At 52.3% G+C, this 56186-nt stretch overlaps 1 protein-coding gene across 2 annotated transcripts; it reads left to right on the forward strand.

Annotated features, from left to right (window-relative positions):
* Positions 1-2462: 2462 nt before the first annotated feature.
* Positions 2463-44541, forward strand: LOC133362431 (adhesion G protein-coupled receptor L3-like). 2 transcript variants are annotated; one of them, XM_061581375.1, is made up of 9 exons: positions 2463-2742; positions 4729-4957; positions 6993-7188; positions 8784-8893; positions 17865-18136; positions 20040-20607; positions 30472-30536; positions 42000-42663; positions 44335-44541. In XM_061581375.1, the coding sequence occupies exons 2-9, from the start codon at positions 4885-4887 to the stop codon at positions 44490-44492; spliced, it is 2106 nt and encodes a 701-aa protein (XP_061437359.1). In that variant the 5' UTR covers positions 2463-2742; positions 4729-4884; the 3' UTR covers positions 44493-44541. The 2 variants fall into 2 exon arrangements, with proteins under 2 accessions (XP_061437359.1, XP_061437360.1); XM_061581376.1 differs by having other exon boundaries at positions 2463-2733.
* Positions 44542-56186: the final 11645 nt, after the last annotated feature.

Consider the following 56186-nt stretch of genomic DNA (forward strand, 5'->3'; position numbering starts at 1 on the left):
ACCGCCAACACCACCGCCAACAACCACCCCCACGACCAACCAACACCCGCCACCATCCCCCACCCTCCCCCACCCGAGAAGCCTCCTCTCTCTCGCTGCCGCCCCCCTCCGGCGGTGTTGGCAGTGCGGCGGTGGCGGTTGCTGAAAGAAGCAGCCTCTGAGAGCGCCAATGAAGCCGGACCACCAGCGGCGCGGCAGGGAGCCAGCGGTGGTGCGCGGCAGCAGGGGCAGCAGGGGCAGCAGAGACAGCAGCAGGGGCAGCAGGGGCAGCAGCAGGGGCAGCACAGCAGGACAGCAGCAGGGCAGCAGCAGGCAGCAGCAGGGACGCAGCACAGCAGCAGTGGGCAGCAGCAGGGGCAGCAGCAGCAGCAGCAGCAGGGACAGCAGCAGGGGCAGCAGCAGGGCAGCAGGGACAGCATCACAGACAGCACATCAGGGACACAGCAGGGACAGCAGCAGGGCAGCAGCAGGGGCAGCAGCAGCAGCACACACAGGACAGCAGCAGGGGCAGCAGCAGAGACAGCAGCAGGGGCAGCAGCAGGGACAGCAGCAGCAGGCAGCAGCAGGGACAGCAGCAGGGGCAGCAGCAGCAGGGCAGCAGCAGGAGCAGGGGCAGGGCGTGGAGCGTCAGACAGGAGCGCCGCGGTGGCCATGGTGGTTGAAAAGTCCTTTCGCTGTGGGAGGGGGGAGGTGCGGGGAGAAGGTGGCGTGTGGTGTGTATGTAGACATTACACACAGACACACACACATTACCACAACAGCAACCGCCATTCGCCACTAAGTGGCGGTGATGTCACCACGACGCTTGTTGCCAGGCCACGTGCACCTTGAGGCTGCCACGTGAAGTGTCGAACGCCCGCTGGCAGGAGGTCACGGGGCAGACCCAGCAGGTGCCACGGGTCGACTGACTGAGATGACCGAGATGACTGGCTGATTGCACCATCTGTGCCCCCTACTGTACCAACTTGCTGTGCTTTAGCCACCCGGCGCTCCGCTCGTTGTTGTGAGCGTCGCTCCTCCGCCCTCCGTTGTTGTTGGAGGGCGACTGCCTCCAACTGCCCAGTAGCGTCCTTCACGAGCCTCCTCCACTGAGGCCGATCTTGACACCGCTGGTACCAGTCATCGGCAAGTCCACTCAGCTCCACGTCCTCCTGTACCACATCACTCCATCTCTTCTCTAGCCCGTGCCACGCCCGTTTAGCCCCCTCGATCCGGCCGAACAAAAGCTGTTTAGGCATGCGGTGGCTGGGCATGCGGGCTACATGACCCAGCCAACGCAGCCTTGCCTGCCGGAGGAGCTCACCGATGGGACTTTGCCCAGATCTTTCAAGGATTTGTGAGCTCCTCACACAATCCAGCCTATTTAAACCCAACAACCAGCACAACAACCACCACACAAACAACAACCACCACCACACAAACAACAACAACCATCACCACAACAACCACCACAACCACCACCACACAAACAACAACCAGAACAACAACCACCACCACACAAACAACCATCACCACAACAACCACCACCACACAAACAACAACCACCACAACAACCACCACCACACAAACAACCATCACCACAACAACAACCACCACACAAACAACAACAACCACCACCACACAAACAACAACAACCACCACCACACAAACAACACCACAACCACCACCACACAAACAACAACCACCACAACAACCACCACACAAACAACCACCACACAAACAACCACCACCACCACAACAACCACCACCACAACAACCACCACCACAACCACTACAACCACAACCACAACAACAACCACCACTACAACCACCACCACAGCAACCACCCACCACCACAACCACCACAACAACCACCACCACAACAACCACCACAACAACCACCACCACAACAACCACCACAACAACCACCACAACAACCACCACCACCACAACAACCACCACCACTACAACCACCACCACAACAACCACCACCACAACAACCACCACCACCACCACTACAACCTCCAACCTGGGTGCCGCCATCTTGAACTTGGCGATGGTCTCCGGGTTATGACGTCACCGGGAATCGTTTGTTCGATTCTCATCGATTCTAATCGTTGGTTTGCGCGTCTCTCTCTGCTAATCGATTCCCATCGATTATAATCATCGTTTTGCGTGTCTCCCTCTCTCTGATGATCGATTATCATCGATTACATTATCCGTTCCGCTGGCTCCGTGTGGCTATGAGACGTTGACCACCTCGCCTGGTCTACAGGAGGTCGTGGGTTCGATCCCGACCCTGACCACAACAACCACCACAACCACCACAACAACCACCATAACCACCACAACCACCACCACAACAACCCCCACTACCACCACTACAACTACCACCACAACAACTACCACAACCACCACCACAACAACAACAACCACCACAACAACCACAACAACCACCACTACCACCACCACTACAACCACCACCACAACCACCACCACAAAAACCACCACAACCACCACCAGAACCACAACCACCACAACAACCACCACAACAACCCCCTACTCACAGCACTTGCCCCTACAGCCTGCTAGAGGCTACACGGGGGATCTTTGTCTCTGTGTGTTCATAGCTGCTGCTGCTCACAGCACTTGCCCCTACAGTCTGCTACTACAGGCTACACGGGCATCTTTGTCTTTGCCTTCATAGCTGCTGCTGCTGCTACTACAGCCTGCGCGAGGAGCTGCGTGGTCCGTGTGTGTACGGTACAATGATTCGCGTCTGTGAACCGCTATTAAAACGTAAATAACAATGTTTAAAGCACGGCAACGTCACAATGAAAGCTTAAGGCCCACGAGTAACATAAACAAATCGTTGCAAGTGCACCAATGTGAACGTGAGAGGGCGAGACATGATGGGTAGTCACCAGGCCTCGCCTCACGTCGGGGGACCACGGCCTCGCCTAGCGACTCCGGCCCAACGAGCCGGGCCTGAGATCCAGGCGAGCGCCGAGGCTGAGGCCTAAACAACCTCCTCACCAAGCTCCCAACATTGATCGTTAAATAATTAATTATTGATTTTTTTTTACTAATTCTTTAACGATTAATTTTTGCAATCGAACAAAATCTAATTGCTCATCAATGCGGCAAAGTCACGTAGGTAAAAAAATATACAATTTTAGTTTTGTTAATATAATGAATGCGAGTGAGTGATGTATGGTGAATGTGGATATCCGTGTGTATCTTTACAGCACGGGCTGGTTACTGGGGAGACAAAGGCGGCCTTCATAGCTGCTGCTGCTACTCGCTAACAGCACTTGCCCCTACAGTCTGTCAAGGCTACACGGGGGATCTTTGTCTTTGTAAGCTACAGTGACGGCCTTCATAGCTGCTGCTACTCGCTAACAGCACTTGCCCCAACAGTATGTCAAGGCTACACGGGGCATCTTTGTCTTTGTAAGCTACAGTGACGGCCTTCATAGCTGCTGCTGCTGCTACTCGCTAACAGCACTTGCCCCTACAGTCTGTCAAGGCTACACGGGGGATCTTCCCCCCCCCCACCTCGCCACTATGAATAGACGCGAGTTAATTGACGCGTAGGGGTTTTCATCGAAGCCTTTCGCCGACCCGCTGCTGGATGAGGCTGACCTCGAGAGGGGAGATTTGTACTTTTAGTTATTTCGGTAAAGTCACCATGTAGGTAAAAAATGAAATTAATAAAAATAAAATAATAAAATCACGACGTTTCGGAGGCAACACAAGTCTCCGTCATCAGGTGGGACCGTCACAGCCAGATTTGCTGCATCAAGTGAGTCAGGGATTCTAATTATTTTAAATTTCATTTTTACCTACGTGACTTTACCGAAAGAACCAAGAGTATGAATCCTTGCAGTCACGAAAGCTTCAAATCCAGGGGAGATTTGCTTGACCCCCGCTTCACGTCGCTGGCCAATGCGGCCCGGAGAAAGGCAGGCGACTTTAGACTTCGGAGCTAGAGAAGTGCTCCTGTGCACAACAGCAGTGCTCTCTCTGCAGCCTGTTGAGTACATTGACAGCCGTGAGGCTGCGTGTCTCTCTCATCATCATGGTTTGCTAAGAGATGTTAACTACCTCGCCTGGTACGCAGGAGGTCGTGGGTTCTATCCCAACCCTGACGCTTCTACTGTCTGTTTGGAGTTTTGCGGTGTCTCTCTCCGTGGTCGCGTGAAATTTTCTCCACATTTATAGAATCAACGTCGCGCGTTTGGAGACTATTTGGATGCTCGACGTTTCCACGTGGTCATCATTGTGGGTTTTTTGCTTTTATCATTTTCAATTTGTTATCTTTTTAATTAAACATTTCTATGGACGTGACTTTACCGAAAGAACCAAGAATATAACTCAACTACACTTTTATATTACCAAGCTCAGGGCCCACTGAGTGTCTGTGGCTCTTTTTCACAAGTGACCTCACAGCAAGTTGGTTTCTTGCCCGTCTCTACATCGCCTGAAGGCGCGATAACCCACTTATGCCTGGACTTTCTCCCCCGTGGCTGACTTGATTTTTCAAGGAATTATTTTGTCGCTGGTAGTAGACCGGAGTAGGTATGCATGTGCTCATGTTTGCTGAACTTATTTTGCACCGTACGTAGCCAAGGAGTGCTCATCGGAGTCAGGACCATCGTGACAGGTGTAATGGATGATGATGATGATGCAACAGTGACGTCCACTGTAACACTAATGACGATCACACTCTCTCCGTCTCCACCACAGCATTCACCTGACCAAGTACTGAGACTAAAACGACTTCACCGTCTCCAGCAACGCCTTGGAGAAAGTCCTCGCCGGAGGGGTCAGAGGTCAGCGGTTCAGAGGTCACTCTGCCCGACTCCTCCGTCTCCTGCTGCCGACATCGCGCGTGGGTTCACGATGGCCAGCTGGAGACTGCTTCAAGCGCAGCTGCTGCTGCTGCTGGGCGCAAGCGGTTGGCCTCGCGCAACCGGTACGAGGCTCTGTCTTGTTTTAAAAACTTTTGGCGTCATCTGGTCCAACCCATGTGAGACTAGGCTCTAAGGAAAGCTGTCTCGGGTGTGGACCAATCAACCTCAAGGACAGTGCACATTATCAGAGTTATGTTTTTTGTTTGCATTATGACTGCAGGTATTGTGGTCTATGCAAACATGACTCCTTGTAAAAAGGTGTCAGTTTTGTTGCCAGATAGAAGGGTAAAAAACCAATTATCATATTTTTACTGGCAAATGAGTTTCCCATAGTTTATTGAACCAGTTAAGGCGCCCACTGAGATTTTTATTATATATTATAGCTCTTTGTCAGAAGCGACCTGGTGATCGCAGGTTATAGCTCCACAAAGTGGCTTATTGGCACGTGCACATTTATAGTAGTGGCCAAATACTTTCATCATCATCGTCGTCATCGTCGCGAGACATAAACCGGAGGACCCGGAGAAAAACGAACGCGACCACGGGGAGGGAGACATGCAAACTTCATGTCTACAGCAGGCATCACGGTCAGGATTGAACCCATGAACCTCCTGCAAAGATAGCGACGGAGTGAGATGAGAAAAAAAAACTGATAGAGACGAGACAACAACGTAGTGAATTGAGAAGTGATGTGCATAAGAGAGGGGCGCCGTGGCGGTGAGATGTTGACCACCTCGCCTGGTACACAGGAGGTCGTGGGTTCGATCCCGACCCGGACACCTGCTGCTGTATATTTGGGGTTTGCGTGTCTCTCTCTCTCTCCGTGGTGAGATGTTAACAACCTCGCCTGGTATACAGGAGGCCGTGGGTTCGATCCCGACTCCTGATGCCTGCCGTATATTTGGAGTTTGCCTGTTCTCCCCGTGGTCACGTGGATTTTTCTCCAGGTCCTCCGGGTGTTCGCTGGACATTTAGAATCAACGTGCATTTTAGAGTATTTGGCTGCTATAAATGTCCACACGATAAGCCACGTCGTTGAGCTGTATAGCTCGTTCTCTCTCTGGCAGGGCGAGCGATAGCCGTCAGAGCGCTACAAGTTGAAATCGTTGCTACTGTTGGATTGCAATGGGGGTGTTTGGGTGCTCATTCCAATTGGACATCCTGGAAATCCCACATTGGCGGTGACACTTGTGCATCACAGCAAGCAGCGCCTGGGTTCAAATCCCGACTTGGGCACCTTTCTGCATGGAGTGTGTTCTTGTTGTTGTTTCCAAAGCACGTGCGTACTTTGGACGTCTTTGGCACCGTACGTAGCCCACCGTGCTCATCGGAGTTGTGGGGGAAGGACAACAAACGAAACACAAACTGAAAAATTGGATTCCACCACACAGCAGCAGCAGCAGCAGCGGTAGCAACATCGGCCACTACGGTGAAACCCTGGCAGGACCCTCCTGGACAATAACCCTTGAGACTCTGAGGCGTTTGCTTGGGTAAGCGGCCAATCATAATAACAATGATGATGATGACGATAACGACCTCTTGACCTTGTCCCAGAGGTCGCAACCGGGTACCCGATACCCGTACCCTACCCGATACCCGGCTACCCGTACCCGGTCGGGTACGGGTAGCCGTTTGCGACCCTGGTGCGGCCGGGTACGGGTAGGCCGTGAGTCACTGGTGAGTCACCGTTTGTCACTCATTTCCCAACGTCTTGTCTCTTCTCACAATTCAAGTTCCTAGAATCAACCCACCCGCGCCTGCAACATGGCTTCATCCCAGAGGTCGCAATCGGGTACCCGTACCCGTACCCTACTCGTACCCGGCCGGGTACGGGTAGGGAACGGGTACCCGTTTGCGACCCTGGTGCGGCCGGGTACGGGTACAGCCGGGTACGGGTACGGGTATCGGGTACCCGATTGCGACCCTGGTGTGGCCGGGTACGGGTAAGGAATCAAAACCCGTTTGCGACCTCTGACACAGACCTACACACACCTACACACACCTAAACAGACCTACACACACACAGACGGACCTATACACACACATAACGACCTCTTGACCTTGTCCACCTCCGCCTGTCCGTCCTGTCCGTCGCAGGCTCCGAGTCCCCGGTGCGGCGGGAGCTGTCGTGCGAGGGTCGTCCCGTCGACCTGCGCTGCCCGGGCAGCTACGTCATCGCCGTCAGCTCGGCCTTCTACGGCCGCACCGACGGACAGATCTGCGAGTCCGAGGCGGCCAAGATGCAGAACACGGCCTGCTTGCAGGTCGAGAGCTTCCACATCGTGGCTCGGAGGTGGGCGCCAGTGTCGTGAGCGTGTGTGTGTGTGCACGCGCGAGTGTAGTGTGCGCGTGTGTGTGTGTGTGCACGCACGCGCGCGAGCGTGTGTGTGTGTGTGCACGCGTGTGTGTGTGTGCACGCGTGTGTGTGTGTGCGTGTGTGTTTGTGTGTGTGAGCGTGTGTGTGTGCACGCACGCGCGCGAGCGTGTGTGTGTGTGTGCACGCGTGTGTGTGTGTGCACGCGTGTGTGTGTGTGCGTGTGTGTGTTTGTGTGTGTGTGTGTGCACGCGTGTGAGTGTGTGTGGGAGTGGTCGTGTAGTTGGCACAGTAAGGGGAGGCACAGCCTCTCCCTGTGGTCGCATGGATTTTTCTCTGGCTACAAACGGTGCAAAAGAAAGTCTCCATACATCCATAGAGACCCACAGACTCGGATAGAGACCCATAGACTCACACAGACACCCACAGCCTCAGAGACCCATAGACTCGCATACATACACGTACATACCTCCAACACAGCATGTACACGAACAAACTCGGGGCACCGGCTACGTGTCACAGTGCGCTAACCCACTCGGCCACCGTCTATCCCTGCCCGCCCCCCCCCCCCCCCCAGTAAGAATCATAATAATTATAATGAATATGCCAGTCATTTGATAGCCACAAAGGGCCTGATTCTCATCATCACCCTCTCACAGGAGGGTCCTGCACTGGGGATGCTTGGCCCAGCTGTGGCCGAGAGTCGCGGCACCGGTGTGTGTGTGTCTGTGTGTGTCTGTGTGTCTGTGTGTGTCTGTGTGTGTCTGTGTGTGTGTGTCTGTGTGTGTGTGTCTGTGTGTGTGTGTGTCTATGTGTGTCTGTGTGTGTCTGTGTGTGTGTGTCTGTGTGTGTCTGTGTGTGTGTGTCTGTGTGTGTCTGTGTGTGTCTGTGTGTCTGTGTGTGTCTGTGTGTGTGTGTCTGTGTGTGTGTGTCTGTGTGTGTCTGTGTGTCTGTGTGTGTCTGTGTGTGTCTGTGTGTCTGTGTGTGTGTGTCTGTGTGTGTGTGTCTGTGTGTGTGTGTGTCTATGTGTGTCTGTGTGTGTCTGTGTGTGTGTGTGTCTGTGTGTGTGTGTGTGTCTGTGTGTGTGTGTCTGTGTGTGTGTCTGTGTGTGTGTGTCTGTGTGTGTGTGTCTGTGTGTGTGTGTGTGTCTGTGTGTGTCTGTGTGTGTCTGTGTGTGTGTCTGTGTGTGTGTGTCTGTGTGGAGGGAGCGGCAGTGTAGCGGTTAGCGCGCTGCGCTATGAACCTGGTGAACCGGGTTCAATTCCCGCTCACGGCCAGCACCAGTGACGATTATCTGAAATGGTCCCGGGCCTCTCCTAGGTCGACTCAGCCTTGGTGCAATGTGTAAACATCGCCACTAGGGAGACAAAGGGCGTGGTGTTGGCCACCCACCCCCTCGTGTGCCGTGCTGGCCTTCATAGGTGCTGGCTAACAGCACTTGCCCCAACAGTCTGTTACAGGCTACACGGGGGATCTTTGTCTTTTGTTTTGTGTGGGCGGGGGGGTTAACGCGCGTGCTCGTTACCCCCCCCCTCCTCCTCTCTACGCCGCTCCGCTCCCCCTGCCCCCCGCAGGTGCAACAACAGGACGTGGTGCCACGTCGTCGCTGGCAACGAGCTGTTTCCGGACCCCTGTCCCGGGACGTACAAGTACCTGGAGGTTTGGTACAAGTGCGTCCCCTACAGTGAGTACTTGCGGAGCGCGCACACGCACACGCACACACACGCACGCACATGCACGCACACGCACGCACACACACGCACGCACACACGCACACACGCACGCACACACACGCACGGACGCACACGCGGGCAAAGATCGCCCCCCCCGTAACGCCCTTTGACAGGCTGTCGGGGCAAGCACCGATGAAGGCTGGTACGGCACATGAGGGGGTGTGAGTGGCCAGCACCACGCCCGGCCGTCTTTGTCTCCCCAGTGCTAGCGATGTTTACGCACTGCACCAGGCAACCGAGGGGAGGCCCATGACAGGTTTAAACAATCGTCACTGATGTTGGGCGTGAGCACGAATTTAACTCGGGTTACCGGGTTCAAAGCTCAGCGTGCTAATCGCTTGCAGTCCACCACTGACCCGTACATTGTTTGCACCTGCGGACTGGAAGATATTCGGTGTGATTACGAAACACACAAACATATGTACCACTCTTAGCTTGAGACATAGCTGATAAAACCAAAGAATTCAATTGTGTGCGCTCACCAAAAGTTATGCAGGTTGTAAATAAATATTTATTATGAAATCGAATCAACGCTTTTCTAACAGTTTTCGGCGTTAATTGACAGCATGGCGATTATGTGACATCGTCATTGCCTTGTTTCGTGTAATTGTTGACCGCATTTCTGGCGTAACTGTCAGCGCTGTGCGTTCATGAGCCTTATAGACTGCATTGATTACAATAGAACTAACACGCTAAATACGAGTACTACAACGTTATTGGAAAATCGTCCTATTGTGAAATTTGATGTCGTATAGTGAAAAAATATTTTGCGGCAATCCCAGTAACAACACCTTCGGTTGAAATTCGTTTAGGCTAGGCCTCAGCGCATCCTGGGAAACCCCACAATCCTCTGCATGCCCGCTGTTTCTGTGCAAAAGCTGAATGGCCTGTGTTCACGACGCTTTCATTTCAGCCAAGTGTTTAACCGACGTGCGACGATGAATCTGTCGATTTATGCCACACACAATAAGCCCCCGATGCACATGCCACGTGTGTGTTTAAGAATCGCGATCGTTCCCTGTGGACATTCGGCTTCGTCAGGCTCTGCTGCGACACAGACGGCACCTATGTTGACACACACCCATCAGTACACGTGTCACGTGAGGTTATATCCGGGTCGTTGACGGATTACAACTCGTCACGATGATTGGCTCTACCGGTCCTGGTCCATAGCCAATGGGGGGAAGCCTAGGGGCGTGGCCCTGACGTGATGGGATGGTGACAGCTGTTTGTAGAGGATTGGTTCTGCTGGCTTTGGCCACAGCCAATGGGGGGACGAGTCAGGGGCGTGGTCCCGGGAGCCTACGATGGAGTCTGGAAGATTCCATGGAGGCTAACCAGGATTGGTGGAAAGGTACCACGTGACCCGGGTATTAAATAGGGGTGGAGACGAACGACACGTGGTCAGAACTGGAACGAACGGAGGAGGAGGCCACGCGAAAACGGGGGTCCAGGCTGCCACGTGGTCTAGCCTGCCACGTGGTCCAGGCTGCCACGTGGTCCAGGCTGCCACGTGGCAGTGCGTCTCTCTCTCTCTCTCTATCCCTCTCACGCTGCCTGTCAGCAGCGTGAAGGAAGTGCTGTAATGAAAAGTGAATAAAGACCGGATTCCAGAAGTCGCTTCAACGACCTTTATTACACACGCATGCAAACGGTGGCGAGATGTTAACTACCTCGCCTGCTATACAGGAGGTCGTGGGTTCGATCCCGACCCTGACGCCTGCTGTATATTTGGAGATTGTGTGTCTCTCATCATCATCACGGTGGCTAGGAGATGTTAACTACCTCGCCTGGTACACAGGAGGTCGTGGGTTCGATCACCAACCTTGACACCTGCTCTATATTTGGAGTCTGCGTGTCTCATCATCATCATCACGGTGGCTAGGAGATGTTAACTACCTCGCCTGCTATACAGGAGGTCGTGGGTTCGATCCCAACCCTGAGGCCTGTATACTTGTGTAATGCGGGCGTAAACGACCTTCCGGAAGTGACGTCATGGGGGGAGGAGTTACGTCACGTGGGGGACAGGGTTCAGGGTTATAAGGGGAGAAACCGGAAGCAGTAGGGAGTGATCGGAGACTGGGGAAAGTGTAAGGCCATGCAGGGCGGAGTGGGGAAGAGAGTGTGGCGAGATCGCCACACACACAGACCTCGAGGATCGGCACCGTCGGCCAGCGGTGACCGACCCCGGGGCTGGAGGAGCAGCGAGGAGGCTGCAGAGAGAGCAGCGGGTCTGCAAGGGTGGAGTTGAGCAGCGGGGGGGGGGGGTCTGCACGACGAGACAGCAGCGGGTCTGCAAGGAGGGAGTGGGCTACGTGAGCGACAGCAGCCTGGGGGCTGCAGAGCGAAGAGTATATAGGGGAGTGCTGTGAAGTGGGCTACGTAAGCGATAGCAGCCTGGGGCTGCAGAGCGAAGAGTAAGGGGGAGTGCCGTGAGGGAAAAGAGATCGAACCCAAATAAAGGACACAGGACAGAGAGAAGCGTCCGAGTCTTTTATTACACTGGTGTTGGAAGTGTAACGGCATGGCAAAACAACTGAGAAAAAAGATTATTCCGTCTCCGGCATCGGCTTCTTCTTCCGACGACGAAGACCTTCCTCCTACGGTGGACCTGACTCCGACAGATGAGGAGATCCGTGCTGGGACGAGTGCGGGTCCGGGGGTCCAAGAGGTCGTCGCGTCGGCGGACCCGTCTTCACTAAAGAACGTGGATTTAAGATGGAGTCAGATGGCGGAGCAACTTGAAACTCTCAAGAACGTACTTGCACAGTTGTGTGAGCTCGTCACGCCGGGAATGGCGTCTGGGGGAGATGTTGGTGGTCCGCAGGAGCCCGGGTTGTCTTCGCTGTCGCCGCCATCAGCCACGCGGCGTGAGGACGCCATCTTGGGCGTGGCGCACGAGGAAAGGCGGGAAGCCGCCATTTTGGGCTCTTCTCGGCGTAAGGCCGCCATCTTGTCGACACCACGTTGGGACGCCATGTTGAATCTGCCACCCGATGAGTCAGCGGCGTCACTTGCCGACTGTAAAAGAATTCTCCATCGGGGGAGATTGGAGCGCGTTCGCCTGCAGATTTTTGGCAGCGGTACGCACGGCGAGGTGGACTGACGCGGAGGCATTAGAAGTTCTTCCGACTCTTCTCGATGATGAGTCTGTTAGATTCTTCCGCTCCATAAAAGCCGCAAAGAAGAAAACGTTGCGAGGAGTATTCACCGAAATGGCTGACGCTTACGAACCACCGGACGATGCTCATCGCCGGTTTGTGCAACGACAGCGCGCACCCGAGGAGTCTCCGGTGGCGTATAGGGGCGCGGTGCTAGAACTGGCTATGGCTGCATACCCGGAGACGGAGCCTGACCTGCTGGAACCTCTCATCCTGGGAAAGATGCTGGAGCTGTCCCGGGATCTCGGCATTCCTATGCCGGTGTGTGATCATGAGAAGCTCACCTCCCGGGCTGCGGCCAGATGTCTAGATGCCCAGTTCAACCTGCGCCGGTGGAAGCAGGTTACGGCGTGGACGGGGGGGCCTATCGTCGAAGGTGGAGCCTTGGGTTGGGACCCCAAAAAGGCAGTTTTTGTGCCAGACGACAGGGGCCCGCAGGAGCTGTCGGCTGCCGCGACTCCGTGGACGGGCCGAGGGGGGCCGGGGCCACGGGCTGCGCCGCCGACACGGCCGCGTCGGGACGGGGCGTCTGCAGCGCGCCGTAACGACATCGACTGTTTCCGCTGCGGCCGTAAAGGCCATTACGCTCGGGACTGCTGGGCCCGCGTTCCGGGTCCGCCCCAGCAGGAGGCCTCGACTGCGGCCGCTCCAGGAAAGGATTCGCCAGCACAGGCAAGTCGGTGCGCACCAGACACCCGGCAAGGCTTGACACCTCATTCATCACCGTTGTCGTGCGATCCGGGTATTGTTAATAACGGGAGGCCATCGACTGCGCCTTGTCGCTCGGTAACGCAGTGGCGTAAGCTGGCTCGGCGGGTTGTCGCGGCCGCTACCGGTTCGTCCACCGTACCTGGGTCGATACAAGGGGTGGACGTGCGGATTTTGGTAGATTCTGGAGCGTCCGCGACCATTATTTCTGATGTAATATTTCATCTCTTGAACATCCCACCAGAGGCCGTGAGTCCAGCTTACGCTTCCTGCATCGCCGCGAAGGGGGGTAGCATGGGCATTGTGGGCCAGGTGAACGCTAACATCGCTATCGGGGGAGTGTCTGCCTCGGGAATTGTGTTAATTTCGAGGTCTCTTGCGGTTCCTTGTTTGTTAGGGACCGATTTTCTGGCCAGAATGCCCATTCTGATTAGAATTAATGAGAGCTGCATTAAGCTACCGGAAGGCCGAAAAATTGCGTTTTTGCCGTCAGCCTGGGGGCGACCTGATCCTGTCGCCCAGGTGCAGGCGTTGTCCGAGGTGTCTGTTGATATTCCACCTGGCTCACAGATACTCATTCCCTTGCGTTATCGGAAGCCTGTACCTGGTCGTCAAGGAGCGATTGGTGTTTTGTTGTCGCCGTCCGCCGCTATTACGGGTGGATCGGCACTGGTTGGGGCACAAACTATTGTCCGGCCAGACCAACAGCCGTTTTTGCAAGTGCTTAACGCGAGTACCGAAAGCGTGTGTGTGCCGGCGGGTACTGTTGTGGCACATGCCACTACTGCGTTTACAGCTCATGATAATTTGTCCAGCCGGGGAGTTGTTGGAGGTGTTTCGGGGGCCGGAGCTGCAGATGATCGCTGGATCGCTGAATTGTGTGCGGAAAATTCGGTTCTTTCCGGGGAACAACGTTGTGCGATTCGTAAATTATTATTCAGCTATTCTGACGTGTTTAGCTCTGACGATTTGGACTTGGGACGCACCTCGTTGCTTTACCATCATATTGACACAGGGGACGCTGCCCCTATTCGGTTAAACTTGCACCGGATGAGTCCGGCGGAACGCGAGCATGTTCGAGGGGCAGTGGATGACATGTTGGCTGCGGACATAATATCTCCGCCTAACAGCCCATGGGGCGCGCCTGTTGTTTTGGTCAAAAAGAAAGATGGCAAATTGAGATTTTGTGTTGATTTTAGTAAATTAAATAAAGTGTCGGTAGCAGATGCATATCTCCTGCCGCATATGGACGACTCTCTCGATGCCTTGTCGGGGGCGAAGTTTTTCTCGACGCTAGATCTCTCTTCGGGCTTCTGGCAGCTTCCCCTTGATGAGTCCTCGCGAGAAAAAACAGCTTTCCGTACGCCGCAGGGGTTATTCCAATTTAACTGCCTTCCGATGGGGCTGAATGCGGCCCCTGCCACTTTTCAGAGGTTAATGGAGTTGGTATTAACGGGGTTGCAGTGGGAGACGTGTCTTATATATCTAGACGATGTTATCGTCTTCAGCCGCACATTTGACGAGCATTTATCGCGGTTGGAGGCTGTGTTCACCAGGATGCGCTCTGCTAATTTGAAATTTAAGCCTAAGAAATGTCACCTACTGCAACACTCCGTGCGTTACCTGGGGCACATCGTCAGTGTGGATGGGGTGGCCACGGATCCGGACAAGACTGCATGCGTCCGTGACTGGCCAACCCCTGCCACGGTGGGGGATGTGCGTCGGTTTTTGGGGTTCGCCTCATACTATCGGAGGTTTGTTCCAAACTTTTCTACGATCGCGAGGCCCTTGCATCTCCTTACGGGAAAAGGACATAAATTTGCTTGGGGACCGCCAGAGGAGGCGGCGTTTCGAAGCCTACGCGATCTATTGGCTACGGCGCCGACGTTGGACTATCCGGATTTTGAACATCCCTTTATTCTGGATACGGACGCGAGTGACACGGGTATTGGGGCGGTGTTGTCTCAGTCCAAGGGTGGTGTGGAACGCGTGGTGGCGTATGGTAGCCGGGTTTTGTCTCCAGCTGAGACCCGCTATTGCGTCACACGCAGGGAACTTTTGGCTATTGTTTTTTTTCTCCGCCAATTTCGACCGTACTTGTACGGTCGTTCGTTTATTGTTCGCACGGATCACGCGGCCTTGCAGTATGCGCTTAAAATGGACCAACCATCCGGCCAGCTGGCGCGGTGGTTGGACACGCTGCAGGAATTTTCCTTCCAAATTCACCATCGGAAGGGAGTGCGTCACGCTAATGCGGACGCACTTTCCAGGCTGCCGCAGCGATCCCCTTGCGCGTGTGCGTCGGGGACGCATAGGTGTGGCCCGATTCAGCACCCCCCTCAGCCTGTCGCGTTGGCAGTCGAGGTGCCTGAAGCTCCGCTTGAGCCGGGGCCGGCTGATGGGGGACCGGCTGATGGCATTTTACATCTTCCGAGGTCCGTGTGGATCCGCGAACAAATGTTGGATGATTCTTTGGTGACATTACGTAAGCGGCCAGTGAAGGGAGAGGGGGGTGTGCCGGAAACTGCTCTCCGTGATGGCTTGCTGATGTGGAGGGAAGGGATACAGGAACGCTGGCGTCTTGTTGTACCGGCATCATTGCGGTACGAATTGATTAGAACTCTGCATTGTGACACGCTTTTACATCTGGGAGTGCAGAAGACCCTATTGACGCTGCAGCGAGATTACTATTGGCACGGCATGACGACGGATGTCGTCGGACACGTTCGTGCGTGTCCCGATTGTGCCCGCCGTAAGCCACCTAAACATCCATATGTGCCGCCTATACAATCTATTCAAGTGTCTCGAGTTAATGAGTTGGTGGCGTTAGATATTTTGGGACCCTTTCCGCCATCCGCTAGGGGAAATAAATATTTGCTGGTAGGGGTGGAGTACCTCTCCCGCTGGCCGATGGCCTGGCCCTTGCCTGACCAGTCAGCGGCGTCTATCACAGACGCCTTTCTTTTTGGGTATGTTATGGACAAGGGGGCGCCGGAGAGACTCCTTACGGACCAAGGCCGGAATTTTTCGTCTAAATTGTTGGGGGAGGTGTGTGCGGCTCTTGGAACAAAGAAAATTCGGACATCTCCCTACCACCCGCAAACGGATGGTATGGTGGAACGGCTAAATAGGACTCTGTCCACCATGTTGTGCCATACGGTTAGTGAAAAACAATCGGATTGGGATTTGCATATCCCTGGGGTGCTTTCTGCGTACCGAATGACGCCGCACGCGGCTACAGGATATTCGCCGTTTTTTCTTATGTACGGTCGTGAAAACGTACCGGCGATTAATGAACAGTTGGGAACCGGAATGAGGGGACCTGCCAAGCCTCTGCCTGACTATATTCAGGACACCGTTCGCCGAGTCACTGTGGCGCGGGAAGGGGCCCGCGTGGCTACGGCCAAAGCCCAGGCTCGGAATGAGAGGTGTGCGCGCCGTTCAAAAGGGGAATGCCCCTGGAAACCGGGGGACCTGGCCTGGCTTCATTGTCCATAGGTGCGGCCAGGTACCTCTCCTAAGTTACACAAACCATGGCAGGGCCCGGTTCGCCTCATTGAGGTTCCCAACCCACAGTCGGCGCGTGTTCGGTTTGGATCTCGGCGTTGGTTCGTCCACACATCTCGGTTGAAACCATACGTGGCCCCTCGACCTGATGCGTCATCTCCTGAGATTGCCTTGCCGGGGTCTGTTGCTGCCGACGCGCCTTTGCCTGTGCCTGCTGACCTTGCAAGAGCGCCTGTTGTGCCTTTTACAGACGAGCCGGCCGTAACGTGGCAGGGGAAAGACGACTCAGCTCGGGGTGCGCCTAACACGGCTGCGGAACCTTTGAGGCCCGCAGCCCTTCCAACCCCGCCGCGGACGCGATTTCGGGACGCCCCTGATGCTGCGCCGGCAAGATTGGGGGACCGGGACGTTGCCAGGCTTCCAATAACGACAGACGTACTTCAACCTGTCGCTCTTAAGACCCTGCCACGTTCTCGTTCGGCGGGAGGGCCGCCGACCGTCCGGGACGGTCCGGCGACCCGCACCCGCTCAAAATCCCTCACATTTCGTTAAATATTGTGTTGTGTTCTTGTTCTTCGATATAATATTGTGTGTTCTGTGTCCTTTTTGTTTTTTTGTATACGGTCGTGTTCGCTCGCATTATTGTTGGAGTTGTGTTCAGCCGAGGTCGGCTGGATTTTCTCTACGGGGGAGGGTGGTGTAATGCGGGCGTAAACGACCTTCCGGAAGTGACATCATGGGGGGAGGAGTTACGTCACGTGGGGGACAGGGTTCAGGGTTATAAGGGGAGAAACCGGAAGCAGTAGGGAGTGATCGGAGACTGGGGAAAGTGTAAGGCCACGCAGGGTGGAGTGGGGAAGAGAGAGTGTGGCGAGATCGCCACACACACAGACCTCGAGGATCAGCACCGTCGGCCAGCGGTGACCGACCCCGGGGCTGGAGGAGCAGCGAGCAGGCTGCAGAGAGAGCAGCGGGTCTGCAAGGGTGGAGTTGAGCAGCGGGGGGGGGGGTCTGCACGACGAGACAGCAGCGGGTCTGCAAGGAGGGAGTGGGCTACGTGAGCGACAGCAGCCTGGGGGCTGCCGAGCGAAGAGTATATAGGGGAGTGCTGTGAAGTGGGCTACGTGAGCGGTAGCAGCCTGGGGCTGCAGAGCGAAGAGTAAGGGGGAGTGCCGTGAGGGAAAAGAGATCGAACCCAAATAAAGGACACAGGACAGAGAGAAGCGTCCGAGTCTTTTATTACACTTGGAAGCTTGCATGTTCTCCCCCCGCGGTCGTGTGGAGTGCTCTCCGGGTCCTCCAGTTTTTCCCTCCGCGTTTAGAATCGACGTCGCGTGTTTCGAGTACTCGGACACCGCTGTACATTTCCACGTGATAAGTCACTTTCATTGAGCTGCCATTGTGTGCGGCGAGGTTGCTTCTGCAAAAGAGTTACATAGCTCAGTTGGCCTTTTATAGTATATCGACTAGGGAGCAGCCGCGAATGATGCTTGACCCGACTGTCCGTCCATCCGTTCGTTCGTCTGTCCCCCGTTCCCCGTGGCAGTCTTCCCCTGCCCGGGCAGCATCCGCCTTGTTGGCGAGGCCTTGCACCTCCTGCAGGCGAAGCAGAAGGCCGGCTCGTGGTGCCGCGACCCGCTGCGTGCCGACGGCAAGGTGTACTTCATGCCGTGGATGCCCTACCGCACCAAGAGGCTCGTGGAATACGCCTCCCTCCAGGACATCGCGGCCAGGCTGCCGCTCACCAACTACCAGCTGCCGCACCGAGTGGACGGCACGGGCTTCGTGGTGTACGACGGAGCCGTGTTCTTTAACAAGGTCGGTGCCCGGCGCGGCGGAGAGATGTTGGCCACTTGATTTAGAATCCACGCGCATTTAGAGCGTTTGGCTGCTGTTACGTCGCCACGTGATAAGCCACTTGGTTGAGCTCTCATTTTGTGTGGTGAGCTGCAATTGCCAGGTCGTCGGCATACATAACGTGGTTGACCAATAGGGAGCCTAAATGTTTTTAACCGGCGAAGATGTTCCATTAGGGGGGTGCACGTTTCGCAAGCGTAGAGAAGGGAGGAAATTACCGTGGCCGAGAAGACCTGAAGCTTCATGCGGAGCGAGAGACCAGGTAGCTTCCACACAGCGTAATGCAGCCGATGAAAAGATAATGACGCTCGACTGATTTGGAGTGAGACCTCTGCTGTTAAGCTGGAGCCGGTCATGAGCACACTGGCCAGGTATGGGAAACTCTCCACTCTCTACACAACTGCCGCATCACCGATTGTGAGTTATGGGAGTGGATTGTCCGATGGTACAAAATACCCAGGCAGGTGCTTGGTTTTGGTGGGGCTGATGGTAAGGTCCCACCTTTTAGTGGCAAGTTCCAGGTTCAGCAGCAGTGCCTCCAACTCCACCTCTGAGTGAGCAGCAATCACCAGAGCATCGGCATACATAACATGGTTGACCAATAGGGGTCTATACCTTGACCGCACCCGGGCATCGATCAGCCTCCCATTGTATCTGTACCAGATGGAAATTCCTCCGGTACAGCTAGTGAAGGCTTCACGAACTACGTGGTCGAAATAGATGTTAAATCATGTTGGAGCCAGAGGACATCCCTGTCGCACCCCAAGGTGTACAGGGAATGGCTCTGACTCCTGGCCACGTAGTTTTACCCGGGCCAGCTCACCATCATGAAGGTCCTTAATGAGCGTGAGCAGAGGGTCAGGCACTCCGAAAGCACGAAGAACAACCCAGAGCCCAGGCCTACTGATGGCATCATAGGCCTTGACCAGGTCAATGAAGCAGAGATGTAGGTCTTGTTGGAATTCCCTACACTTCTGCTGTAGTAGACGGACAAAAAATATGGCATCTGTGTAGGACCGCCCTTTCATGAAACCACATTGGGGCTCCGCAAGCCTCTCCTCAGCGTGCCTAGCAAGGCGATGTTGAATAATCCTTGCCAAGACCTTTCCCGGCACACTGAGGAGTGAGATGCCCCTGTAGTTGTTACAGTCTGTGCGGTCCCCCTTCTTAAAGAGGGGGACCACCAGGGCATCCTTCCAATCCTGCGGAATCCGTCCAGTGGTCCCGACTGTTGTTATGATGTCATATAGGGTAGTCTGTGCACAAACGCCACCCTCCCTAAGCATTTCGCTTGGGAGATGATCTGTGCCTTTCCTGGTCTCAGACTCTGGATCGCCTTCAGTACTTCCTCAACGGATGGCACCTCAGCCAGCCACTCACAGGGGGTGAATTCCTCCTCCAATATTTGAGGCACCGTTGCCTCAGCAAGGTCATCCGCACTTTGTCCCATGATGTTTTCCAGGCTGAGGGATTTCCCCTCCTCCATGACCTCAGAAATGCTCAGCAAATCTGCAAACCTGTTCCTGGGGGTCTGAGATTGGATCATCGTTCTTTCCCCTAACGATGGTAATAGGTGTGGCGCTGCAGGTTACTTTTTGATCGAGTTAAATAGTGATTTGTGATCGCGGGCCATTGAGCAGCACCTATGATGGCCGGCGCAGCGTACGAGGGGGTGCTGTGGCCAACACCACCACGCCCGGATGTTTCACACTCACACCTTCACCCACTCATACACGCACACACTCCCACTCTCCTCTCTCACTCTCACCTTTCCTCTCCCCACCGCCTCTCCCTCCCTCTCCCTCACACACTCACCCACCTCTCCGACACACACACACACGCTCACCTGACCTCCCCCTCGCAGGAGCGAACGCGCAGAATCGTCAAGTTCGACCTGGGCACGCGTGTCAAGAGCGGCGAGGCGGTCGTCCCCAACGCCAACTACTACGACACGTCGCCCTACCGCTGGGGCGGCAAGTCCGACATCGACCTGGCGGCCGACGAGAACGGCCTGTGGGTCATCTACGCCACGGAGCAGAACGAGGGGCGCGTGGTAGTGAGCCGCTTCAACCCGTACACGCTGCGCGTCGAGGCCTCTTTTGAGACGGCCTACGACAAGCGCTCGGCCTCCGACGCCTTCATGGCGTGCGGCGTCCTCTACGTCCTGCGCTCCACTTACGAGGATGACGGCGACGGAGCGGCGAACGGCACCGCAGGAGGAGGAGGGGTGGGGGGGGGGACGAGCGACCGCATCGATTACGTGTACGACACCAACTCGCGACGGGATGCACGCGTCTCCATCCCGTTCCCCAACCCGTTCCAGTTCATCACGTCGGTGCAGTACAACCCGCACGACGGCGCCCTCTACGTGTGGAACAACCACCACGTGCTGCGCTACACGCTGCACTTCGCCCCGCTGGATCCCACTGCAGGTGAGCGGAAGGGTGAGGCGGCGGCAGTGGGGGTGGGTTGGAGGAGTGGGGGGAGGTCGTGGGTTCGATCCCGACCCTGACGACTGTTGCTGTATATTTGGGGTTTGCGTGTCTCTCTCTCTCTCCGTGGTGAGATGTTGACCACCTCGCCTGGTATACAGCAGGTCGTTGGTTCGATTCCGACCCTGATGCCTGCTGTTGTATATTTGGGGTTTGCTTGTCTCTCTCTCTCTCTCCGTGGTGAGATGTTAACTACCTCACCTGGTGTACAGGAGGTCGTGGGTTCGATCCTGACCCCGACAATGCCTGTATATTTGCAGTTTGCGGTGTCGCTTTCCCTGTGGTCGCATGGATTTGGGTACGAGGTGGCTGGGCATGCGGGCTACATGACCCAGCCAATGGAGCCTTGCCTGCCGGAGGAGCTCAGCGACGGGACTGTGTCCGGATCTTTCAAGGATCTGTGAGCTCCTCACACAATCCAGCCTGGTTAAACCCAACATAGATTGTAAGCAGGCCAGCCTGCATGTTTCAAACCAGCACAGATATTCCATTAGAGCGGTGCACAATTTGCAAGCATAGAGAAGGGAGTTTAGTTGGTTGTCAACAGACACTCGCTATTGCATTCACATTCGTCACAACGACTCAAAAGTGATTTTCCTGCTCAGAAAGAGCGTTGAGGCATGTGCGCTCATCTCCCGCTTACAACCCTGAGCCAGCGGTGGGAATTCCACCTTCCTATGGCGGGGACAAGTCTATCGCACAGGACAGTGTAATTCCATTCAGAGTGAGTGATTAAATCCAGCTGCTCGTTCAAAACTGACCAGAGGGTAGGAATACCTTTTGAACCAGAGGTAGGACCCATCTGTGGCCTGTGGCTTCACTTCACAAGGCACACAGCCGCATGAGGCCAACTACAGACGATTGTTATCCATCGCCGTGGGCAGTTTTTCTTCGTGGCACTAATCGTCTAAACGACGCAGGGCTCTCAAGTCGCTCCCATCACCGCCTCGTCTTGTTTTCTGTGTGCAGCAACTTCACTCAGGGTGACCTCGTAAGAGTAAAACTCTTAAATTGGGGCATGGGTTCGAAATCAACCCTGATGCCTGCTGTATATTTGGAGTGTTCTCTCTGGTCGTGTGGATTCTTCTTCGTGTTCTTTGGTGTTTCCCTCCACATTTAGAATCAACATCAACGCGTTCAGAGTGTTTGGCTGCTATAAATCTCCACGTGACGATGAGCCACTTCGTTGAGCTATTAAGCATATAAATGTTATACTCTTTGTTATTATACACTGTACCATTGACCGTCGTGTCAATGGGTGAATAGTGGGGGGAAAACTTGCAGCGGAGCAAAGAATCCATTCCCTGCGGAGAATACAATGCCAGTGAGTGGAACGCAGTCTGAAAGTCACCGTAAATGTGAACACAATCAGTTAAGATCCTAAATGGTTTATTACGTCCTTCCAATGATTGCTAAGCCAGAATCCATCTTCTCGGTTGAAATTGTCTCTGTGTTTGTATATGTGGATAGCCTCATGAACGAATCTCTCATGATAGCCAGTTGGCTTGCAGACAACCTCTGTCTTGGAGAAGTCAATGTCATGTGAGCCCACTGAATTGTAACAGTGATCTGCCACGGCTGAGGAGTTTGTCCTACCGTGTTTCAGGTCTGCTTTATGTTCATGGATGCGGTCCGAGACATGTCGTTTGGTTTCTCCAATGTAACTGCTACCACAGAGGCAACTTAGTTTGTAGACGCCAGGGTACTTTATGTCTGGAACCACATCTTTTACAGACGGGACCAGATCATGGATTTTATGTACTGTGTTGAATCGGACCTGGATCTTGTGTTTAATCAGGATTTTGGAGATCTTTTTTGTGACCCCAGCAATGTAGGGTAAGGTGATGGTCTTGAAAGGCTCCTCAACAGGATTCTTCTTGATGGTTGGAGTGATGGCCTTGCGGATTGTGTAGTCGGAGTAACCATTAGCCTTAAGAGCTTGGCGTACGTGTTTGAGTTCACTGGCAATGTGATCCTGGTCGGAAATGCATTGGGCTCTATGGTATAGAGTCTTGATGAGGGAATTCTTCTGGGGATGGATTGTGGTGGGAATCCGGTTTTAGGTAAGCATCCATATGGGTGGCTTTCCTGTAGACAGAGTGGCTCATTGAACCATCAGGTCTCCTTTTAATTAGGACATCCAAAAAGGGTAGCTTGCCATCTTTTTGGACTTCCGTGGTAAATCTGATGGCTGGGTGTATGGAATTGATGTGGTCGAGAAATTGGTTTAGAGCAGGTCGGCCATGTGGCCAGATGACAAAAGTGTCATCTACGTACATCTTTCATAAGGTCGGGCGTAGAGTGGCAGTCTGGATGGCGTCAGTCTCAAATTTCTCCATGAAGATGTTGGCTACAACCGGAGATAGGGGGGAGCCCATTGGGGTGCCCTCAGTTTGCTTGTAGAAAGTTCCATTCCAGGTGAAGTATGTATTGGTTAAGCAGTGTCTCACCAGGGGGGTACCCCAGCATTCAGTCCTTGATGGACCAAGTCTTCAATGATTGCGATGGTGTCAGGTACAGGAACTTTGGTGAATAAGGAAACCACATCAAAACTGATAAGCAGGTCGTCTGGGGACAGGGCAATCCCCTTGATTGTCGATACCAGGTCAGTAGAGTTTAGTACCGCAGAGGTGGTTTTTCCAGTGAAAGGCCGTAGGATTTCAGACAAAAAACGAGCCAGTTTATAGGTGGGGGAGTTGATAGTAGAGACAATGGGACGAAGAGGTGTATCTTTATGTATATTTGGCAAGCCGTATAATCTTGGTGGCCTGGCTGCAGAAGGTTTCAACGAGAACTGTTTGGTCTGATCAATTAATGCGGTTGAATCAGAAATGATTTGCTTGGTTTTAGAGACGAGGCTGTTGGTGGGGTCTCTTTTTATTTTTGTATAGCTGCCATCGTTGAGTAGTTCTTGGATTTTGTTGTTGTATTCTGTTTTGTCCATGATGACAGTGGCATTGCCTTTGTCGGCTGAGAGGATGACAATGTCATCCCTCTTTTTTAATTGAGCTAATTCAAAACGCTCATCTTTGCTGATGTTGCTAGCTGGCATCTTAGCATTTTTGAGAGTTGCAGAGATTTCAGATCTTGCTACGTCTGCAGCGATGTGACTCAGGCCCTTGAGAGCTACATCTACTCTAGCAATTATATCATTAACTGGTATGTGTCTAGGTGTGACTGCAAAGTTTAGTCCTTTAGCTAAAACGGATTTCAGACCTTCAGAAATAGAACTGTTACTGCGATTAATTACGACTTTGTTAACATCTAGCTTTTTAATGTGTGGGTCCGGTTCCTTGTTTGAGAGGCGGTTGAATTTGGAAATCAAGTTGTCCTTATATTTGGTCGACATAGCGGCAGCTGACGAGGCAGTCATTTTTTCTACATGTTCCCAATCCGATGCGGACATTGTTGCACTCAAAGATAAGTGTGATTTGTAGAGTGTCTTGTCTAACTGATCTAGATCGGTGCGCGTAAGTCTGATTTTCTCTGAGATAAGAGCTAAGCTAGTTCTAGACAGAATTCGTTTAGCATTAGAAGAAGTTACAGCAGCAGATGTTAGTGTAAATGCGTTTGGTATTACCTTAGAGTCGCGGCATCTCTTCAGAAAGGTGAGAGACTCGATTAGCTGAGCCTTCTTATCCCGGAGCTTGTTGAAGGATCTCAAAGTTATGTGGAAATCCTCCCCGTAGAGGCGGTTAAATTTCGATTTAAAGCTTTCGTGACTGCAGTAATTCATCTTCTCGGTTCTTTCGGTAAAGTCACGTAGAAGGGAAGTAATAAAATAATAAAAACAAAACATAACAAAATAATATAATTCTCACGACGTTTCGGCCACAACGCAAGCAGCCGTCCTCAGGTGAAGAATGAAACACCACCAAGCTAGGAGCGTATATATAAGCTGGGTTGGAGGGGGGGAGGTGGGAAGAAGAGCGCCTTAACAACATAATTTGCATATCAAGAGGAATTTAGCATATGAAAAATGCGTAGGAGGTGGATGGAGGGGTTTCAAGTTAATATTATGCCCGTGCATTATGCAGGATTAGCAGCATCAAAGGGAGGGGGAAGGGGGGTAGCATTAACAAAGGAAAGGAATGTTAATAGTATGTAGCTGCAGTTAAACAACAACGTAAAAAAAACTAAAGTGTAAACTGCATGAACAACTAAAGTATAAACTACATAGCATCATTAGTATACTTACTATACTCTACAATAAGCTGAGTTACTAACAGTAAGTAATATATTACAATTTTACGTCGTTTTAATGTAACACTATGTATTATTCTACCCACCTTAAAGTGTATCACAATGCTATATATTTACTATAAAATTACGATACTATATATTACTTTGTACATTGTATTAAGCATATAAATGTTATACTATTTGTTATTATACACTGTACCATTGACCGTCGTGTCAATGGGTGAATAGTGGGGGGGAAAACTTCCAGCGGAGCAAAGAATCCAATCCCTGCGGAGAATACAATGCCAGTGAGTGGAACGCGGTCTGAAAGTCACTGTAAATGTGAACACAATCAGTTAAGATCCGAAATGGTTTATTACGTCCTTCCAATGATTGCTAAGCCAGAATCCATCTTCTCGGTTGAAATTGTCTCTGTGTTTGTATATGTGGATAGCCTCATGAACGAATCTCTCATGATAGCCAGTTGGCTTGCAGATAACCTCTGTCTTGGAGAAGTAAATGTCATGTGAGCCCACTGAATTGTAACAGTGATCTGCCACGGCTGAGGTGTTTGTCCTACCGTGTTTCAGGTCTGCTTTATGTTCATGGATGCGGTCCGAGACATGTCGTTTGGTTTCTCCAATGTAACTGCTACCACAGAGGAAACTTAGTTTGTAGACGCCAGGGTACTGTATGTCTGGAACCACATCTTTTACAGACGGGACCAGATCACGGATTTTATGTACTGTGTTGAATCGGACCTGGATCTTGTGTTTAATCAGGATTTTGGAGATCTTTTTTGTGACCCCAGCAATGTAGGGTAAGGTGATGGTCTTGAAAGGCTCCTCAACAGGATTCTTCTTGATGGTTGGAGTGATTGCCTTGCGGATTGTGTAGTCGGAGTAACCATTAGCCTTAGGAGCTTGGCGTACGTGTTTGAGTTCACTGGCAATGTGATCCTGGTCGGAAATACATTGGGCTCTATGGTATAGAGTCTTGATGAGGGAATTCTTCTGGGATGGATGGTGGTGGGAATCCGGTTTTAGGTAAGCATCCGTATGGGTGGCTTTCCTGTAGACAGAGTGGCTCATTGAACCATCAGGTCTCCTTTTAATTAGGACATCCAAAAAGGGTAGCTTGCCATCTTTTTCGACTTCCATGGTGAATCTGATGGCTGGGTGTATGGAATTGATGTGGTCGAGAAATTGGTTTAGAGCAGGCCGGCCATGTGGCCAGATGACAAAAGTGTCATCTACGTACCTCTTCCATAAGGTCGGGCGTAGAGTGGCAGTCTGGATGGCGTCAGTCTCAAATTTCTCCATGAAGATGTTGGCTACAACCGGAGATAGGGGGGAGCCCATCGGGGTGCCCTCAGTTTGCTTGTAGAAAGTTCCATTCCAGGTGAAGTATGTATTGGTTAAGCAGTGTCTCACCAGGGGGGGTACCCCAGCATTCAGTCCTTGATGAACCAAGTCTTCAATGATTGCCATGGTGTCAGGTACAGGAACTTTGGTAAAAAATGAAATTAAAATTTATAAAAAATAAAATAAAAATCACGACGGTCCCACCTGATGACGGAGACTTGTGTTGCCTCCGAAACGTCGTGATTTTTATTATTATTATTTTTTTACATTTAAATTTAAATTTTTTACCTACGTGACTTTACCGAAAGAACTAAGAGTATTCTAATATTTAATATACATTTTTAAAAAACCTCTGCAAAAAATGTGAGCTATTAGTGGGTGAGTTTAACACGTATGTTTTCGCTATATCAACATCATCCATAAAAGGTAATGCAATCTAAACCAAAATACCCCCCTTTATTATAGAGTAATGGGCTAACAAACGACCCAGATGTGTTATTTAATACATTTCGATTTAAAGCTTTCGTGACTGCAGGGATTCATCTTCTTGGTTCTTTCGGTAAAGTCACGTAGAAGGGAAATAATAAAAATAAAACATAATAAAATAATTCTCACGACGTTTCGGCCACAACGCAAGCAGCCGTCCTCAGGTGAAGAATGAAAAAAAATACTTAATAAATGTTATACTCAACTACAACAACACGTATCTGACAACACAGCCTCGAGTGAATGCCTCATCTACCACTTACAGAAGTCGTCCCCAGCTCCACTCTGCACTGCTGGGTGATGTTTGTGCTCAGCTCCACTGCCGCTCCAAGCATCTGAATCACGTGGCCGAGTGGGGGAGGGTCTTTATACCCGAGGCGAGGTCTGTGTCGTCATCCACCAATGGGGTGACGCCTCTAGCGCCTGGCCGGAACACCACGTGGTCGACAACAAGTGACGCCATGGGATTTTCTATGCTCACGTAAGAACAGTATGGTGCCTAAGGGGCCGTCCATAAATGACGTCACGCGATTTTGGACGATTTTTGACCCTCCCCCCTCGTCACACGGCGTCACGAAAAGTCAGACCCCCCCCACCTCAAATATGACGTCACAAAGCTCTGCCCCCCCCCCTCCATTTTGAAAAAAAATGTTTCAAATGGCTTTAAACTGTTGTCATTGTCATTGTGCATATTTAATGTGGCGCTGCACTCTGATGTTGTAGGAGAGTTGTCATGACAATTAGTGTTGTTATAACAATCCCATATTCATTTAAAGTTGCGCATTTTGATGTGACGTCACATTTCTCACTCCCCCCTCCTCCTCATCACACATCGTCACAAATGTCTGACCCCCCCCAGGTGCGTGACGTCATTTATGGACGGCCCCTAAGTGTGTCGTAAACAATAACATAAATATATAATAAATATAATATAAAAAATATATAAAAAATATTGGTTCATGTTTTATTATTTTATTATTTCCCTTCTACGTGACTTTACCGAAAGAACAAAGAATGTGAATCCCTGCAGTCACGAAAGCTTTAAATCAAAACTGCAACACGATGTTTGTCCCCGGGTAGTGTTATGTTTTAATTGGCTATGCCTAAAATGGATAGAAAGTGGCAATTATCATTCTCCACAAACTTTGCTTTTGTGACCAGGACTTTGTGTGTCCTGGTCACAAAAGCAAAGTTTGTGGGGAATAATAGTAACCCACTTTCTGTACTTTTGAGGCATTAGCAATTAGAAAATATTACTCACTACCCAAGGACAAAAAAACATGCTTTTGTTACAGTGTTGTCACTATTCACCACCAGCACGATCCACGATTCACCAGCTCTACGATCCACCAGCATCACGATCCACGATCCACCAGCTCCACGATCCATCAGCACCACGATCCACCAGCTCCACGATCCACCAGCACCACGATCTACCAGCACCACGATCCACCAGCTCCACGATCCATCAGCATCATGATCCACCAGCTCCACGATCCACCAGCTCCACGATCCATCAGCACCACGATCCACCAGCTCCACGATCCACCAGCTCCACGATCCACCAGCTCCACGATCCACCAGCTCCACGATCCATCAGCATCATGATCCACCAGCACCGCAATCTACCAGCACCACAATCTACCAGCACCACAATCTACCAGCTCCACAATCCACCAGCTCCACAATCCACCAGCTCCACAATCCACCAGCTCCACGATCCATCAGCACCACGATCCACCAGCTCCACAATCCACCAGCATCATGATCCACCAGCTCCACAATCCACCAGCACCACGATCCATCAGCCTCATGGCGCCTGGATCCGTCTCCTCCACGCTCCTGCAAAGCGCCAGTTTTCTGGGGTCTCTCCTCGCCGTCTGCGTCGCTCACGAAGGTAACGAGGCGAGTGGGGGGCGGGGTGGGGTGGGGGGCTCAAGCATCATCGCTCTTTGCCGGCTCCGCGTCTTTCATCGTGAATGTGACGGGGCACGTGGAGAGAGAGAGGAGAGAGAGACACCGCCAACTTCTGTACGTGTTGTTTACGTCGTTTGTTGTGGAAAGTTCGGTCACAGTTCCTGTGATCACTGTTTCATTGCTTTCATGGCTTGATTTTGGTGATTTTCGAAAAGTGTATTGGTTTGGCCATGTTTGTTTGTTGTAGTACAGAGTTAGACTGATGGCCTTAATCTAAGCTGTCTTGTGGTTGTTGTTTGACTTGCATCCCACTGGGATGTTTGCACACAGCGTTGGTGTACGGTGCTTTTTCTGTAATATTTTGCTGTCTTTTCTTGGATTTTCTGTTTGCACTCAGTTATATATTCACTTTGAGATGTTTTTTGTTCATGTTTTAGTTTTTTTGTTTTTTGCGATTGCACCCGATTCAATAGCCGAATGGTTCACAGGGCTATACCTAATACATGAACTTTGAAACTTGAATTGATATATTCTAGATGTGAAGCTTTCGTGACTGCAAGGATTCATATTCTTAGGCTTTTTCGGTAAAGTCACGTAGGTGAAAAATAAAAAAATAATAGAAATAAAATAATAATTCACGACGTTTCGGAGGCAAAACATTACGAAGAGAAATCCCTCTACGATTTCAACAACATCCACGGGGCCTTTTTGGAATTTCAAGTTGTCTCCTGGAGCCTGGTAGGGCCCATCCACGGTAGTTGCAGAGGGAGTTTGTGTTGAGTCCAATGTGCCTGTAAGCAGATAACTGGTTCAGTGAGATAAAAAAGTTTCATGTCAATGATGGAAAATAAAATACTTCACATTTTAGCCTCATTTTGTATATTAACACCGTATTCTCGAGAATATAAAATGCTACTGAAAATAAGAAATTTTAAATATGCAGGGGGCAGGGGGGGGGTCTTATAATCCAGAGAATACGATGTCAGCGATACAACGACATTTCCCATTGGTATTCTCTGACAGATGACCCCACTCGCTTGGTTTACCTTGAGTAGAGTCGGGGAAAATGCATGGCCATTGTGCCATTGCTGTCGCAGAGTGTTCACTCGCACACTTCACCAACAAACACATCGTCCTGCTGCTGCGGAGGGAGCTGGTAGGAACGTCGGGTTGCTCGCTCAATGGCCTGCAGGGTCAACGGCGGCGTGGTGTATTCCGCAAATATGCCCGACTGTGGGGGCGGGCACAAGCCGGCGTGAGTAGGTTCAACGTTGATAAGGGCACCACGGGGTGACCAGCCTTTTCCCACCCAGCCCCACCCCTCCCAGCCCCACCCTCCCCACCCAGCCCCTCCCCACCCAGCCCACCTTCCCCACCCAGCCCCTCCCCACCCAGCCCCTACCCTCCCAACCCCTACCCACCCAGCCCTCCCGACCCAGCCCACCTTCCCCCACCCAGCCCCCCCTCCCAACCCCTACCCACCCAGCCCCCCGACCCAGCCCCACCTTCCCCACCCAACCCCTCCCCACCCAGCCCCTACCCACCCAACCCCTCCCCACCCAGCCCCTACCCACCCAGCACCTCCCCACCCAGCCCCACCCTCCCTACCCAGCCCCTCCCCACCCAGCCCCTACCCACCCAGCCCTTCCCCACCCAGCCCCTACCCAGCCCCTCTTTGCACGGCGGACACAATAATCTCCTGTGGGCTGGTGTAACCAAGAGGTTCCTACCAGTAAAAACATGTGACTCTCATTGTGTTTGACTTGATGTGTCTCCCCGGCCTCGCGGCTCTGCACATCCCCACGTTGTGACGACCAGCTGTTCGGGGCTGAATGTTGCGCCTTGTCTCCTGCAGTCAATATCCTCGACTCAAAGAGCGCACTGGGGGAGCCTGGCTGGATTGCCTCACCACCTGAAGGGGTAAGAAAACAAAATGACCACCTACGGATATTGGTACTGTATGAGTGCAGGCTCATGCAGCCAGTTATGGCTGCAGGGTTTGGTGTTGTTTATGTCGTTTATTGTGAAAATTCGGTCACAGTTCCTATGATCACTGTTTCATTGCTTTAATGGCTTTATTTTGATGATTTCGAAAAGTTTTTTGATTTGGCCATGTTTGTTTCTTGTAGTACGGAGTTAGACTGATGGCCTTAATCTAAATTTGTCTTTTGGTTGTTGTTGTTTGACTTGCATCCCACTGGGATTTTTCTACACAGTGTTGGTGTGTACGGTGCATTTTTTTCTGGAATTTTTGCTGTTTTTTCCCCTGGATTTTCAGTTTGCACATAGTCACATAGTCACTTTAAGATTTCGATTTAAAGCTTTCGTGACTGCAGGGATTCATCTTATTGGTTCTTTCGGTAAAGTCTCGTAGAAGGGAAATAATAAAATAATAAAAATAAATATTAAATTCTCACGACGTTTCGGCCACAACGCAAGCAGCCGTCCTCAGGTGAAGAACAGGTCTGTCGGAAAGACAGCGTCCGAATGAGTAGTAGTGCTTATCACAACTTGGGATTTATTCCCGGCCATGTACACCGGTTTTGGAACGTTTACTGGCCCTCCATGAGGTCAACTTTGTCCTAAAAGAGTCCTTGGAATCGTGTTAAAACATATTCACGACAGAGTCAAAGGTCCATCCCCTCATACAGCATGCCAGTGATCACCAGGAGATCCTCTGATTTTCAGCCAAACATTCAAATAATGTTTAATTTGTTGCGACTAATTAATAAGTTGATAATTGGTTATTTACCCTTCTATCTGGCAACAAAACTGACACCTTTTTACAAGGAGTCATGTTTGCATAGACCACAATACCTGCAGTCATAATACAAACAAAAGACATAACTCTGATAATGTGCACTGTCCTTGAAGTTGATTGGTCCACACCCGAGACAGCTTTCCTTAGAGCCTAGTCTCACATGGGTTGGACCAGATGACGCCAAAAGGTGTGGACCAATCAACTTCAAGGACAGTGCACATTATCAGAGTTATGTCTTTTGTTTGTATTATGACTGCAGGTTTTGTTGCCAGATAGAAGGGTAAAAAACCAATTATCATATTTTTATTGGCAAATGAGGTTCCCATAGTGTAGATAATTAATAAGTGTCGGAATAATTGTGATCGTTGCCTAAAAAGCTAAGCAGCATTGAGCCTGGTCGGTAGTTGGATGAGTGACCACCAGGTACCACCACCAGGTGTTGTTGGCATGGGGATGCCAGAGATGGTCAGGAGATGACGGTGCTGAGTGGCACCACCTCGTAACTGTGGTGGATTTTCTCCGGGCACTCAGTTGGGCAGGACTGTGGTGCCAAACCATATTCGGGGAGGATCCTGTGAGTCTTTTTATCTGGAAATAATTTACATCATTGCTATTGTAATAAAGGTCGTAGAAGCGACTTCTGGAATCCGGTCTTTATTTGTCTTTCATTACAACACTCCTCCACGCTGCTGACAGGCAGCGTGAGAGGGATAGAGAGAGAGAGACACGCGCGGCCACGTGGCAGCCTGGACCCCGCTTCAGCGTGGCCTCTCCCTCCGTTCATTCTAGTTCTGACCACGCGTCGACATTTTCACCCCCCCCGCACGATTCCCCCGACGCGACGGCGCAAAGCGAGGAGGGAGGTGTCCTCCATTTGGAGGCGCCCCCACTCCGCAACCGACAACCCCAGCAAGGAATCCCTCCCTTCTTGCTCGATAGGACCGGCAACGGAAGGCGCATCGGCGGCGGCTGCTAAAACCGAATTAGAGCTGACATTCGGAGGTCTGCAACGCCACGAACCCAGCAGGCAAGCGCACTCAGAAGTGGGTGGTAACCGGGACAGAGCGTCCGCATTGGTGTGGCGAGTGCCCTTACGATAGGTAGTCGCAAAATCGAAATCCTGAAGGATTTCCAACCATCGAGACAATTGTCCCGATGGCTGTTGAACCCGCAAAGCATACTGCAGCGCCGCATGATCTATGCCAGGGGTCCTCAAACTTTTTAAACAGGGGGCCAGTTCACTGTCCCTCAGACCGTTGGAGGGCCGGACTATAGTAAAAAAAACTATGAACAAATTCCTATGCACACTGCATATATCTTATTTTGAAGTGAAGAAACAAAACGGGAACAAATACAATATTTAAAATGAAGAACAAGTAAAGTTAAATCAACAAACTTGCCAGTATTTCAATGGGAACTATGAGCCTGCTTTTGGCTAATGAGATGGTCAATGTCCGGTTCCATATTTGTCACTGCTAGTCGTAACAAGTGATGCAAGTGTGCATCCGTTAGTCTAGATCTGGTTGGAGATTTCAAATGTTTCATTCTGGAAAAAATTTGTTCACAGACATAAGTGCTGCCAAAGATGGTTACCATTTTGAGTGCATGGTTCCTGAGATGAGGATATGTCTCAGAGGGGAGAGATGCATAGAAATTATGAAGGCTGCTTGACTTGAATGCGTCTTTTAGAGAGTCACAATTCTGCAGTTCAGCCAGTTCCATTTGGTAAATTGTATCCACATTTTCAATGTCAATAGAAAATGGGTTACGGAAAAGCTGTATGTCCTGTTCATGGAGATGAAGCTCTTTAAATCCAAATTGGAACTCCTTTTGCAATTTTTCCAGTGAATCCACACATGTTTTGTTTGGGAATGCAACCAATGGTTTTTCCGCTAACAGATTTTGAGTTGTGGGGAGATGGCAGAAGTTTTCCTCCTTCACTTGTTTGATGAGGCCTAATTTTACTTCAAATGCTTTGACATGTGATTGCATATCACAGATGAGCTTCCCCTTTCCTTGAAGTTGCACATTGAAACTGTTGAGTAGCTCTGTTACATCTGTCAGAAAGGCAAGGTGCCATTTCCATTCTGCATCATTGAGCTCTGGTACTTCTTTGTTTTTTTAAAGCAGAAAAGCTGTAATCTGTGGAAGTAAGTCATAGAAACGTTTCAAAACTCTCCCTCGACTCAGCCAACGGACTTCTGTGTGATACAGAACATCTTCATAGTCAACATTTAGCTCAAACAGAAATTCCTGAAATTGTCTGTGGTTTAGTGCATGAGCTCTAATGAAGTTAACACAAGATACCACAAATTTCATAACAGAGTCCCACTTCAGTGATTTACTACACAGCGCTTGTTGGTGGATGAGGCAGTGTATGGCTATTGGATGAGAATGGTTATGTTTGTCCATCTCTTGGTTAATGCGAGAAATTACTCCTTTCTTAGACCCCACCATGCTAGGAGCACCATCAGTTGTCACACTGGCTAGTTTAGCCCAGTTCAGCTCCAAACCATTCACAGTTTGGCAAACCTTTTCATAGATATCCTCTCTTCTTGGTTCTTTCGGTAAAGTCACGTAGAAGGAAAGTAATAAAATAATAAAATAAAACATAATAAAATAATTCTCACGACGTTTCGGCCACAACGCAAGCAGCCATCCTCAGGTGAAAACCAGGTCTGTCGGGGAGACAGCGTCTGAATGAAACAGCACACGAGCTTGGAGCATATATAAGCTGGGTTGGAAACGGGGGAAAGAGCGCCTTGACAAAATAATTAGCATATCAAGAGGAATTTAGCATATGTATGGGAAATGCAGGAATGTGATTAGTACTACATAAGCCCGTGCTGCATATGTAGTACTAATAACATTCCTGCATTTCCCATACATATGCTAAATTCCTCTTGATATGCAAATTATTTTGTCAAGGCGCTCTTTCCCCCGTTTCCAACCCAGCTTATATATGCTCCAAGCTCGTGTGCTGTTTCATTCAGACGCTGTCTCCCCAACAGACCTGGTTTTCACCTGAGGACGGCTGCTTGCGTTGTGACCGAAACGTCGTGAGAATTATTTTATTATCTTTTACTTTTATTATTTTATTATTTCCCTTCTATGTGACTTTACCGAAAGAACCAATAAGATGAATCCCTGCAGGCACGAAAGCTTTAAATCGAAAGATATCCTCTCCTATAGTTGTTCCTTTGATGCTTTGCAAGTGCAGCAAGCTCTTCTGTGACTTCGAAATAGTCATTCGTCCCACGAATAAAAAATAGAAGTTGTGCAGAATCACGAACATCATTGCTTTCGTCGAGTGCCAAGGAAAAATAGGAAAGTTTTTTTGTGGAGTTTTGCAAATGCTGATGCAAATTGTCTCCCATTTCTTCAATCCTCCGTGTAATTGTAGGTCCTGAAAGACGCACTGTACTAAATAAATCGGCCTTCTCTGGACACATCTCTTTGGCAACAGAAAGAAGGCATTCTTTAACAAATTCTCCCTCCACGAATGGTCTGCCAGTGCACGCTATTAGCTTGGCAACTTGAAAACTTGCTTGCAGTGATGAAATATTTAGCTGCTTCTGCTTTACAAAAGTATTTTGCTGAGTTGCTAATGTATTTCTCAGTTTTAATATTTTATCTTTTCTCACTTCTCCGACCAAACAATCATATTTATCTTTATGTTGAGTTTCATAGTGTCGACGTAAATTGTATTCTTTGAACACAGACACTATATTCTGGCATATCAGACACACAGCTCTTTCCTTGTACTGCATGAAAAAGTAATCATAAGTCCACTGTTCTTTGAATATCCTACACTCCGAGTCAATTTTTCTCTTTCTTGACATCATTGTTTCCTAGGGAGTCAAAATTGCTATTAGTAAAATACCAATATATATACAGCGCTACAAAAACAATATACCAGCAATAACTTTGCCCACACAGAGACATACAGACTGCACTGCCCATCAATGCAGTCTGATTGGGGGGAACTCCGCCCCCTCTCCCTCTTCCACCAATGACCGTCCTTCTCATGTAGAAAAAAAGTAACAGACAGGCAGCGGCGGAAAAAAACACCCGGCGGGCCGGATAAATGTCCTCGGCGGGCCGCATGTGGCCCGCGGGCCGTAGTTTGAGGACCCCTGATCTATGCGGACGGTGAACCGCCGACCGTACAGATATGGGCGGTATTGTTGAATGAAGTACACGATTGCCAATAGTTCCCTACGGGTAACGCAGTATCTTTGCTCCGCCGGAGACAACACCCGACTGCCGTACGCAACCACATGTTCCACGCCCCCAATAACCTGGGAGAGAACGCCCCCGATGCCCGTGTTGCTTGCGTCTGTATCGAGCAAGAAGGGTTTTGTAAAATCCGGGTAACTCAATGGCGGAGCCCCGACTAGGGCGTCCCGGAGCGAGTGAAAAGCGGCGTCTTCCTCCTCACCCCAATGAAATTTGACCCCCTTAGATGTCAAGGCATGTAAGGGTTTCGCAATGGTAGCGAAATCAGTGACAAACCGGCGGTAGTATGATGCGAATCCGATGAAACTCCTGACCTCACCCACCGAGGTGGGAGTCGACCAGGAGCGAACACATTTCGTTTTGGCGGGATCAGTGGCAATGCCTGAACGGCCCACAATGTGACCCGGATAGCGCACCGATTCGCGGAGCAAGAAACACTTCTGGGGCTTGAACTTCAAATTAGCAGCCCGCATTTTGAGAAAAACGGCACGCAACCTCTGGAGGTGTTAATCGAATGTTCTACTAAAGACGATGACATCATCTAGGTAAATCAGACACGATTCCCACTGCAAGCCAGCCAGAACCAATTCCATTAATCGCTTAAAAGTTGCCGGCGCGGAATGTAATCCCATCGGCAAGCGATTAAATTGGAAAAGGCCCTGTGGCGTACGGAAAGCAGTTTTCGGTTTGGATTCGTCATCCAGAGGCAGCTGCCAGAACCCGGACAATAAATCCAATGTGGAGAAGAATCGCGCCCCTGCCAGGGCATCAAGCGATTCGTCCATCCGGGGAAGCGGGTATGCGTCGGCTACAGAAATTTTGTTAAGCCGACGGAAATCCACACAAAAGCGCAATGATCCGTCGTGTTTTTTAACCAGAACGATCGGCGCGCCCCAAGGGCTGCTGGAAGGGGATATGATATCCGCAGCTAGCATGTCGTCTACAGCCGATTTAACATGCTCCTTTTCGGCGGGACTTAACCGAAATGGATTTTGGCGGATTGGCGCGCTGTCACCCGTGTCAATATGGTGTTTCAGCAATTTAGTACAGCCAATATCGTATTTATTTAGACTAAAAACGTCTGAAAATTCGCGAAGGAGGACTCGAAGCCTCTCACGCTGTGGACCGGACAGGTCCACCGATCCCGCGCAAAGCGCATCGAGCCACCCCTCATCACAATCCGAATGTGGTAGCGAGGGCGAACCGGCGCTCACCTGAGCAACAACCGGTTCCTCCCGAGGCACCGGCGTCGCGTGCGCGAGCACGGTCCCCTGAGGAACCACGGCCGTTCGCGACCCCAAATTGAGGACCGCGATGAAGGGGTCCTCGTCCCCTTTGACCAGGGTCTGGGCCGCTACCAAGTCGGGTCCGTTGACCTCGGCCCTCGATGGTCCCAACAGAACCCCCCGATCCCCGACGCCCTCCCCAAACGGTCGGCGCAGCCTAAGAGGTACGAGCATTTGAGCTCCCGGCGGTACACGTACCGTCCTCGCGACCAGCGCCGGTACCGTCGCAAACGCCGTACGGACAGTGGTAGCGGGGGATGACAAAAAGGCCATACGTCGCCCCGACGGAAGTTCAATGCATCCTTGGTCGATTAGTATACGAATGGGCATTTTGGCCAAGAAATCCGTCCCCAACAGGCACGGAACCGCCAGCGAGGAGGAGACCAATATCGGGCCGGATAATTTAATGTCCCCAATACAAATTTGCGCGCGGATCTGTCCGATAATGCCCAACGAACCCCCGTTAGCAGCGTAACATGGGACATCAACAGGGAGCAAGGGACGACTTTGAATGGGGAGAATGTTGTAAATCAAATCAGACACAATAGTCGCCGATGCTCCCGTATCAATCAAGACCCGTACCTCGACCCCATCAATATGTCCCACAACAACCGACGACCCCGACGACGCGGCAACAACACGATGAGCCAACTCGGACCACTGGGTCGGTTGGACCGCACACCCGACGGAGGTACGTTTTGGCGTGACAATGGATAATTTCTGACCCCCGTTCGTTGCGGTGTGTGAGTGAGTGGCAGGTGTGTGTGTGGGCCAACCATGTGGGGTGCCACGACTCGCCGGATTTTGCTGGGGAGACTTGGGTCGAGGCGCGACGTCCTGGCGAGGCGTCGCACCACGCTGCCGAGGAGCCCGGCATCCTGACGCCACATGGCCCTGGAGGCCACAGTTGTAGCAGCGCGTGAGTGTTGCTGATGGCTTGGGCTGATCCCGGCGGCTCGGTCCGTCCCGAGCTGGCCGTACTCCGGACCTCCACTCCGTCGGGCGATCCACAGCGCAGATGTCTTCCGCTGGGAGGGCGGATGCAGCCACGGTATGGCTGGCCTTCGCTTTGCTGGCCTTCCGACGTTGGGCCAGCAGGTTGGCATGGATGTGCCGGGCGGCCGTCAACGAACACATTTTTGCGTCGTCCTCAGCCAAGACGACGATGTCCAAATCATCGGCCAGCAGCAGTAGCTTTTCCGTGACCATGGCGTCCACCCCATCCTCGTCCATCCAGGAAAAGCCGTTTTCACCAGGGCCAGGAGAGCCGTGCGGTACGCCAGGGGCGACTCCTTGGCGCCCCGCTGGCGATCGTAAAACAGCTGGCGACAGTCCGAGGGTGGTCCATAGATCGCGGCGAGGAGTTGCAGCGCCATTTGCAGCGTGGCGCGCTTCGCCCTTGGTGCCGAGGTGAGAGTGGCGAGGGCATCGCTGTCAAGCATCGCCGGCAGCGCACGCAACGCCTCGTCATCGGTCCATTTCGCCATCTCTTGATGGGCGAGGAAGCGCCTCCGGAAGCCACCCCAGTCGCCTTCTCCTCCCACGAATTCCTTGAGAGGTGGCAGTCGCTGTTGCAGCGCAGCGTCCGTAGGCGAAAAACGCTCTCCGTCACTCCGTGCAGCTTTGGCGGGCTGGGCGCGTGGCAACGGCGGTTGCTGTGGTGACGTTTTGTTGTCCGCCGCTGCCGACGTGGCTTGTGGTTGGTGAGTATCGGCCACGTGACGTAGCCCCGCCTCGCCGTCAGCCTGCACTGTACTTATGGCGGGAACTCCAAACTCAGCGTCTCTGGAAATGGCGGGAAACGGCATTGTATGTTGGCCGCCATCGCCCCGTGCAGCTCCTCCCGTCCCCAGTCGGGTAATCTGTTCCAGTGTGGTGGCTGCAGCATAGAGCAATTCTGCCAGTCGAGAGTGGGCCAGCCACAGTCCTTCAGACGACGGTTCCCACTCGTCTTGACGTTGCGGTGTGGGTGGACTTGGCCCCTGCTGCTCGAGTCCGCCCTCAGCCATTTCTGGCTCAAAGTCAGCCGAGGTTTCCTCCGCCCCCGTCTCTCTGGTAGGAGTTGTCCGTCGTGTCTCCATCCTTGTAGAACCACTTCCGACACCAGATGTAGTAAGGTTCCCGGAGACTTGACAACGTAGTTGGAGGCACACGCTTGTTTATTAACACCAGCGAGTAACAGGCAACTTACAGTACTTGAAGGGGTATCGGCCCCTTCACCCGTCTACATTACGGAACACAACAGCCTGACTCACAGCTAGCTTACAGCTAGGTTACGGCACCCGGAATACCCAGTCCGGCTCTTAGAAGAGCGTCGGTCCTGGGCTCTTAGGGCCACGCCGCTGGCTTGCCTGGTCGGCCCTGAAAAGGGCAGCGATCCCAGGGAGTTCCAGGGCCTGTCTAGCGAGTCTTCTTTCTTCACTGGTTACAGCTTAACACTAGACCCCGAGCCGTCCGGCTCGCCACCTTAAATAGCCATCCCCCCTTGAGGGGTGGGGCTGTGGGGGATCCCAGCTCCGCAATAGCCCCCCAGGATAACAACGCGGACGTCGCTAGTAAACACCGTCTTCAGCGTCCCGATGTAGCCACGCCCATTGTGTTTGTTTGCCATCCGCGGCAAGTCTAAATCCGGCCGTCTACAACGGCTACAACGGCTCTACAACGGCTCTACACTTGTAAGAGCCGAGCAGGGCAAGCCAGGGGCGACCTCAGAGCAGCGAGGTCTGTGTCCTTGTGAGGGCCAGACTCGTGTGGCTGAGGGTCGGACCTGAGCCGAAACTGGGCCAGGTCAGTTAGCCTCCACTAGGATGGTCTGAGATAGAGGGGTGTAGTAGGAGCTCACGAGGAACGTTCGCTGAGGAACACATCCTCTAGTACAGTGGTTCTTAACCTTTTTGGAGGTACCGAACCCCACCAGTTCATTTGCGCATTCACCGAACCCTTCTTAATTGTAAAAATAAAATATGATTTTTTCAAATTAAAAACATAGGTATATTTTTTACTGGTGCACAATCATATGAGTCGGGTGTGTGTCTTAACCTCCGCCGAACCCCTGAGACTGACTCACCGAACCCCTGGGGTTCGATCGAACCCAGGTTAAGAACCACTGCTCTAGTGTTAGGGTTCGCTACGTGCTGCTGTATCGTAGCTCTTTTTAATCAATAAGTGTTGCCTCCATCGACGTCTCCTGCACTACTTATGCTCACTACACATACTCACGTTGAGCTTATTTTGTACCCTCCGAAGCTAACCATGCTAATCGGAGGTGTGACGAAGGACAACATTCAATCCGTGCAATGATGACCATGAAACTCCTTGAACGACTAGCCCTCGCCCAGCTAAAACCACACATCACCTCCTCCGCAAACTACTGCTGCTTCCAGTCAGCTTACCGTCAAAACTATTCCACAGAAACAGCACTCACTAGAGTGCTTGATGACATTTTAACGATCATTGATTCCGGCTCAACTGTTGCACTTATAAGTCTGGACATTTCGTCAGCCTTCGACACCATCAACCATTTGCTCCTTACATCCCTCCTGAAATCCGACTTTGGTATATGCGGCTCAGCACTCAAGTGGATAGTTTCGTACCTTTCTGACCGGCAATCTTCAGTCAGGGTGGGCATGTTCACATTGCCTGAAACAACAGCATTAAGCGGGGTTCCCCAAGGCTCTGTACTAGGTTCCCTGCTCTTCACAGCCTACACTTCCCCGATCGGCCGGCTCATTGCAAGCTTCGGTGTTAAGCATCACTCATACGCGGATGACACGATTATATTCACCGCCATCGATTCTAGAAATGCATCTGGATTCGAGAGGCTCTCGGAATGTACCACCACCGTGCAACAATGGTTCACTGCACACAACCTAGCCCTTAATCCGAAAAAGTCAGTGGCCATCATGTTAGGTACCAAGCAACGTCTTAATTCAGCAGCACTCCCCACACACATACACATCTTCGGTCACAGCATCAAGTTCACCGACCACTTCAGCTACCTCGGTGTCATCCTAGATTCAACTTTATCCTTCGACGGTCAAACCAACCATATCATCAGCTCATGTAACTTTCACCTGAAGGCTCTTAGACACATACGTCCTCTCATCTCTACTGAAATTGCCAACACATTGGCATGTTGCATAGTTGGGTCTCGCCTTGACTATTGTAACTCCGTCCTAGTCCGGACCTCCGCTGGCAGCCTAAAGAAACTTCAAAGACTACAAAATAACCTGGCATGCGTCGTCATTGCCCACACTCATCCCCGTCTCGACTCACTAGCTTGTCTCCGTGCTCTCAACTGACTACCCATCACCAGTAGGGTCACGCAAAATACCGCCTACCTCTGCCACCATGCCTTCATATCGGCCTGCCCACCGTACCTCTCTTCATTATTGACAACTTGCAGCTCAGCACACGGCAGATGCCTGCACAGCGCGACTCACGACCTCCTCTTGATACCAAGATCCTCTGCACAGCATCACCTCAATCGCCTCCTTTAAGAGACACTTAAAAACTCACCTCTACAATCATGCTTTTGAGCGATTCTGAGCTTGGCTCCGCGCCTCTGAGTTGCGGCCACTACGTCTGCAAATTTGCGCACGTTAGAAATTGAACTATTATTATTAATCTATATATTGGCGACTAAATTGCATAATGCTGTTGTATCCAATTGTGAATCTTATATAAAGTACTGTACATAGAGGCCAAAGACTGAATTACAAGTCAGAGTGCCATGATGCTCAATTGAGCATTTGGAGGTGCTCATCTCATTTACCTTTCTTAGCCATTGGTGGAAATTGCACATTCCTATGGCGGGGGCCGAGATGCCTTAGAGCAACCGCCGTTGATTACTTACAAAGTGGTGCTCGCAATGTGAATCCTGGGTAGACAAGGAGCTGAATGGACCCGATAATCTGACCCACTCCGACTTGACACTTCGTAGCTCATCAGTTTCCCCCAGCGCTAAAGAACGATTCTGATTCTGATCATGAGACTTTAAACTCCCGATCTTCCAATTTCACTAACAAAAATATCGCCACTCCCCCCCTCCCGCTCCACCCACCAACCTTCTCTGTCTACCCTCCCCTACAAACACAGTGGGAAGAAATAAGCGGGTACGATGAGTTCCACACGCCCATTCAGATGTACCAAGTCTGCCACGTGATGAAGCCCAACCAGAACAACTGGCTGCGGACTAACTGGATGATGCGCGGCGGTGCCCAGCACGTCTTCCTCGAGCTCAAGTTCACGCTGCGCGACTGCAACAGCATCCCGGGCATCTCGGGCACGTGCAAGGAGACCTTCAACGTCTACTACCACGAGTCGGACAGCGAGCGCGTGTCCGGCATCCACGAGAGCCAGTACGTGAAGGTGGACACCATCGTGGCCGACGAGACCTTCACCGAGATCGATCTGGTCGGCCGCATCATGAAGCTGAACACGGAGGTGCGTGACGTGGGCCCCCTCGCCAAGAAGGGCTTCCACCTGGCCTTCCAGGATGTGGGTGCATGCATCGCGCTCGTGTCCGTGCGCGTGTACTACAAGCGCTGCCCACGCACCGTGCGCGGCCTGGCCGTCTTCCCCGACACGGTGACAGGCGCCGAATCTTCCTCGCATGTCGAGGTGCGCGGGGCATGCGTCGAGAACTCGGTCGAGGAGGAGGCGCCGCGCATGTTCTGCAGCGCCGATGGCAAGTGGCTCATGCCCGTCGGGAGGTGCGTCTGCGGCCCCGGCTACGAGCAGGCGGTGGATGGGTGCCAAGGTGAGAGAGGGCGCGTGTGGGGGCTGGGGGTGGTTGGTTGGGCACGCGACGCACGGTCCGGCATGCGGTCCGGTGGTAAGTCTGTGGATTCGTCTCGCTGCCGGGTGTACGCACGTTATTGTGCACGTGTGTGCGTGTCGTTACCCGAACGTCAGTTTCGCAAAACGAGGTGGGATAGTAGTAGCTGCGCTGCACAGTGAACGTTTGTGTGTGTTGAACTTCTTTCGCGCCGCACGATGACAACCGTGCTTATTGGTTCGAATGACATGAGCGTTCAACGCACGTTGAAAAGTGCGTGGCTCCGGTGGATTCCTGACATCGGCAGGAAGAGCGATCGAGACGGCCATGGAAGTCACCTGAAAGCGCGCGATGCGATCGCCGTCTTTGTTGTGTGATGTGAGGACATATCCGGGTTGCTGTTGGATTACACCTCGTACGATGATTGGCCCTGCCGGTCCTGGCCCATAGCTAATGGGGGGAAGTCTAGGGGCGTGGCCCTGACGTAATGGGAAGGTGACATCTGTAAGTAGAGGATTGGTTCTGCTGGCTTTAGCCACAGCCAATGGGGGGACGAGTCAGGGGCGTGGTCCTGGGAGCGTACGATGGAGTCTAGAAGATTCCATAGAGGTTAACCAGGATTGGTGGAAAGGTACCACGTGACCCAGATATTAAAAGGGGTGGAGACGGACAACACGTGGTCAGATCTGGAACGAACGGAGGGTGAGGCCACGCCCGTTGCTCCGTTTAACTCGTCTGTGCGTTGCCAGCCGCCACAGACAACGCGAACAGACGAATGTAGCCAACGTACGAGGGCGTCTGAACATTCACTGGGGGCAGTGGGGACTCGAGCTGTCTAGGTGCCATCCGTGCTCTTCACTCCGCTGGGTGCGTTTGTTGTGGGGGGAGGGGGGGTCTGCGCCGATTTCATCTCTCCGGAGTGGGGCACCACGAACCTCGCATCGCGGAAAGTAACAAAAAACAGCGCGGGTTTCCGTGGAGAGCGCATGGCCCCCGCTGTGGGACTGGAATTTTCCATGGTGAGCTCAGGGCCACCAACAGAGATGAGAGCGCTGCTACGTTGCCCACCCCCCCCCTCCCCGTGAGCTGGGAGCAGAGGTCGCAAACGGGTTTTGATTCCTTACCCGTACGCGTACCCGGCCGCACCAGGGTCGCAAACGGGTACCCGTACCCGGCTGGGTACGGGTAGCCAGGTATCGGGTAGGGTACGGGTATCGGATACCCGGTTGCGACCTCTAGCTGGGAGGAAATCCGACCGAGTAGAGAGGAAGGCAGAGACGACACCACAGTTCCCGTAACTCGAGCACAGAAGACTCCGTTATGGGAGGATTCATGACCGAATAGACGAGTTAGTGACTATAATCACGCATTGTCACGGGCATGAGCGCTCTGCGCTGGAATTTACACCGTTCTGAAATTATTAATCGCTACTGATTGTCATCTCTACACTCCAAACAACCAAAGTCATGCTTGAGTGTGCGTTGTATTATCACTGCACTGAGATTGATGTTCCATAGTCATCTATATATATGAATGCGAGACACGGTCATGCACACATCAAACTCTCCCGTACCACATCCTGAGCTGCAAATGCGTCCGGTCGCTATCCACATCTTAAGTTGCATTGTTGTAAGACGCTGTTTGTATTTGTAGGTGTTTTGTGCAGCAGGAATCTTCACGACGAGTTCGCAAATAAGTCGGCCGCTCTCGTCTGGCACAGCCACCAAGGGAGGAGGAAGTGGAGGAAGCACCCCAAGTTGGGGTTGCTGCTCCGACAAGCCAACAGCTGCTACCCAAAGTTCATTTATTAGGTAGAGCCCTGTGAGCCATTCGGCTCTTGAATCGGGTGCAACCGCAACAAACAAAAAACTAAAACGTGAACAAAAAACATCTTAAAGCAGTGGTTCTTAACCTTTTTGGAGGTACCGAACCCCACCAGTTTCATATGCGCATTCACTGAACCCTTCTTAATTGGAAAAAATAACCTCCGCCGAACCCCTGAGACTGACTCACCGAACCTCTGAGGTTCGATCGAACCCAGGTTAAGAACCAATGCTTTAAATCGAAATAAAAATTTCATCTCGACGTTAAGTCATGCTATTTGGTTGCTTCTTTTAATAACGCGTGGGATGGACCGGGTGTCGCCGTGCTGAGAACAGTGCGCGATGAAACCGACCACCTGAGTTTGATTCTCCGTCACAGTGTACACACACACACAGTGTGTACACACACACAGTGTCTACAGTCTACACACACACAGTGTACACACACACAGTGAACGTACACACAGTGTGTACACACACAGTGTACACACAGTCTACACACACACAGTGTACACACACACAGTGTGTACACACACACAGTGTACACACAGTGTCTACAAACAGTCTACACACACACAGTGTGTACACACACAGTGTTTTGTCGGGGACACAAAGGCGGCCGGGCGTGCCTCGTTCCTATGGCGGGGCTAGTTGTGGTGCTCACTTTACGACGGCCGGAGGTGTTGATGATGGTGATGACGATGTGAGTTGAGTCGTCCCCCAACCAGGGATTGAACTGACACCCTTATTCATTCGATGGTTATTATTTGTTGACGGTAATTATTTTGATGTTGGGTTTAAAGTTACCTTTGCTGAATGCGCCTATTGACACTGGGCGTGTGTTGATTAAAAGCAGTGCAACATGTGTGGAGGATAGAACTAAATTGCCAATATAGAGTTTGACGTAAAATTTAGGGAGCAAAACCCCAGCACTCAACTTGATTTTCAGGTTACGGTTCAGAGGAAATTATTTGGTGGTTGCTGAAAACTTTACAGTTTCAAATATTCTGGAATGCGTCCGAAGAAGTATTCAAAAGGTCGACCGAACATGCAAACGGTAGTGAATGGAACCCAGTGTTAAAATAGCAACGTAATAAATATTTCCTGCAAACAATGAACAATTTTTCTTGGTTCTTTCGGTAAAGTCACGTAGAATGAAAATAATATTATTTCCATTCTGGTTCTTTCGGTAAAGTCACGTAGAATGGAAATACTATTATTTCCATTCTACGTGACGAATGGCGGTTGTTGTCTGGCAAAACAACCCCCTACCTCCTCGTTCGTACCGGACAGCAACGCTGTGATGGGCAGTGCCGTGGGGGGAGGGCCAACTTAAATTCGCCATTCCCCTCATGGCCTTTGTAACCACTGCAGCGGCCAAATGGGGGCTCTGGACAGGTGTGAGGAGCTGGTAATCTCTCCACCTTCAATTCATGACCACAAAGCGACCTGCAAAATATCTAATTCAGCTTGTCCCGGAGGAGCCGGGGGGACAGGCATCTATGACGTCTACTGGCCAAACCCCATTTGGCGGAGCCAGGAGATTGAATTTTCACCCTCGGGGCTCCTCCAGAAACAACAAAAAACCACTGCGGGTGGCCACGTGGAATGTTCAAACGCTCACTGCGGAGGAGAGTATGCCACCCCTCTATCGGGAGCTGGACCGGTACCGCCTGGATCTCTGTGGCATTCAGGAGGTCCGGTGGACCGGTTCTGGCTCCTGCCACCATGAGGGGTGGACAGTCCTCTACTCGGGGCAGGAGACTGCCAAACAACAGGGTGTGGCTCTTCTTCTGAACAAAAGAATGAAGGGGGCGTGGGAGCGTGGCGGTCAGGTGTGGGAAGCTGTAAGCCCCAGGATACTTTGGGATCGCCTTCCCATCAACCAGAGGCGAGGAGTGGTGGTCGTGGCTACTTATGCCCCCACCGAAGACGAACATCCGTGGAGGGATGCAGGCAAAGCCGATGAGTCAGACGCTTTCTATGACCTCCTGTCACAGGTGCTGGCTAAAGTGGCCACTCGGGACAGAGTCATCTTGTTGGGTGACTTCAATGTCCGAGTTGGTCATGATGCTGGCACCTGGTCTGGAGTGATTGGAAGGCATGGGCCAGATCAGCTCAATAATAACGGTAGGAGGCTGCTAGATTTTTGTGCAGCCCATGGGCTTGTAATTACCAACACGCTCTTCCGGCATCGGCGCATCCACACAACATCATGGATACATGCCGGGTCCAAGCAAGAACATCTGCTGGACTACATAGTGACGGACCAGCGGATGCGAGCCCATGTCCTTGACACCAGGACCTACCGTGGAGCTGATCTGCCCTCTGACCATCGACTAGTCATCTGTAAGATGCGCCTGCCTTTCTTCCACTCCGGTGGTGGGTGTACACCCAGGATCCCATTCCAACCAAAAGTGGCCTGGTCTCAGTTAGCTGATGAAAGTTGCAAGCGAGAATTTCATCATCGCTTGCAGCTGGGGTTGGCATCGTCCCCCACTCCACCTGATGTCGAGGGTAAATGGGCGAGGTTTAAGACTGTGACTCATGCAGCTGCAATGGCTGCTTTGGGTACGCGGTCCAGACCTCCCCAGAAACCCTGGCTGACAGAGGAGGTGTTCAGGTTAATTGAGAAAAAGCGACAGGCCCACTCTCATCGCCTACAGCATCCCACGTCAGAGAATGAGGAGGTTTACCGCAGCCTTCGCTCGGAAGTTCGGAGAGCCGTAAGGCGCTGTAAGGATGGGTGGTGGTCGCGGGTTGCTGAGGAGATGGAGTCTGCCTCAGTGGCCCGTGATCACAAATCACTATTTAACTCCATCAAAAAAGTAACCTGCAGCGCCACACCTATTACCATCATTAGAGGAAAAAACGGTGATCCAATCTCCGACCCCCAGGAACAGGTTTGCAGATTTGCTGAGCATTTCTGTGAGGTCCTGGGGGAGGGAAATTCTCTCAGCCAGGAAAACATCATGGCACAAAGTGGTGATAACCCTGCTGAGGCTGCGGTGCCTCAAATATTGGAAGAGGTCATCCCCTGTGAGTGGCTGGCTGAGGTGCCAGCTGTTTAGGAAGTACTGAGGGCGATCCGGAGTCTGAGACCAGGGAAGGCACCGGGCAGAGATGATCTCCCAAGCGAAATGCTGAGGGAGGGTGGCGTTTGTGCACAGACTGCCCTATATGACATCATAACAACAGTCTGGACCACTGGACGGGTTCCGCAGGACTGGAAGGATGCCCTGGTGGTCCCTCTTTTTAAGAAGGGGGACCGTACCGATTGTAACAACTACAGGGGCATCTCACTCCTCAGTGTGCCGGGTAAGGTCCTGGCAAGTATTATTCAACATCGCCTTGCTAGGCACGCTGAGGAGAGGCTTGCGGAGCCCCAATGCGGTTTCAGGAAAGGGCGGTCCTGCACAGATGCCATATTTTCTGTCCGTCTGCTACAGCAGAGGTGTAGGGAATTCCCAAAAGACCTACATCTCTGCTTTATTGACCTGGTCAAGGCCTATTATACCATCAGTAAGACTGGGCTCTGGGTTGTTCTTCGTGCTTTCGGAGTCCCTGACCCTCTGCTCACGATCATTAAGGACCTTCATGATGGTGAGCGGGCCCGGGTAAAACTACGTGGCCGGGAGTCGGAGCCTTTCCCTGTACACCTTGGGGTGCGACAGGGATGTCCTCTGGCTCCCATATTATTTAACATCTATTTTGACCGCGTAGTTCGTGAAGCCTTCAATAGCTGTACCGGGGGAATTTCCATTTGGTACAGATATAATGGGAGGCTGATCGATGCCCGGGTGCGATCAAGGGATGGCTCCCTATTGGTCAACCACGCTATGTATGCCGATGATTTGGTAATAGCTGCTCATTCAGAAGAGGAGTTTGAGACGCTGCTGCTAAGACTGGAGCGTGCCACTAAGAGGTGGGGCCTTACCATCAGCCCCACCAAAACTAAGCACCTGCCTGGGTATTTTGTACCATCGGACACTCCACCCCCACAACTCCCAATTGGTGATGGGGCAGTTGTGGAGAGAGTGGATAGTTTCCCATACCTGGGCAGTGTGCTTATGACCGGCTCCAGTTTATCAGCAGAGGTCTCACTCCGAATCAGTCGAGCCGCAATATCTTTTCATCGGTTGCGTAACGCTGTGTGGAAGCTACCTGGTCTGTCGCGCCACACGAAGCTTCAGGTCTTCTCAGCCATGGTCATTCCCTCCCTTCTCTAAGCTTGCGAAACGTGGACCCCCCTAGTGGAGCATCTTCGCCGGTTGGAAACATTTAGGCTGGCCTGCCTACGATCCATCCTGGGTTTAACCAGGCTGGATTGTGTGAGGAGCTCACAAGTCCTTGCAAGATCTGGGCAAAGTCCCATCAGTGAGCTCCTCCGGCAGGCAAGGCTTCGTTGGCTGGGTCATGTAGCCCGCATGCCCAGCCACCGCATGCCTATACAGCTTTTGTTCGGCCGGATCGAGGGGGCTAAATGGGCGCGGCACAGGCTAGAGAAGAGATGGAGTGATGTGGTACAGGAGGACGTGGAGCTGAGTGGACTTGCCGATGACTGGTACCAGCGGTGTCAAGATCGGCCTCAGTGGAGGAGGCTCGTGAAGGACGCTACTGGGCAGTTGGAGGCAGTCGCCCTCCAACAACAACGGATGGCGGAGGAGCGACGCTCACAACAATGAGCGGAGCGCCGGGTGGCTAAAGCACAGCAAGTTGGTACAGTAGGGGCACAGGTGGCGCATCAGCCAGTCATCTCGGTCATTCGACCCGTGGCACCTGGGTCTGCCTCGTGACCTCCTGCCAGCGGGCGTTCGACACTTCACGTGGCCTCAAGGTGCACATGGCCTGGCACAAGCGTCGTGGTGACGTCACCGCCACTTAGTGGCGAATGGCGGTTGTTGTTGTTGTTGTCTGTGTGTCTGTGTCTCTCTCAGTGTGTGTCTCTCTGTGTCTCTCTCTCCGTGTCTCTCTCTGTGTGTCTATGTTGTGTCTCTCTCTGTGTATTGCAGTCGCAACTGTAGACTTGGTTCAACTTCAGCAGTAAATGTTCTCCCATCCGAGTCATCGAGTGAGTGGATGGGTGAGTGGATGGGTGAGTGAGTGGGTGAGTGGGTGAGTGAGTGGGTGAGTGAATGGGTGAGTGGATGGGTGAGTGGGTGGGTGAGTGGGTGGGTGAGTGAGTGGGTGGGTGAGTGGGTGAGTGGATGGGTGAGTGGGTGAGTGGGTAGAGTGGGTGGGTGAGTGGATGGGTGAGTGAGTGAGTGAGTGGGTGAGTGGGTGAGTGGATGGGTGAGTGAGTGGGTGAATGGGTGAGTGGATGGGTGAGTGGATGGGCGAATGGGTGAGTGGGTGGGTGAGTGGGTGAGTGGGTGGGTGAGTGGGTGAGTGGGTGGGTGAGTGGGTGGGTGGATGAGTGAGTGGGTGAGTGGATGGGTGAGTGGATGGGTGAGTGAGTGGGTGGGTCAGTGAGTGGGTGGGTCAGTGAGTGGGTGAGTGGGTGAGTGAGTGGGTGAGTGGATGGGTGAGTGAGTGGGTGAGTGGATGGGTGAGTGAGTGGGTGAGTGAGTGGGTGGGTGAGTGGGTGAGTGAGTGGGTGGGTGAGTGGATGGGTGAGTGGGTGGGTGGATGGGTGAGTGGATGAGTGAGTGGGTGGGTGAGTAGGTTGGTGAGTAGGTTGGTGAGTGGGTTGGTGAGTGGGTGAGCGAGTGTGGATGTGTGAGTGAGTGAATGAGTGGGTGGGTGAGTAGGTGGGCGCAGCAGCAGCAGCCCTAGCGGGGGGCTCGGTGAGCGGTGGGACGGCAGTTGGTGGGTGAGTGGGTTGGTGAGTGGGTTGTTGAGTGGGTTGTTGAGTGGGTTGGTGAGTGGGTTGTTGAGTGGGTTGGTGAATAGGTGGGTGAGTGAGTTGGTGGGTGTGTGGGTGAGTGAGTGAATGAGTGGGTGAGTGGGTGGATGAGTGGGTGGGTGAGTGGGTGAGTTCGTGAGTGGGTTGGTAAGTGGGTGAGTGGATTGGTGAATAGGTGTGTGAGTGAATGAGTGGGTGGGTGAGTGGGTGGGTGAATCGATGGGTTGGTGAGTGGGTTGGTGGGCGAGTGGGTGGGTGAGTGAATGAGTGGGTGGTTGAGTGGCTGGGTGGGTGAGTGGGTGGGTGAGTTGGTGGGTGAGTGGGTTGGTGAGTGGGTGAGTGGGTGGGTGAGTGGGTGGGTGAGTGAATGGGTGAGTGGATGGGTGAGTAAGTGGGTGAGTGGGCGGGTGAGTGGGTGGGTGAGTGGATGGGTGAGTGGATGGGTGAGTGAGTGGGTGGGTGGATGAGTGAGTGGATGGGTGAGTGGGTGAGTGGGTGGGTGAGTAGGTGGGTGAGTGGGTGGGTGAGTGGATGGGTGAGTGGATGGGTGAGTGAGTGGGTGGGTCAGTGAGTGGGTGGGTGAGTGAGTGGATGAGTGGATGGGTGAGTGAGTGGGTGAGTGGATGGGTGAGTGGGTGAGTGGATGGGTGAGTGAGTGGGTGAGTGGGTGGGTGAGTGGATGGGTGAGTGGGTGAGTGAGTGGGTGGATGGGTGGGTGAGTAGGTTGGTTAGGGGGTGGTCACGTGACCAATGAGATCTACACAGGACCACAGGTGGGGGCTAGCGGGTGGTCACGTGACCGGTGAGATCTTAGGGGAAGTATCTAAATTCTAGAGGCTCCAGGAGGTCTCTGGGTGGTGGTGGTGGTGGCCAAGGGCGTGGGGCCAGACACACGAGCCGGCAGGCAGCAGACCAGCCGCGCTCCCCGCCAGGGTGCGGGGCTCCACGCTGCTGTTGCTGCTGCTGTTGCTGCTGTTGCTGTTGCTGCTGCCATCACCAACTCGCGGTCTGAGACCTTCGTCCCAGAGAAGACGCCCCCAGCCAGGGCCGTGTCCTGCAGCTGCCCCCGGTGACCGGCGCAGTCAGAGCCTGGCGGGCCGCCAGCAGCAGCAGCTGCAGCTGCAGCAGCTGCAGAGGTCACCTGGCGAAGGGGCAGCAGCCCCGCTGTGCTCACGTGGTGACGGTGTCATCGTGAACGCGTGTTGCCTCCGACACGCGCGTCCGCTACTCGGTTGAACCCGCGGCAGGTCCATCAGTCGGTTCACGATGGCCGTGTCAGAGGCAGCGACAGCCTGGGCTCAAGCCCTGGGTCTGGGTGTCGTCGTGGGCTCCATGCCGACCCCCCGATGCCGCTCCTGCTGCTGCTGCTCCTGCTGCTGCTGCATGTTTAGAGTTTGTGTCTCTGTCCCCGTGGTCGCGTGGATTTTTTTCTGGGTCCTCCGGATTTCCCCCAAACACATTTGAGTGAGTTTATTTAGTGAGCGGGCGAGTGAGAGTATTTGGCAGCTGCTATAAATGTCCACGTGGTGGTGAGGATGATGATGAAGCTAATTGGTAGAGCTCTCATTTGTCATGGCCAGGTCTGGGCCTTCTGAAAGAGCTACACAGCATCTCAATGGGGGGGGGGGGGGGGGGGGGCTTACCCGGTGACAAGGACACGTGGTTGAGTTTCTAGTTCAAGTCTCGTGCACAACAACATCATCAACAACATCATCATCACGCGGCCACCTGTTAAGAGGAGTTCCAGCCCAGGTAAGTGTTGAGCCTGGCACCTTTATAACCACCACCAGCACCACCACCACCAGCACCACCACCAGCACCAGCACCACCACCAGCACCAGCACCACCACCAGCACCACCAGCACCACCACCAGCAGCACCACCACCACCAGCACCACCAGCACCGCCGCCACTGCCACCACCGCCGCCACCACCACCGCCACCACCACCGCCACCACCACCAGCACCACCACCAGCACCACCACCACCATCACCGCCGCCAGCACCACCACCAGCACCACCACCACCATCACCGCCGCCACCACCAACACCACCACCACGGCGGTGAAACACCACCACGCATTCAGACGCTGTCTCCCCGACAGACCTGGTCTTCACCTGAGGACGGCTGCTTGCGTTGTGGCCGAAACGTCGTGAGAATAATTTTATTATGTTTTATTTGTATTATTTTATTATTTCCCTTCTACGTGCCTTTACAGAAAGAACCAAGAAGATGAATCCCTGCAGTCACGAAAGCTTTAAATCGAAACATAAAAATGTATAATTTTTATTATTTTATTATTTCCCTTCTACGTGACTTTACCGAAAGAAGAACCAAGAAGATCACTGCAAGTGAGCTTCTTCTCTTTCGGTGAACTAAAGTTTACGAACTGAAGAAGCTCCCAGCATGTTCAGCGAAACGTCGTACATCGTGCCAAGCAACAGGCGATTACAAGCCGAATACGCATCGGAGCTAAGCGCTTGAACCTGCAATTGTAAGTGCCCAAAGGAGACCGCTGACTGAGTGACGAGATGCAAAGCCTGCCAGTTTCCCAAGTCTTAAGAATGTTCGCAGGAATGCACTTTATTGATAGAAGCAGCAGTTTCAGCGATGGACACAGCGATGCAATCTGACCGGGTGCTGGTAGCACAATGACAAGCGTTTCTAAAATAATAAAAATGAAACGGTAAAGGTGCAAAGCCCTGGCAATTCTCTGCTCAGATCACTGCCGGCACTTGCGGGAAACCCCAAGGGAGCCCCTTTAGAAGGTACTTGTTCAAGCCAGACGTCTTGGCAGAGTACCCACACTTTACCCCACCACACGTGATGATCCCTGCCCATCAACACATTTCGGTGAACCCATTGATACTGCTGGGTGGGTAGAAGCGGTGGGGGGGGGGGGTAAGAGAAAGTGCCCCTCTCTTTCAAATTGCCGCACCGGGAGATCAAAGCGAACCGGCGACCTCCAGGGATCGCGACTCCAGTGCGCGGCTTGCCGTGCTCACCGCTGCGGCAAGTGTCGTCTTCAAAAGCCAAAAATCCCATTCTTTTGTTGGGATCAGTTCTAAAATCAATTATTTTTAAAAAAAACACACTTGACCAAACCGACGGCAGCTTCTCGGATGCACGCGGAGGCGGCGGGCAAGACGCAAAACAATGGCGAGAGGACCTCTCGCGAATCCAGAAGAGGCATTCCCCAACCCCTCCCATCCCACCGCTCCCCCCAAGCATGTACCCACGGGGGGGGGGGGGGGGGGGGCACGTTTCCACGAGAATATCGCGCCACGGCGTTCGCCTCCGGAGGGGTGGGGACGGAAAAAAAAACCCCGCAAACAAGAGCCTCTATCAGCCAGAGGCAGACCACCCCCCCACCCCCCTCTTAGGGGCGTTTCCCCACTTGTCTATTTGAAGGGCATCTGGATGGAGGAGCAGCTTTTGTAATGGTTGGGGAACTTAACGCGGGTTAATTATACAAGTACGTCAACGATACGGTCGGTGCCTCTCGCTACGGCACCCAAGCGACCTCGCGACTACAGACGGCGCTGCAATTGTCGACTCTTGTCAGACCTGCCCTCGGTGCTGCGTGCGGTCAGCTCGTTGCTTCATCCTCCACATGGCCGCTCCTCTCATCCGGCTGGCGAATGGTTTGCCTCTGGGTTGGATCATCGAAGTTGAGGCTCTCATGTCTTCGGGGGTGGGAAGGAAAGAAACAGAAAACATTGAGGTTAAATCAACAAATCACGCGCACCTGTGTACGTATGCGTTTGCGTGCGTACGTGAGGAGCGGTAGTGTAGCGGTTAGCGCGCTGCGCTACAAACCTGGCGACACGGGTTCGATTCCCGCTCACGGCGAACACCAGTGACGATTATACGAACCGGTCCTGGGCCTACCATAGGTCGACTCAGCCTCAAATGAGTACCTGCTGCGGAGTGCAAACATCGCCACTGGGGAGACAAAGGCGGCTGGGCGTGGTGCTGGCCACCCACCACCTCGTGTGCCGTGCCGGCCTTCATAGGTGCTCGCGAATGACACTTGCTCAAAGAGTCTGTTAGAGCTACACGGGGGATCGTTGTCGTAGTGTAGTGTGCATCTGCAAGTCATCTCGACCAGTCAACCCACGGCACCTGGGTCTGTCCCGCGACCTCCTGCTTGCGAGCCTTCCAACACTTCACGTGGCCTCAAGGTGCACCGCGCACTGGCACAAGCGACGTGGGGATGTCACCGCCACTTAGTGGGAATGTAGTCAGACGGGTCACTGGTTCGGTGCGTGCAGCGGACACAACCACGGTGCCAGCATCTTGCATCCGCCCCCCCGCGCGCGACGCTGTCCACTCGGCAGCATCAGCAGCAGACAAGCCACAGTCGCGTTTGGCAGGTCGCGGGCGGTGGGGTCAAGTGTGGGTGCTCCCTCCTGTCCAAGACATCTGGCGAGCGTGCAAGAGGAGGCCACAACACCCCCCTCCAGAGTGACTGTCTCGGGCTCCTTGCAGTGGCGGCCCTTCCACCAGCAGTGGTGTCAGCGAGCAGTTGCAGGGCTGCGCCTTTATTTAATTATCGTGCGCGCAGTGACTCGGCACGCCGATGAGAGCACCGCAAGCCAGGCGACGCGCGTGTCGATTAGTTTAGTTTGCGTTTCTGACAACGGGCCCCAGAAGATGAGATGACAGAACTATTTGTGAAATCGCTCCATTGAGCGCCTTCATGCACACTGGGATCGCACAGGTCGTTCATTTTCTGTGCAAAGTTCCGCGTGTCAAACTGAGAACATCCCTGATCAGGGCTGGAATAAGCCCTAAGTAGAAACAAACTAACAAACGAATTTAATGTAACGGTGTTTTATGCAGTCAATATGGACTGAGCCGAGAGCATGCATTTGTATGCAAGTGCTTAAAGAAAAAGTGTTAACCTCGTTTCGTGTTTAACCGTGTGACATTTCAAGAGGGCAGAATAATAATAAAATAATAAAAATACAACGTAACAAAATGAAATTCTCACGACGTTTCGACCACAACACAAGCAGCCGTCCGCAGGTGAAGAACAGACGCTGTCTCCCCGACAGCCCTGTTCTTCACCTGAAGACGGCTGCTTGCGTTGTGGCCGAAACGTCGTGAGAATTGTATTTTATTATGTTTAATTTTTATTATTTTACTATTTCCCTTCTACGTGACTTTACCGAAAGAACCAAGGATATGAATCCCTGCAGTCACGAAAGCATCAAATCGAAATTTAAGCCAGAATAAGTTCCATTTGCAAGCGTGACCTGGGACATTCATTTGTTGTGTGTGTTGAGTCCCAACCGAGTCGTTTGCCGTTGCAATTGTCGACTTTGGCAAACTTGGACCTGACGCCAGCACACACAATGGCCTACTCTTGCGAATGACGTCAAGAGATATTGTCACGGTTATTACACTCGCAGTGATAAATCAGGAACATTCAGTCAGTGCATCTGCTCTGCTAATGAACCAACGGGTCAGCGACACGGACAAGGACAATCAATGGGTTCATTCAGGAGCGGGTGAAACCGTGAAACGGATCTAGGATGTCGGCGGCGTTGACTCGGCACTCCGATTCCAAGGACACCTCGCCATGTGGCACGAAGCCTTCTTGGCCCAAGCATCCAGTAATTTAGCTCGACCTCGAGTTGATCATATAAAATATCTTCTGGTTCTTTTGGTAAAGTCATCACGTAGAATGAAATAATAAAATAATAAAAATAAAACATTATTCTCACGACGTTTCGGCCACAACGCAAACAGCCGTCCTCAGGTTTTCTGACTTTACCGAAAGAACCAAGAAGATGAATCCTTGCAGTCACGAAAGCTTTACATCGAAATA

This window comes from Lethenteron reissneri, unplaced genomic scaffold (genome assembly GCF_015708825.2).
Source record: "Lethenteron reissneri isolate LAM-NWPU_2019-01 unplaced genomic scaffold, ASM1570882v1 scaffold_1471, whole genome shotgun sequence".
Lineage (NCBI taxonomy): Eukaryota > Metazoa > Chordata > Hyperoartia > Petromyzontiformes > Petromyzontidae > Lethenteron > Lethenteron reissneri.

Bases quoted from the DNA above. Each gene is read 5' to 3' on its own strand.
- LOC133362431 (XM_061581375.1), top strand. From the start codon at position 4,885: ATGGCCAGCTGGAGACTGCTTCAAGCGCAGCTGCTGCTGCTGCTGGGC. The intron at 8,894-17,864 runs GTGAGTACTTGC...TCCCCGTGGCAG, and splicing joins GTACAAGTGCGTCCCCTACA to TCTTCCCCTGCCCGGGCAGC. The intron at 20,608-30,471 runs GTGAGCGGAAGG...TGTCTCCTGCAG, and splicing joins CCCGCTGGATCCCACTGCAG to TCAATATCCTCGACTCAAAG.